This window comes from Lytechinus pictus, chromosome 17 (genome assembly GCF_037042905.1).
Source record: "Lytechinus pictus isolate F3 Inbred chromosome 17, Lp3.0, whole genome shotgun sequence".
Lineage (NCBI taxonomy): Eukaryota > Metazoa > Echinodermata > Echinoidea > Temnopleuroida > Toxopneustidae > Lytechinus > Lytechinus pictus.
In genome coordinates this window covers 16172956-16240434 of record NC_087261.1, presented here as the reverse complement: position 1 = coordinate 16240434, position 67479 = coordinate 16172956, and the positions used below count along the sequence as shown (strand labels likewise).

At 37.1% G+C, this 67479-nt stretch overlaps 1 protein-coding gene across 1 annotated transcript; it reads left to right on the top strand.

Annotated features, from left to right (window-relative positions):
• The first annotated feature begins 10032 nt into the window (after nt 1-10032).
• On the top strand, nt 10033-39986 carry LOC135157263 (uncharacterized). Its single transcript, XM_064112259.1, has 10 exons — nt 10033-10358; nt 25939-26161; nt 27877-28062; nt 28532-28643; nt 31955-32134; nt 32894-33050; nt 34292-34458; nt 35315-35451; nt 36937-37103; nt 37646-39986. Exons 2-10 carry the CDS (start codon nt 26065-26067, stop codon nt 38342-38344), a joined length of 1902 nt encoding a protein of 633 aa, XP_063968329.1. The 5' UTR covers nt 10033-10358; nt 25939-26064; the 3' UTR covers nt 38345-39986.
• Nucleotides 39987-67479: the final 27493 nt, after the last annotated feature.

Sequence of the window (67479 nt, the reverse complement as noted above, 5' to 3'; positions counted from 1 at the left end):
TTCTCTGTTCGAAATGTTCTTCGTTCATTTAGAAAAGTTTGTTGAACCTTATCAAAGCACATGGTACGAAAGTTTATTCACCCTTTTTGGTATCAACAAAATTTGCATCATATTTGCATGGGGCCAATCACCATCGTCTACGACGCGAAAGATGACAAATGAACGTCCTTACATATAAATATGCTTACCGGTATATGTAAATGAGCGTTATCAGTGAAAGTAAACTGATCCGGTAAAAATACTACTACACTGTATAGTAGTTCGACCAAAGCACGTGGACGGTTGCTCTTAAATTTACCAGTCCAATTTCTTCCGGTAAATGAAGGGAGATGAAGACATGATTATCCATGGAGACTTGGTAAGTTCTTGTATTTTTATCATAAAACCATCTGTAATTTGCTGAATGTAACAGATTTTGCAGACGATGCATGCGTTCAATGAGATGTGTTTTTTTTTTAGATTGACTGATGAATCGTGTGTGGGTGTAACAGTTGAATTTCCTTTGTCTTCTACCGGTTTAGCTAGCTGCCTCCTTGGTTGTTCACGTGGAATAAAATTATGATAAATCCCCATATTGACTGTTTCATCGATTCATCTTTTGACATTTCCCAAACTACAGACCTACTACAACCAATGATATACAACGGTGGGGGGGGGGGGGGGACCCCCCCAAAAAAAAAAAATGTCCTTTTTTTCAAAATGTAAAGTGCCTTTTTTCAAAGTGAAATGTGTCCATTTTTAAGTAAAACAAGTCATTTTAGGTTAGAAAATTACAAGAATGTTGGCCCGCGCTTCGCATCAAAATGTCGATCCTAGTACAAGAATGCTTAGAATGTCCAGTTTTCAGGTTGGAATATTACAATTTGTTACAAAAAAGTGCCTATAATGTCCAGTTTTCAGGTTGGAATATAACACATTTTCAACTCGAGCTATATTTCCATGTTATTCAACATTAATGAGAATGAAGATTGTGTGGTCTTTGTTTCTTTTTAAACTTTTTTTTAAATGATTTGTAATTTTGAAATAACTGGGTCTAGAGGGAAGACTGCACTATATTTCCATGATATTCAACTTCAGTAAGACTGGGGTCTTTGTTTTTTATGATTTGTTATTGGAAATATCTGGGTCTGGAAGAAAGACTACGTTTATTTCCATGTTATTCGACATCAATACAATTGTGGGGTCTTCGTTTTATTATTTTTATTGTATATTTTTATAATTTGTTATTTTGAAATAATGGGTCTTGAGGGAAGACTGCGCTATATTTTCATGTTATTCAACTTCATTGAGATTGTGGGGTCGTTGTTAAGGTATTGTTTGTTTTTATTGTTTTTTATGATTTGCCATTTTGAAATAACTGGGTCTGGAGGAAAGACTACACCATATTTCCATGCTGTAAATGTTGATAAGATTGTGTGGTATTTGTTGTTGTTTTGTTTTTTTTTAATGATTTTTTTATAACTGGGTCTGGAGGAAAGTCTACGCTATATTTCCATGTTATTCAACTGGGCGTTGTGGCGTGCGCCTGTAATCCAAGCTATGGAGGGAAGTTACAAAACGATGCAGAGGTTCGAGCCCTGGTCACGTCTTTCGGATGGTGACGTTAAAAGTACGGTCCCAGACGTAAATAATCATATCTGATTGATACACGTCTGACAAAACTCAAATACACACACACACACACGTTATTCAACATTAGTAAGATCGTGGGGTCTTTGTTCATTATTATTTATTATTATTATTATTTGCTATTTGAAATATCTGGGTATGGAGCAAAGACTACGCTATATTTCTATGTTATTCAACATTATGATTTAATTTTGGGGTCTTTGTTTGAAGATTGTTTAAATGTTTTATATAACCGGGTCTGGAGAAAAAAACTGACTTTGCGCTATATGAAAGCATTACTATAGGGTTTTAGTTTAGAACAGATCCGCCAAAAATCCCTTCAAATTTATTACATTTGTTAGTAAACTCATTACATTTGTGGGCGATCAAAAAATATTACATGTGTGGGTAAGGTGCATTTTACATTTGTGGGTAAAATTATTACATTTGTGGGCAAAGTGTTATTACATTTGTAGGTGTTTACATTTGTGGGTAAAGTGTTATTACACTTGTGGGTGTAACAGGGGCACGGAAAAGGGTAGGGTAAGGAGAGAAAGACGGGGAAAGAAACTCGTGGGAAGAGGAAGAGGATTTTTTCACAATTTGAAGAAACATAATCTGCTTAGGGCCTATGTGTTCACTCCTCTTGGTGCACACATTGTCTGTTTAATGAGATACATCCCGTTCAAGAGAATTCAAAGGCGCTTAAACATTGGGGGTATTTGTTTTTTGTTTTTTTATTTGAGGTCAATATTCAACCATTTTTTTCCCCTCGCTGTTCGAGCTCTCACTATTTTATTTATTGACATACGCAGCGCGATTTGTGCTTAGAAATGTCCCATTTGTAGGTCTGTAACTTAAATGGTAAGATATTGAATAATCATACAGAATATAGTCATTAAAATGTCAATTATCAGTTCTGAATATTAGACCCCTAGACCTACAAAATATCAGGGGCCCGTTGCAGGCAGAGTTGCAATCAAACGCAACTCTAAAAATCACGCGCAACTTGATTTTCAACCAATCAACAGCGCGCATTTTGGACTTGCGATTGATTTTTTTACTTGCGTTCAAACGCAACTCTTTCCGCAACGGGCTCCAGCTCGCATTTTCAATATGGTTAGTCAGATACGTCTCCTGTGGCGCGTTGCAGGAAGAGTTGCGTTTAAAAAATCAATTGCAAGTCCCAAATGCGCGCTATTGATTGGTTGAAAATCAAGTTTCGCATGATCTTTAGCTTTGCGATTGATTGCATCTCTTTCTGCAACGGGCCCCAGGTTTTTTTTAAAAATATGTGCACACTTGCGGGTATCAATAATGCATAAAGCATTTTCGTTTATTTGATGCAAGAAAAAAGAGCAATGTTTATTTAATTACCTGGTCGCGGACAGCGCCGGGAATCGAACCCCGGATTTTCATCGTGTAGCCGGGCGCCTAAGACCACTCGGCCACGGCACTTCGCCACAACCCCTTATTAATCATTATTATTATTATCATAATCATTATTATTATTATTATTATTATTATTATTTATTATTATTATTACTATAATTATTATTATTATTAAATTATTATTGTTGTTGTTGTTGTTGTTGTTGTTGTTTTCGTCATCATCATCATCATGATCATGATCATCGTTATCATTTATAAATGTATTCTCTTAATCGTTCCCTTTCCTGGTCATAAAAAAAAGAGCTCACATTGTTTATTTTGCGAGATACGTATCATGATACGAAGCTTGTACTTAAAATGCAGTTTTCAAATTTGTATAACAAACACTTTCAACTCGCTCTTTGCGCTCGCTTCAACCGTATTCTCTTCGTGATTGCCTACATAGGCCTTTTCGGGTAAGCATGGCGATTGAGTGCGCGAAGCGCGGTGAATAAGTGACTCGTTATTTTTGTTCGTGCCCCCCATGCCATTACCCACGGTAGTGACGGTACGCCACTGGTTAGTTAGCTTTAATATCTTATGCACTACACTCTGAATTCCAAGGATTTAGAATAAATCCAGATCGGCTGTGAATAGTGACCAGCCGAATATTAGATTTAGAATTAAACCTTCTTGCTTTAAATATAAATCCAAAAGATTTGAATTGAAATCTTTTCAGATTCAAAAGTTAATCCTTAAAATGTAAAATAAATTCAAAATTCTGCTGGTCACTATTCACAGCCGATCTAGATTTATTTTAAATCCTTGGAATTTAGAGTGTAACTTTCTATAAATTTGCACTTTAGACTAGATTTCGCAATCACAGGTGTATGGTAGACGTAACGAGATTGTGGGTGCATGATGTTCTTTGATCTATCGCATACCCCCCCCCCCCCCGGCATGCACGGCTCTGTTATATAGCACATTAAACGCTATCAACCCGTCAATAATAATTTTCGCACATACCGTTAAAATACATCGAAAGGAAAGTATGTGAGTTCAATTTGAAATGTTAAAAGGAAAGTCTACCCTGTTGTCAAATTCTTAAAAATTGTTATGTATAAAAAAAAATAATAATAAGCATGATAAGAGCAATTTAATTCAGGAAGGTTTGGTGAAAATCCATTTGAAAAAAAATGAAAATCCATATTTTATTGTTCGAAATAGACATGAAATGAAATACTCCGAAAATTTGCTTTGCCCAATTGATCGTGGGCCCGGCAGCCGCTGTGTAGCGCCAGATCGACGAGGCTCTATCCCTTTTAATTGTTGAACGCCAAACAGGGTAGCAGCAACTCCCGTCTTTAAACGTCTTTTGGTCTGACGCGGCCGGGGTTTGAACCTCCGACCCACTAGCGTACCTACGGGGGGGCAGAGGGGCAGTCTGCCCCCCCTGACGAGCCACCACCCATGCATGTATCCCTGCCCCCCTGACCAGTGGCGTAACAGGCGGGGGGCAGGGGGGGCAAGCTGCCCCCCCCCCCCCCCTGGCGGATTTCACCGGGAAAAAGATCAAAAGGAGGGAGAAAGAAAGGGAAAAGGGAAGGAAAGGGGAAGAAAAGGGGAAAAGGAAAGGGAAAAGGGAAAGAAAACGAAGACTTTTTTTAATGGAAAAGGAAGGAAAGCGGGAAAATGTACGAAAGAAGAACATTTGTGAAAGAACAAATCATTCCGAAAGAGGCCTATGTAATGCAATAGCACGGTGGGAAATGAATCAAAAGATGACAAAATGGCAAACAATAGCGAGAAACGAAAGTAGAAGTAGAAGTAGTCAAAAGCTAAATTGGAAAACAAAGAAAAGGGACAAGAAAAAAATAATAACACGACCGGGCTGCCGATGATTGAAATTAAAGAGCGGGAAGAAAGATGGACTTCATACAGCATTCTGCTATAAGCTACCGGGGCTTTGCCCCAGACCCCACGCAGTAGGGGCTCTTCATTTATAACCTTCAAATGGCTCTTTAACGCCCCCGTTCAATCACTGGCATACAGGCGCGGGGGGGTTTGGTTCCACACCCAAGAGGAAATAAAAGAAATTATAGGAGACAACGTATAATGAAATGAATGGAAACAATGAAATGTGTTATTTACTGAATATAATGGGAAAATCTATCACATAATTAGAATTTAATTTCAAAAGGCTTTTTTTTTTCCAGCTCGCTTTGCACGCTGGCGACTTTTTGCTAATTTTTCCCACATTGCTATGTTTTGCCCCTTAAAAATATTTGGTTCATTACGCAACTGGGTTGAATAAATGTGATGTGTAAAAGCTATATTCTGTATATGCCCGCGATTCGATTAAAATAGCGGCAATCTGCGAGGTTTTAATGGCTTTGATATCAAGAAGTTCCGGGGGCTCCGCCCCGGACCCCAACCGCACAGCACTGCGTATGGAAGGGTTGGGCCATGGCCCCAAAAAGTTCTACAAACAAGAATTAAAAAAAGGGGGAAAGAAAAGCAAAGGAAAAGTGTAGGATATGATTTTATTTACTGAATATCATGTCAAAAATAGCTCAAAGTTAGATTATCATGAAAAGGTTTTTTTTTTTTTCTCGCTCGCTTCGCTCGCTCGGGACTTATATAAAGCAGATTTTTAGCACATGTGCTATACTGCTCCCCTGTTTTTTTTTTCTTTTTGTACTCTTCACGCTACTGCCACAAAGAATCCTGTTTACAGTGGCGTACAGACCACAAAAAAGGAATCTAAAGAGAGAAGAGTGAAATATATTATTTTCTGGATATCATGTCAAAATCTTTCACAAAATTGGATTTTTGTATTAAAAAGGTCAAAATTTTTGCTCGCTTCGCTCGCTCGCAACTGTTTTTAAAGATAAATTCTGCCCGATACGCAATATCTGGCCTTCTCAAAATAGTCGCCTCATTACACCATTACGCCTGTTCATACCATGATATGACCGGGAAATTTTTGGCTCTTGCCCCCCTGGCCACCGACCCTTGTTCCGCCGCTGCCCCTGACGAGCTTGAAAGACCTTTTTGCCCCCCCCCCCTGACGAAAATCCTGGAAAATCCTAGGTACGCCACTGCCCCGACCTCCCGGTTGTGAGACGGACGCTCTGTCAACTGAGCCAACACACCGGTAATACTTGTTTTAAGAAAAGACGGAGATCTGGTTTATTTTTCGCTTCATAATTCTTTTATTTTATCTTTAAATTGTTCATAATAAAAATAATTTAAAAAATGGACACATCAAATCTCCTAGCAACAATGAAAAGGCATTGTAGCCAGTCAACATGGCATTTATAGCCATAGCCTTCAATAGCCTTGAATTATTTTCTTCAGTGACAATTTCCGATCAAAATAAAGAAAATAAGGAAGTATTGATAGTTTTGAAGTTGCGCATTATTTCTCAAAATAGAGTTGACCCTTTATCATCAAACTATCTCGAAACACTGCTTTTTCATATACCCACATCTTACGAGTTGATGCAAGTTCAATTTCGTGAATTGAAGCATATCAAATCAACATGATAATGATAACAACAACCAAAACAAACTTTCATACAAAAACATATATATTTTAACAGGATCAGGCCATCTACAACACGCATGCGCACAATAATTAATTGATTGAATGAACCTTTCAGTTGGGAATTTTTGTTGCAGAATATTCAGAAATCTTAACATGGCTAAAGTTCAACCAAAGAGCTCAAAGTTGGTCACCTTGTGCAAGGTGTGTAGAAAACGTCAAACACGTATTCATGGTGTGATTTGGACTTTATCATTGAAACGACCTTGAAGAATCTATTGTTTTGATATCTACTATCTATTTCTATTCGCAGAGCAAATTCGCACGTAGCAATATTTTCTTTGTTCCTGTCTACTCCTATAGGACAGGAATTAATGCATTTTGTTTTCTTTTTCAGCCCCCAACTCATCTTCATCCTCTTCTGCCTCCTTCTCCTTCCCCTCCTCCTCTTCCTCCACCTCCTCCCCCTCCTTCTCCTCCTCTTTCTTTTCCTACTCCACCACCTCCTCCTCCTCCCCTCCCCTTCCCTTCGCCATGTTCACCTATTGCACCTTTTCCTTCTCCCCCTCCTCTCTTTCATATTATTTCCAGTACTCGTTTGCTTCTTGTCATTTTTGTAGTTTCACATCCTTTTCATCCTCCTACCCCCTCAATCCTCTCACCATCTTCCTAATACTCTTCTCGCTTCTTCATTATATTCCATCTCTCCATCTGCCCCTCGTTTTCCTCTATTCGCATACCCCCTCCCTCTCCAATCTCTTTCCCTCGCCCCCTTTGCTCGTGATGACACGACATTTGCTCCTGCGACATTTACTCCGGCCTTGATATCTCAGAAGGCATAGGCGGCGGAAGCGGGGGGACCTTTCCCCCCTAAATTTGAGGTGGGGGGACGGTCCCCCCCTAATTTTTTTGTTGCTAACCTTTTTTTCTTTTTTTTTGCTAGTCAATTTTTTTCCTGTGTCCCCCCCCCCTAAATTCAGGTGGACCCCTAAAATGTTTGTGTTCCCCCTAAAATTTGGGTTGATGACTTTTTTTTTTGCTTATCGAATCTTTTACCTGTGTCCATCCCAAAATTTCAGGTGGACCCCCCCCCCCCCATTTTTGGGGGGCTTTCGCCGCCAATGTCAGAAGGCATAGGGTAAGAGTTGGGATTGTAATAAGAGTTTTTATTTCAAAATAATGTAAAGATAAGGATTAGGGTTTATTTAGCTTCGGAGGTAAGGTTTTATGTTTGACTTTGCAAATTTTCCATCGGAGCAATTGTCGCCGGAACCTTGCTCCTACCTTCAACTCCAGTTCTAGCTCCTGCCCCTCCTACCCTCTTCTCCCCCCCCCCCCCCACTCAGCCTCCTCCACTCCCCACCCCCTTTCTCATAAAAAAAATCGAGAAAAATAAGCATTTGAACCAAATCTAGTATACAGCAGAATAAACATTTATGAGGATGAAATGACATTGTATCCACTTACCCCCCCCCCCCCCCCCAGCATTCCTCCCGCCAATTTCTTTCTTAATTTTAGAAAAACTTAAATCGACAAAAATAAACTAATGCGGTCACCAACCCATCATTACAATCAAATAACCATCTTTGTATATCATCAAAAATAATGTTTGTGTAGCGATGCTCATGTAAACACGACATATTTGATAAGATGAATATTGTGTATGTGATTAGATGTCATTAATAGATTCTAAGCTAACATTGATGTTGTGCCGTTGTGATTAAAGTTTGCATGTTCTGTCTGATAGATTTTAGCAGCATCCTCCATGTCCTAGTTCCATGATTTGATAAATTCACGTCATCGGGAGAGGGGGGGGGGCGGCTTAACCCAACAAAATATTAGTACATATATATATATGCAATGAAATAAAATATAATGATATTAATAAAATAAAATGAAATAAAGAATAAGGATAACATTCACTTACAATTTGTGAACAAGAAGAATAATTCAAAGTTTGTGTTAAAACGGTGTCTAATAATAGGACTCCCTTTGTAATAACTATTTTTTGTTTTACCATTATGCAATAAAGAATATATACAGTCAATACTTTATTGATTGCTTACCATTTTCAAATGGAGTATCAAGTTTCAAAACTGCAAAAGAGATGAAATCGGTGTCTGGCAAAATGAATTAACGAAATAAAAAGTTATAGAATGAGGAAACGTTAAAAAAATACCCAAAACAATAAACAAACTAGAAGTGAACTAAGATGAAAGAAAATATGTAAGATTATAAAAATAAATAAAACAATAAGATGAATATAATGAAATAAAGGAAAACAAATTAAAATAAGAAAAAATAAATGAAATAGAATACAATGCAATAATATAACAATGAAATGAAAGGAAACAAAATGCAATTAAACCTATCTGAGGATGATTTTAATTGCAGTAGAAGATCATCACCCCTCATTCATGAAATTTATCTCGAATTTTCTATTGTGGCCGTTTTCTTACACGTTTTGAATTACCTCTACTCAGCCTGTATACTTTAACTTGAATTTCTATTTCAACCCGCTTACCGACAGGAATGTGATGGCATTCATACTAGATGAAATTATATTAAAAATGATCAATTATAATGATAATAAATAGTAAATAGTAATAATAAATAGTTTTTGTTGTTCTGCTCTAAAGCACCTTGATCAAGATGGAAAGTGCGCTATACAAATGATCAAATCTCATGAATTATTATTATTATTATCATTATTATTATAATGATGTGGGACTTATATAGCGCACGAATCCACCCAATGTGCTCCTATATTACCCCGGCTAAGTTATATAGGCCTAGGCCTAGTCTACCGATTCTGATGCTCACAGCTTTTTGAGGGATTACTTTCTGCCGGTACCCCCATTTACCCCATCTGAGTTTAGTGCAGCACAATGTTGGTAAATTTATTTGCTGAAGGAAAACACTCTATATGGCTGGGAACCGAACCTATACGTCCCTCAGATTGAAAGACGAGAGTCTTAACCACTAGACCACGACGCCCCCACATCATTATATCATTATTAGATGAAATATTGAAGCATGCTTAAATTAGGAAGCTTTAAATTTGAAGTTCTCGGGGTTTGAATCACACCTGTTTTAGGCTACAGTCACACCAATGAAACCGACTCCAGACCGATCAAAGCTACTACATTATTTCTAATGGCATTATCGGTCGGATCCGAGTTGATTTCGATGGTGTGACTGAACAATATGGGAGCGTTTTACTGTCCTTTTAACTAACTTTTTTTTGTCAAAATAATGTGAAATAGATCGAAAAGATAATATGTTTGAGATTAATTAATAATTATTCCCGTTTATTTTATTTGCCATGACCTCACGTTAACCCATTAAAGAAACCGAAAGATGTCACAAATATTTGCAGACCACAATGACAAGTCAAGATTGATAAAGTTATCTATCCTGTTGTCAACTTGATGACTTTAGGGTAACCGAGATAAACTTTTCTTGTCTTTGCCAAGAAATTTAGTGAATTATGTCGCGTGCCATGTCATTTTTCACTGGCAAAAATCCAACATGAGCTGGATAAAAAATTCTTCAGCGCCTCTGTATTTATTGAAAGAGATTTTGATATGGAAAATGAAATAAGGTTATTTTTACAGGAATTTTCCAAAAAACGTGCTTGGCCAGGGTGAAAAGTTCTCATTGTAACAACTTGTCTTAAATGGCATGATTTGAACTCGAGATTTGACAGAGGTTAAAGTCCGCTCTTGTCAATGCCCGATATGAAAGAGGAGATGGTAGAAAATATCTTTTCAAATCATTACCTTCTTAATTTTCCGCTTTTCAAACTTCTCAGTTTGGTGTTTTAGATTTCTGTGAGTATCATCTGTATTTTCTATCTTTTTCTCTCCCTATTTGTTTTGATTTGATTAGATTTTATTAGATTTTAGTTTTTTTCTCAATACTTTTCCAATTTATATTGTAATATGCTTACATTAGTCCGGTCTGTTAGCGTAAAAAACACCCTACTTGTGGACACGGTGGACAAAAGCATGATTTTTTCTCCAGACCTTTGTTTATGTATGAGAATTAAAAATGGGGTATGCTCCAAAAAATCTGGCTGCAGGAACAGTGAAAAAAATGGGTGAAAATGTCAGAATTTATGAGTTTAGATTGGTCTGATATATAGACTAGCGCTAGTGCAAAACTCAATAGCAGTGCATTATTTTGCATTGGTTTAGTTCTTGAATTCAGACCCTTTTTGAACAAATATTCTGTTTGTCCTCACATCTCAATCCACCAAATATCTGAATGCAGATGCTAAACAAGCCGAAGGGTGGTGGTGGAGGGGGTTGAATGTTGGTGTGTATGTACATATTTTGGTCTTGGGGTAAAGATGTGCCATACACATTTTTTGCATGTGTTGGAAATTGTGTTGCCATGGTAACAGTGTATGATGACAAAAATAAGGTAAAAATCTTGCAGTTAGAACTACTTCCTCTGTTTTCATCATATTCTCATGAAATTTGGCACACACATTGGTCTTGAGGTGAAGATGTCTAAGACACATTTTTGTGCGCTTTCGGAAATTTTTTTGCCATGGTAACAACATAACATTTGGTGAAAATTGGGAAAAAGCCTTACAATTCAAATTGCTTCATCAGTTTTCAATCAATTCACATGAAATTTGGCACACACATTGGTATTAAAGTAAAGATGTACAAGGCACTTTTTGTGTGTGTTTCAGAAATTGTTTTGCCATGGTAACAACATATTATATGGCAAAATTTAGGTAAAAACCTTGCAATTTGAACTACTTCATCATTTTCAAACCAATTCTCATGCATGAAATATGGCTCACACATTGGCCTTGAGATAAAGATGTGCAAGAACCTTTTTTTGTGTGCATTTGTCAGAGAGCGCATTGCCTTGATAACCACATATAGCCAGAAATGCAGGGAAAACTCATCAATTGTGGATCAATCTACTTCTCTGTTTTCAGCCTGTGCTCAGAAAAGATTACACAAATATTCATTTTTGGTAAAGATTCATATTCAGTGTTAAAGGGGAATCCAGCCTTGGTCATAAAATGTTGTGTGGAAAAGGAGAAAAATAAGAATGGTGAAAGTTTGAAAGCAATCGGACAAGCAAAATAAAGTTATGGCTGCTTTAAAATTAAGATCCCGAGGCTACTAGTATGTAGATTTCAAATTGACAATGGATAAGTAAATTATGACAAGGGGCGAGGCTGCAAGGACAACTTTCCCATTGGCCATGTACTTTGATTTTTGGTTTTCTCCTAAATTCCATTGGGGCCGTAATATAAACCTGTTAGTATAATGTTTTATGTCCTCATGAAAGAAAGATACAATTTGAAGTAAAACTTTTGAAAAAGACATTTTAGTCAATTAATTATTTCTGTACATGGAAGAGTGGTCCTTCCCTTACATCATTATGACATCACGTATGCGGCCAATTTGAAGTCTTCATGGGTATATAGTGATTACCAATGTTTACAACTTTTATATATTCACAACTTTCTTATGGTTTGTCTGATATTGTTTAAACTTTGACCTATTGTCTGATTTTTCTTTTTCCTCTAAAAACAAGTGTTTATTTGGGTTGGATTCCCCTTTAACATCATAAAATAGTGCAGGGTATTCATGGTATTAATCACATTCAATAATATTTATAGGTTCTTTTTTTTTGGGGGGGGGGCAGAGGAGGTCCTTAAAAACTGACAACATAAAAATATAGAAGGTTAAAGGCCATGGCCATTAGGAACTTAAACACTCTTAAAGAAAGCACCCCTTCCATTTTTTTTTTTTTTTTTTTTGGGGGGGGCCTTTAGAGAATTGCCACATAAAGATTAAAAGGAAATAATTACAACTAGGAACTGAACCCCCCCCCCCCAAAAAAAAAGGGGGGGGGGAAGAAAAATCCTTTACACTTCAGCGTATTAATTTAAAGCCTAAAACATTCTGGTTTGATAAAAGATCATTTCCGGTGCCCAATTAATCAACGTTTTATTTATCTCCTACTCAGTATTTGTTCATTTCAGTTCTTACTCTGACTTTCTTACATCACTTTTTGCACTTTTTGTACTTTAGAGCTTTACCATACCTTCTTGTTTTGTTTCCTCTCCCCCCCCCCCCTCTTTTTCTCCCTTTCTAAGTACATTTTTCTTTGCTATTTTAATTCATTATTATCTAGCAACAATTATTCCATTTTGAATGCTTACACCTACACTGAAATATAATACCATGACATTTATTATTTTCTACATAATCTTTTAAACTCTATTTTGGCTACACTCTGTCCTAAATAATACTATTAGCTATATTTAATGTCTAGTTTAAAGAATTGAAGAAATGGCTGTCATGATATCATATTTTGGTAAAGGTGCATCAAATTCATAGTTGCAGCATTCAGAATGGAATAACTGTTGCTTGAAAAAAAAATGGATTTAGTTTTTTTCCGAAAATCCTCTGTGAAAATTTTAGTTATATCACTGAGTTTTCCCATTCCTGCAGTTACCACCATCTGAAAGGGATATGACTAGAATATATGTAGAGAAATAAAAGTCATCATTTGCTCAATGAACAGTGAATACGTCCGTCCTTACTCCAATGGAAAATTATTTGCATTTTTTGTGACAGTCAGATCTTGCATCCAACAATTTTGCTACTGAAACATAATATTCATTTTTTAACAATTGGAGATGTAGGGTGTATATAAAGCAGGGGCTGTCACAGAAATATACTGAAAAAATTAAATGAAAGAAAATAGAAGGCAAACATTTATTGTGCACATATGCATATTTTTGATATGGTATGTTATTGAGTCATGGATTTTTCAAAACAAGTGCAGAGATTTTTGTATATATATATTTCTATAATTAGTTGCATGATTAAAGGTACACTTTATAATATGTCAGAAAAAATATACTTGGAGAGAGAGAGAGAGGGTAAAAAAAGGAGAGAGGAAACATAAGATGGTATGGTGAAGCTCAAAATCAAGAGTGATGTGATATAGTTAAAAAAGAAAGAGTAGGAATGGAATATGAATAACAGACTGAGTAGGAGAATATAAATAAACAATGATTAATTGGCTACTGTAAACAATTTTTTACCAAAGCAGAATGCATTAAACATCAAATGAACGGTCTGAACTCTGAAGTGCAAATGACTCTTCTTACCTTTTAATGGGGGGGGGGCATTTTTCTGCTCAAAAAATATATCAGCCCCCTATTTTTTCAGGGGGGGGGGTTAAGTTCCTAGTCATAATCCTTTAACTTTTACTTTTATGAGGTCATTTGCTAAAGACCCCCCCCCCCAAAAAAAAGGGAGTAATGTCTCGCTTTAAAATCCAAATACCCCTGAGGGGCAAAGGCGTAGACTGGTTGAGCATGGGGAGATAGAAGTGGTATGGGGAGGGGTGCACATCTTGGGGAGGTGGAACTAAGGTTTGGAAAATCAGCCGTTGAAAGTAGAAGGGGTACACATTTTGTTTTGCTTGCCAGTGTTGGAACTCCTTTGCCACAGCGGAAGGTTTCACATTCACCCAGTGTACCCCCAGCCTATGCCCTTGAGGGAATGCTTATTTCAAGAGTGTTAATGGACACCGCCTTTAACCTTTATTTTGATGTCAGATTTTAAGGGCCAATCCCGCTCCTCCCCCAAAACCTAGAAATATTACTGAAGGTGATTAATACCCCCACACTCATATATTTTAATGCAGTTTAGAATTTGATATGAATCTTTACCCAAAGATGAATATTTCTTCCAACTTTTATGAGCACTGACTAAAAAAAGGGGAAGTTGTTTGATCCACAATGAGTTTTCCTGCATTTCTGGCTATCATATGTGGTTACCATGGCAATATACTCTCTGACAAATGCACACAAAAAATGGTTCCTGCACATCTTTTCCTCAAGGCAAATGTATGAGCCAAATTTCATGAGAAATGGTTCAAAACTGATGAAAATGTTCTAATTGCAAGGTTTTTACCTAAATTTTGCCATTTAATATGTTGTTACCATGGCAACACAATTTCTGAAACACATACAAAGAGTGCCTTGTACATCTTTACTCTATTAAATACCAATGTGTGTGTCAAATTTCATGAGAATTGATTTAAAACTGATGAAGCAGTTTGAATTGTAATTTTTTTTCCCAATTTTCACCAAATAATAAGTTGTTACCATGGCAACAAGATTTTTGAAAGACACACAAAATGTGTCTTAGACATCTTCACCTCAAGACCAATGTGTGTGCCAAATATCATGAGAATCGGATGACAACAGAGGAAGTAGTTCTAACTGCAAGATTTTTACCTTATTTTTGCCATAATACACTGTTACCATGGCAACACAATTTCCAACACATGCAAAAAATGTGTCTTGCACATCTTTACCCCAAGACCAAAATATGTACATACACACCAACATTCAACCCCCTCCACCACCCTTCGGCTTGTTTAGCATCTGCATTCAGATATTTGGTGCATTGAAATGTGAGGACAAACAGAATATTTGTTCAAAAAGGGTCTGAATTCAAGAACTAAACCAATGCAAAATAATGCACTGCTATTGAGTTTTGCACTAGCGCTAGTCTATATATCAGACCAATCTAAACTCATAAATTTTGACATTTTCACCAATTTTTTCACTGTTCCTGCAGCCAGATTTTTCGGAGCATACCCCATTTTTAGTTCTCATACATAAACAAAGGTCTGGAGAAAAAATCATGCTTTTGTCCACCGTGTCCACATAATTCCGCTAACAGACCAGACTACATGTATATTTCATTTTTTTATGTGATATTTATATAGAATGTATATATAAAACCATTCCACAGAGAGCAAGACCTCTGCAAGACCGCCATGAAACTTGCTTGATGTTTCAGGGGTCCTTCAATAAACTTTCAAAGATTTCTGAGGTCTTTCTTGATACCTGATTGTGATTGATCTTTCAGTGGTCTTGGTGGTCTCCATGATCACCAAAACCTTGTGAAACGGTTCAAAAGAGTCTCTCAGGAAAATGGTCGTTTGATGGACTTTCAGCAGTCTTTCAGCGGTCTCTTGATGAACTTTCAAAGTTCTTATAATAGTCTTTCCGTGATCTTTTGACAGTCTCTCAAGAATTTTGCGGAGATCGCTGAAAGACTCATGAGAGATCATATTGAAAGACCAGGAAAGTCCATGGAAAGAATTCTAAAAGATCACTAGTTGTATAAAAGATCTCTGAAAGACCATTGAAAGATCTCTATAAGATAAAAAGTATCAATCCGTCTTTCGGAGTTCTTTGTGGGGTCGTTCGGAGCCATACACCAGAGAGGACAAATGTCGGTGATCTTCGAGACTGCTGTAAGACCTTGCAAATTTTGGTCTTTCAAAGGTCCTTCAAAGGTCTCCATGGTCTCCCTTCTGAGGAATGGGGGCATAAGCAGACTTAATTTATCATTCATTGATTAAATAATTTATGTATTGTATAATTACTCGACATCGTATGGAAAATCAAGGAATACTATATGAGAAATAAGCATGCTTTGGTTCTCTGCATTATCATTGTGCACATATCGCACGCATATGAGAAAAAAAAATAACATCGGCACTCAAGAATTAGGATCTTTCGTAATAATGCAAGTTATGATTCATATTTAATTTCATGAATCGAGATTTATTTATGGTTAAGTCTATTTATCACTTGGCGCCTTGTGGGGCTCGTGTGTCTCAGTCACAAACAGAAAACCGACTCTAAACCAATCGATGTTATATGTCATGTAATAGTTTATATTTTCTGGGGTCGATTATTTCTCCGATGTAGCTCAAGCCCATCACGATATTGGTTGATTCCTGATAAAATGTCTTATTTTATTATAAATTTTTTGTTTCGTTTTCAGGCTTACCCAAGATTTAACTTTGATGAAAGTAATTCAAATGAAAAAACAATAAGACCAAAATTATTTGCATATAAGCTTTATTTGAAGTTGGGAGGAAATTTTCTGCGTCACGTTTTGTACATTATGCATGGGAAGGTTGTCCAAGATTATGTTTGATGACGTCATTAGGAGGGTATAGTTTCTATGCTGGGTCAAACATTGAAACTTGAGACAAGTCTAGTGTAGAACGACGGTTGTTTGGAGAACTTTTCAGTACACAAGTCATGTTCAGCCCCTTTAGTCTGCTCATGCAGACTTTTTTTTCGACGAACTGGGACTTTGCGCCTGCAAAGGGCAAGGTTTGGGGATGAGGAAAAAGACGATAGGAGTATTTTTTTGCAGGAGTTTCTGCATTTTATTCATAATCAATGATAAATTAACATGTTCACATAATACCAAACATATAAATGAATACAATTTAAATGTGACAATTGAAGAGATTGTAAATAATACAGAAAAAAATTAAATCATACATAAGCATGTGACATAGTGAGTTCGGTAAAATACAGGGGCCAGCTATTATAAGCACAGAGGTGCTTGAAGCAATAGCAGCCAGGAGAGGGGGCTACATGAAAACCATCATGAATCATTTTGCAAAAGTTTTGTCACGAAATATAGAATATTAGAAGAAAAAAATCTCGGCTGGAAAAAAATCATTATATCATAATAATTCAGAGAGAAATATAGGGGCCCATGGTGCAATCCGGCCTGGTAAATATAAGAGATAATCAAAATCCAGATATGGAAGTACATGTATATAAAAAAAAGATGACTTGTCATTGCTCTAGCTACTTCCCTTTGTATTTTTTTCCCTTTAAGTATGTCACTTGCCTAGCTTTTATACATCGTTCAACTTTGGGAACGGCGTTGCACGTCTATGTAACTACACGTAAAGTCGGCTTGAACTTGTCGAATATAAATTGGGGCGGATCCATAATTTCGAAGAATGCGGGAATGGCAGATTGAAAACGCGTATTTTTTTCAACAAGGCAAACAAAGATAAAATAAAGTTAAAATTACGGGATGCAATATCTTTTTTTTTTAAATAGTAAATTGCATCTCTGATCACGAAGGTAAAATAAGAGGTGTACCATTTTTATGCTAATAACGTGCCACATCCCCCCCCCTCCCCTGAAATAAATGTTTATTCAATATTCATCAACTTGGAAAACCTTGCCTTAAATTTAAAACAAAAATATGGAGATTCCATTAAACTCAGTCGTCATGTGTTTTTCTCATGTTATGAGGAAACACGAACATTCATAATTCATAAACAGTAATGTATTAAAAATACTTATTGTTTTCCATCTGTATTTATCAACAACTAAGCGATATTGCAAATTGTTAATATCTTTTTTGTGTCCTCAGTTATACTTTGGCATGAAGCTACCGAATGTGGTAAAATGACTATCAGTGGAAAATTTCTTTGCATTTACTTTATAGGGTGTCTTACAAGGCCTCGTGATATCTTCTCTCATGACTTGGATTTCATTTTGTTTTATCGTTTTCATTACAGGAAATTATGGAGCCATTCAGTATTTATTTCTAAATTTCGGTTGTTATTTTACCTGACAGTGAAAAGCAGGAATGCTTGTTAGGGGACAATCAGAGGACAGGGAATTGGTAATGAGGATAACGAGTCGTTGGTTGATCTTGAACTCCTTGGGAGACTTTCATGACACGAAATAGCGAAAGCTACTAAAATCCTTGCATCTCATTGGCTCAAAGCAAATTATTCAGTGAAAGTTACTGACAAGATAATACTCCCCGAATACTGTCACTTTTTCAGGAACTGAGCTCCCTCCCTCTGATAATCATTAGTCTGCTGTGCAAACCCTTCACTAGAGAAAAGGGTCTGAATTGCAGCATACTCGTGCCTTGTGTAATGAAGGCCCTCTGAATTGAAACAGCAAGTTTTGAGACACACTTGTTGATCAAAGTTTCAGTCAGGGTCTGTGCCTGCAGACTAGATAATCATTGATTTCCTACAGGAAATTGATATTTCAGTGAATACGAAAATTGATATCAATTTTTATTCATATTTTCTTTTTGGTGGTGAAAATCTATATATGGGAATTTAAGGCCTTTTATCAATGACAAGAAGGAATTAGGTGAATTTCAGTCTCAACTTGTATATAGGTCCTGTATGACATCAGGGCCCCGTCTTACAAAGAGTTGCGATTGATCCGATCAACCACCATCAACTATATATGGACGGCCAGCAACGTCAACATGTATTATGCATGTTTGTTCAAAATATTTTCTAACTATGATGTATATTCATGCATTCATTGTTTTCTTGAAAATTCACTGTGCTTCTCTTTGTTTACAAAGGACATTGTGCCAATTTCCTATAGAAAAAATTATGACACTGATGGATTTCCATAGAGTTACGATTGATTGGATCGATCGTAACTCTTTGTAAGACGGGGCCCTGATTTACCATGTATAAAGAGAGAGTGATGATTGAACTTAGAATAGTCCTTTAGAATCTATTTTTTATGGTGATTGTAATCAAAGGCCACCGCACACCTTACGACTGTTCGCGATCCGATTTTGGAACAAATTGCATTTTGCTCAGTCTCTGAAAATGTGAATGGAACATATCATTTTATTTTATTTTTAAATCAATTGAAAGAATACTAATATAGCCATTTTGAAAGATTGTAAGCCTTTAATTCGGAGTAAAGGCCAAATTAGTTTCAAATCGTAGCCACGCGTACGACTGCTGTGACGTCATTACGACTAGATATTAAATTCGCTTTTATTCGAAGTAGGATGATAGTATAGTCACAGATTTGAAGATATGTATTCGTATGATGATATCGAACATTACACAGTAAGATATTCCAAGTCTCAATGTTAGCATCAAATTCTACTACAATTTATTCTGAAATCGGGTCGCAGACCAATCGTAAGGTGTGCGGTCGCCTTAATGGCTTAATTACTTTTCCTCAAACTCAAGGGGGCCTAAATGCCAACAATAATTTGTTGAAATTACCAATGTGTTGTAATATATGGGTAATTCAAAATATTTCCCCAATCGCGAAAGAGGTTTACGGTACACCATTTATTGTGTAAAGTCCTGGAAGGACTGAGATAGGAAAAGTGGATAGAAATGGAGGTGATTATTGGAAAGGCGAGAAAGTGGAGGTTTGAAAGTAGAGTATTCTTTTCGAAAAGAAGGCTTGTCTGAGTAGGTGAGAGAAGGCTGGCTTGAGTCGGCGAGTGGAGTGGTACCAAAATGAAAATAAGAAATAAATATTTCATTTTTGTATAAAGTTTTCTGGTGAATATATTTTGATTCAAGATGACAAAATAATTGTACCTAGTCCAAACCCATCAAGAGAAACAAATACACCATTTGGTAAAGTGTTTACTTTAGTGTTATAGCCATGTCAATTGTATACAGCATCATCTTGTAAGAAACTCGAATCGTATTTGTCGCCCTCTATAGATAATGAGCGTACAAGTGAGCATAATCTCCCTTGTAACCATCAACCATCTATCTATTTATCTATCTTTCTTATATGTATCTGTTTAAATATGTATGTCTATCTGTCTGTCTATTACAGCAATTACACATTAAATCACTAGTCAATCCAAATTTTTCCTTCTTGGAAAAAAAAAACACGTTTTGTAATATTTTGATTAGGCCAACCCCTTTCAAGAGCGGCTTGAAATAGGATGCGATTTAACATACCGTCTAGAAAATGGAGTTTAACAAGATTGCTTTCAAATTGCCCACATTGTCAATAAATCTCAAATTAAATTGAAGGAAAATAATATTTGTTTCGAGAATTCGCTTAAAAAGTAAGGCACAATTCCACCCCTAAAAAGAACAACAAACAATGAAACAAACAAATAGCAATAATAGAGTAGAATCACAGGAATGATCAAAATGATTTACTATAGTTCATCATGTGACCAAATTGACTTAAACACAGGCAATCGTTGCTTATATTTGAGCCCGGGCAACTTCTTTGTAACTGCTGTGTAATTTCTGTTAGTAATTCCACATACAATTACTCGAAATGAGTTTTTAAAACGCTGACTCAAATCCTATTTGGACAAACACAAAAATCGTTTTGTTTTTCTCGTTTAAACTCAAACGATGATCATGATGATGGACCTATATCGGTTTAATATTCATATCGTTCATAAACAACTTTGTGTTCGTCTCATTTCAACTCATTTGGGATAAACATCACCATCGCTTTCTGATGACATTTTCAATAGGCATTGCCCCGAAGGCATATAGGCCTAATAACCGGGCCTAATAATGAAATAAAAACCATACGTCGCAAAATAATTGTGGTATAACTGAGACTAAACTGTATGGGGGATTTCTGTATTGATTATTATTATGAACAAACAACAGTTTATATAGGTCACATGCAAGCAGACGCACACGCATACATAATATACAAAATGATATAGGATTTCATCAAAATGAAGCCCCACAATCATATTTTACTGTGATGGTGCATGCCATACAAACAAGGATGCAAAAGTTTGTTCACCCTTGCAGTCATGAATATGTAAATCAACTTCGAGAACCGATATATGAAATTTGTATTTTCTTTTCTTTCAATAAAACGGTGAAGTCTAATTATTGTTTCGCTGACGGTATTGTTTACATTTTGATACAGATGTCTTGGTTCAAAACGGAAACTACATCAAATGATTATTGATACAAACGTACACGATTCTCACATAAATGTTTAGGAAATTACATTGAAAATTAAAACAAGGCTTTCAAAAGCAAATGTTGTCGTATTTGGATCACAATCCCGCATTATAAACATTGTGCGAAAGTTTGTCCACCCTTTCCCTCATGAATACGCAAATACAAGTATGAATAATTAATTAATTTCTCCTAGCCTGCCTGCATCTCTACATCAGCTAACAGTATTTTCCGTTCATTGGGTTCCTTAAAAAGTTTGTTCACCTCTTGCCCTTGTAATTATAAAGAAACTAATTTATATGTGATTTACTTTACTTTTTATTTTTGTAATGATGTATCGTTGAAATTAAGAAATGATGGGCATTATAATTACTCCCGCTAAGTTGCGTTGGCCAACCATTTATATTTTTTCTGGTTTTTTTTTTCACGAAAAAAGAACAGTTCATGTCGCATGGACCCATGAGTGAAATTTCTGTAAAAAAAAATGACTTTTTAGCTTGACATAATGCTCTCAAGCAGAGGCGTCGATCATGGGGGGGGGGGGGGCAGGGGGGGCAACCGCCCCACCAATGAAAATATTGGGGGGGGCAAACATATCGTTTTGCCCCCCCCCCCCAATAATTCCGCATGTGCAAAAAATAAAATAAGATTGTAATGTTTCACAGAAATCAGCAAGCGAGATTGAGATACACAACTCGTTCTTCATCTAAAATCGTGCTCAAAATGTCCGGTTTTCAGATTAGAATATAAAAAAATTTCAGCTAGCGCTTCGCGCTCGCATCATTTCTGTAGCAAAAACCCATACTTTTCATGATTGAATAGGTGAATAGAATGTCCCGTTTTCAGTTCTATACCTCAAAAGAACTCCCACTTCGATTTGCAATAATCTTTTGTTGGATATATTTCTTGTTCTTTATTAAAAACGTCACTTAAACTCTTTTTTTTTAAATCAAAATATCAAAATTTTCAGCTCGCGCTTCGCGCTCGCATCTATTATTTTTTAAATTTTTTAAATTTAATTTGTTGGTGAGATGTGTGTGTGTGTGTGTATATATATATATATATATATAATCTATATATATATATATACATATAGGCATATGTGTGTGTGTGTGTTTGAGTCTGTTTGTTTTGTGTGATCGAGCGCCTTTGGAAAGTTGATTCATGATTTTGCCCCCCCCCCCCCCCAATCTGAAAAATGGATCGACGCCCCTGCTCTCAAGGTATTGGCAATGGAGCAGTCTGTTGAAAAATTACCTTTTAATATCCGTCCCGTCGCTCTCCCCCAACTTTCAGGATCTCGCACTGTTTATTTATTTTGCCGATTCCAGCCAGCACAACACTAGAATGAGTCTATGCTGTAGGCCTACACCGTTATAGGATTGAATGCAATTTGCATCACTAGTGCACTGTAATATAAAGCACAGACGCCACCCAAGGACTGGCATGAAAGTTTGTTCACCCACCATACTTATGAATATTCATACGTATTGTACATCGTTTTCTCCATCTCAATGCAACATCTGGCATGAAAGTTTGTTCACCCACCATACTTATGAATATTCATACGTATTGAACATCGTTTTCTCCATCTCAATGCTATATGCAACATCTTTGTGTGATTTGAGAGGAAGCTATGATGCATGATGGTCATATTACGACGTGTGTGCATAACAGCAAGAACATTCTGAATAGCGCAATATTTTCTTACTTTGAAGAGGTATAATGATGCGTTTATTTTAAGTTACTAATCACGAGTACAATATTATTAATGGAAATTCATTTTAATTGGTTGTGGTGAACATAATAAAGCAAGTACATTATGTTATCATTCAAATTAAGAGAATGTCTAGTAGATTTGTTTTTGTCTTGTTGTCGTTGCTGTCTGAACATTAGGAAAATATGCAGTATACACATTGATACATAATATTATGGCTTCCTATGCGATGGATTTAACAAAAGCATAATAATCATATTCCTGAACATGTAACACGGAGTAATGTGATTTCCAGTTACATCCTCATTCCAACCGCGTCATACGAAAGTTTGTTCACCCATTTCCCTCATTAATATTCATGAGATTATAATTAGAACACCAGTCTCTCTTGTATCATCGCTATGTTCAATTTCAAGTGCGTGTCATTCTAACACACCAGCATTGGCGGTAGGCTCGCATCAATAAGCGTTGTCAAGGTAACAATTGCGTAGGGAACCACCGTGCTTTATCCAGTTTATCCCACGGGGAAAAAATGCGCGTTTAGGCACGTCGGTATTAAGATTGTGTGGTTCTGTAAGCAAGCTTGAAAGGAAAATGTTTTTAATTGATGACATTAAGTGCATAAGACCGTCTTCAAAAATCCGCAAAAAAAGTGCTGGAAAACATGCCAAGTTTCGTGAAAATTATCCCCGCCCTCCCCTTTTTTGTGGAGGGGGGGGGGGTGTCTAGCCTGCATAGTAGAGTGAGACTAAAGACGAAGGCACCGCGGCGTCGCCAGCAATGAAATCTTAATCAACATTTAGGGTAATTTTAGTAACTTAAAAGGTAAATGGATGTATTTCATGAAACCTGGACATTAAGGTATTCCAGTATCACACAGATCATCTTGCAAGAGTTCGAAGTCACATGATCAAAGTCAAAGTTTGTTTTAATTTTGACTATGTCAGGGTTATCAATATTGAAATCTTAAGTTTTTGAAATGACATGAAAGAAAGTGAATGGATATATGTCATGAAACTTGGACACAGTTAGGGTAACCAACCTATTAGTTGCAGGTCACAGTGTAAAGTCTAAGGTCATTTTCTTCTTCTTCATATTCTTTCCGTTCAGAATAGATTTTGTCATTCTTCTCGGAGTACTCCGACTTTGGCAAATTTGTCATTCAAAAGTGTTACTCATCCATCCAGACTGGCATTGTGAATAATAAACATGAGGTGAAAGTTTGTTGGCCTTTCAATGAACAGCATGACTTCATTATATTCATGCATATTGATGAGCAAAGAAGTTTGTTGACCCGCTTTCACTGCACGAGGCACGGGCGAGTGGAAGCTCCTTGATGGTAGCCTGATTGAGATAGCCTGGGAGCCAAACCCGTTCGTTTCCTTTGGCCAATTACTTCAAGTAGGGAAGTAGTCTCACAAATTATTAATCTGAATTGTCACTTCTTTCCCTTAATGGTCAAGTCTATCGCAGTAAAAAGTCGATTTGAATAAAAAGGAAAAAACACCAACAAGTCAAATGCTTAAAATTTCATTAAAATCGGATGTAAAATAAGATAAATTAAAGGAAATCCTGAGATTGTTTTGCTATATTTACAACGCAATCTATAATATGGTGGATATGCCAATGGGAGAGCCGATGTTGTCATACACTCACTATCTATTTTGTATTTTGAAAGATGATGTGGTAATAGGGTTTTTGTTATTTAGAACAAGTTTATTACTATTAGGAATAGGATTGAAGTTCAGGTTGACAGGCCCCGTAGGCGGATAGGCCCTGCCCAATGCACTGATTAAGATGATCGATGATGAAGCAGCTACTGAGCTAGATGATGGAGATGATGATGATGATGGTGGTGGTCATGGTGATAAAGATGATGGTGATATGGTGGTGATGCATAAAATTGGTAATGATTTAAATGATGTTGATGAGTTCTGATAATGATAATGGTAATATTGAATATTGAATTTTTAGGGGGTTAAATGATTTATACAAAAATTGTGAGTGAGTGAAATGAGCAAGCAAAAATTTTGACATTTTAATTACAAATACCCAATTTTGTGATAGATTTCGACATATATATTCAAAATTTGATTTCATATTTCACCCTTCTTTATTTCCTTTTCTCTTTTTTTTTTCTTCATCATGACAAATTTTGGGGGAGAGGGGCCCATGCACCATCTAGAAGATGATGGGCGAAAATGTTTCAAATTGATACAACAATTTTCTTGATTTCCAAAACTTATATTTCAATAAAGACTGCATGCTTCCATAATTTCGTTAATGATGTTGAGGTTAGAAAATATATTATTAATGATCCGGGACATACATTGCAACACCCCTCCCCTCTTATTGTAAGGATTATTAAATATGATATTAAGATGTGATAAAGAGTACAATGAGTGGGGTTTGTCATGCAACCATGATTCAGAAAGTTGAACTTGGCTTCGAACATTTCGTTTGCACTTGCAGTGCCAATTAATCCAGGATTTCTAGCATGCAATCTGTTATGCATCAGATAATCAGTTCATCCACTCTTTTGTTTTAGTTTTTACAGCAACAAGTCAGAATGAAATCATCTTCCCATTTTCGCTTAATTATCTTGGATACTTCATCTGTAAATCTAATTATTTGTGTTTTTAAATACATGTTTCATTTCTTTCTGTCTTGTGCAATCCTCTTCCATGTAAGATCACCATGATCGTTATATTCTAGTCTGAGGTCATCTTTTCACCTCCTTTTCTGTCTGGCTTTTTTCATCTGGCGTATTCTGTGCTAGGGATCCAATCTATAATCTTGTTTTTATTATTTCTTCAGGCTACATGCCCTCCCCACCTGCCTCCTTTCTGAGATGAATTCAGCTATTGCTGTTTTCTCGAACAGCCATTTTCTTTCTAAGATGTTGGTCACTAACACTACCCTTTTTTTTAATGTTTCCATTTAACTTTCATCCCAATCCTAGCATCTTATAACGTCACATATTGTTTCAAACAAAAGAAACACACAAAATAAATGGTGCATTGTGGCCAACGCAGACATATCTCTGTCCTTGAATTCTGAAAAAAAACGGAGAATAAAATGTATCCTGCACTTTTATCATCTTGATATAGATTTTTGTACAAGCATCCGATGGTCAGATATACTCTGCCACTCAAGACAAGGTGAATTTTTTGGACTTCTCGGCTTGGAAGAAAGTTGGCATCAATACTATTCCGGCAAACCAGCCCAAGCAACCCATGATTTTCGACTCTGTGACGGCAGTCAGGTATGGCAAGGATCTCATGGTCTTCGCTCGCTCTATCAGTGTGACATCAAGGCTGTACTGGTGTAAAGGTAACCTCCTGAGATTGCAGTCCCTTTTTTAAAAGGAAGTTTTTTTTTAAGGAAGAAGAGTTTTAATCAATGAAAAGTCAAAGAAAATTTCACTTTGACTAGTTTCTATTTATTCTTGACGGAGAACATGTTTATATATATATATATATATATATATATATATGTGAGACATTATGTACAACAGCTTTGGCAACTCTTTGTATTTAAATATGTTGTAAAAGAAATGAATGAAGAAAGGGCAAATAGCTCTGGGGAACCTTGCCGATTTGAAGCTACACCTACCATTGTTCTCTTCATTCATTTCTTTCACAACATATATATATATATATATATATGTATATATATATTTATATATCTTCTCTCGTTATATGTATGTATTTAATTTCTCACATTTGTATAATTTGTCCCATACATGTACTGTATGTAAGCAATAGCTTTGATCCAGCTGAGGCATTAGTCTGCTGGGCAAATCCTTCACTCGAGTTAAGGGTCTGAATGTGCAGCCTACTCATGCCTTGTGTACTGAAGGCCCTCTCGTTCAGGTTTTGTATGGGCTAGTCTGCGTGGAGGCACACTTGTTGATCAAAGTTCCAATCAGGGTCTGCGCCTGCAGACTACTGAGGCATGGCGGCTTGTCATTGTTAAAAATTCACCTACACCCGACAGAAAATTTAATTGAAATATTAAAAAAATATGTTTATCTGAAGGTCAATCGGATTGGGGTTGCCCTCGCCACTAACCTGTCTCTTTGTTCTAGTGGTTAAGGCACCGGCATTCAAAGCTGGGGGCCCGGGTTTGATTCCCGGCAGAGACGTTGTTTCGGCCTCACCAATTCTTTCCAAAGGGCAGATAGCTCTTGTACATGTATAGTTTCTCATATTCATATATATATATATATACATATGTGTGTGTGTGTGTGTGTGAGGATGTGTGTGTGCGTGTGGGTGTGTGTAGATATACAGGCCTCCCAACTACTCCTTTTTGAATGGATTTACTTGTTTTTCTGAATTTTTTTGTATACATTATATCATTAAGGTAAAGGAAACTCCTTTTTTGTCCAGATATTATGTACAGTCATTTATGGGAAAATATGCTTTGACTCTATTTTTTGAATGAATCGCTACTATTTTGTATGTTTACAGGTTGGTAGGGCTGGATGTATGCCATTGGTTGTTCAGTGTTCAATGCTACATAGCACTAGCAGATCATGATATCCATACCTGTTGCAAGATTGTTTGTACAGAATGTTTGTACAAACCCTGGGTATATATTCAATCGGTTTGGCATTACATGGTGTGGGGGTGTTGGATACAGAAGGAGACGCTTTGCATAAAATATATAGTGTGCCTATATTACAAGACTAAACAGCTCAGGATGTTTCATGATACTGGCTAGATGTGAGTAGATGAAGACTTCACTGCCGTACTTTTTCAAAAGGAAGCAAGTTACAAAAGTATAATTTGATGTAAATGAACAATGTGTGTTCGTCATTTACATAGGTGTCAATGCAATTTAACAGCATATTTTCTTCAACATCTTTCCATAGAACGATCATCTCTTTCCCAAAATTTTGCGTGAACGTGCAACATACAAAGGGTGTTTCAGAAACAACAATAACTCAAAGTTGACTGATGTGTCACTTGCTTCCTTTTGCTAAAGTTGGGCAGCTTAGGTGGCGCTATTAAGGTTGCTGGTTCTTTTCTCTTTCAATATAGGCACTGCGACCAGCTGCAGTTGGGGTCTGGTAGCCGGTAGTGCCCTTCTTGGTACTGATGCAACGATGATAAAGAACACTTACACCACCAAGTACGAAGGTTTCATGATCTCTCCCTTTGGCGGGATGCACAGGACTTGGCAACACTCGGGTGGCAACAGCTTCAAAGCATGGAAGGCTATGTCCTGTAAGAAGACATGTGTGTCAGATCCGAAGCTGGGAGGGGGGTAGAGAGGTGGGGCTGTTATTACAAGGTAGACACTTGCATGTACTTGTACAAGTATGCATGACATCATCAGCTCATCTATATTCATGATAGATGATAAAATGTTCAGTTTGTTATCAGATTTTTATGAAATTTTCAGTGTTTTGCTAGGTGAATTTTACTTACTGTATTTATTCAGAAATTATTATTTTACTCGACGCGGAGTACACCTTAAATGTTTTGACACTTCAAAGTCAATGAACAGCTTATGAAATATAACCCCCCCCCCCCCCCCCGCTTCATGGAAGTACTACATTAAACAAATGTTTCCAATCAATTACATAAAGGAAACGACCAATCAAGATCGCCATTACATGTGCATTTTCATTCAAAAAATGACAAAGAACCAATCAAAATTACTCTATAATCCAATCTATATCTTTACTCTCAGCTTCACCTACATTCTCGATTCTCGCCAGACCCATGGCCCAGACAATGGGATACAACTACCGCAACGGGAAGATCATGATTGGAGCTGTCGGGCGGGGTGGCTATGTATACAGGTAGGTATATTCCCCCACCCACCCACACACACACACACACGTACGTAGGCGGTCAAGCGTATTTTGCTTGTTCCAGATTCATAGGCCCATATTCTGAAGTCGGGTTCAATTATTTGAACTCTGATATAAACTTTTGGTTTAACTATGAAGAGCCAGGTGTGACCTAATCTCTTACATTAGACTGGTTCAATTTATAATATAGTAATGATTATAATATAAAACAAATATTATCTTATTTGGATCCATCTCACAACGGAGAAGGGGTAATAGCCCCAACCCCAAACTGACATCTCGGATGTTGATAATAAATATATTATTTAATAATAGAAATCTTGTTAATTTAGTAAGACCACAATCTTAATTTTGATGTCTGCTTGATATGGTTCTGGTCAAAGTTATGTAATATAACTGACATCTCGGACGTTGATAATAAATATAATAATAAATGATAGATATTTGTTTAATCTGATAAGACCACAATAACAAATTTTTGGTGTCTGCTTGTACATATAAAGTTCTGCTCAAGCGTATGAAGTAATATGTTTTGGAATTTATTTTCCTACATGTTTTATTCCTTTCCATAAATTTGATGACACTATTCTCATCACAACCAGCTTAAAATATGATTTAGGCACATTTATGAATTAGTTGGAAACATTATTTGTGCTGCTGGATTTCCACATGAACCCATGTTGTTGTTTTTTTTGCAATTTGGGGTCCAACTACAACTGCAAAATGATCCATAACTTCGAAACCGCTTTCGTTCCATACATTGTAAATTTGTAGGCTTAAAAAATTAGCGTATTGGTAAAAAATACCACATCAGCTCCCTTGTGCAAAAAACTTTGCAGGCTTACCTTTATGTAAACGGTTAAGGGTGAATGGGTCTACCCTGTGGTACCTTGTGGTAAGTAACACACGATTTACAACAAAAAAGTATTACAGGACCTGTCCTGTTGTAATTTTGGACATTTACCACAGGACAGTTCCTTTGCTACAATCCTGCAATAAAGTCTTGTGGTAATAGCACAGGAGGTTCTAAAGAAAAATACCACGGATTACCTCCAGGGTCAGTTGCATAAAAGTTACTATTATGGAAACTTTGCCATCTCGTGGTAATTACTGTGGTAACAGCCACTCAAAATCAAGGATTCCATGCAAGTTACCATTGCATGGTAAAGTTACCATAATGGTAACTTTATGCAACGAGGCCCAGGTGGTAATAACCGCAGGACCACCACAGGAATACCACTTGACTTCCTGTATAAAACTACCACAGGACAATTATACACCTGTACATGCTGCATACATTACTACAGGGTAATACCATGCACATACACTACCATATGACGCATAGTACCATAGGACAGTGCCACAGGAAAGAACTACACAAATACTTGAGGACATTACCACAGACACTACCACAAAATTGCTGCAGGACAGTATCACAGGAATACCTCAGGACAGTACAACAGACATTACCACTGAATTATCGCAGGACAGTACCACAGGAATACCACACGATAGACATTACCACAGAACAGTACCACAGAATTCTTGCAGGAAAGCACCACAGACAATACTACAAAATTACAACAGGAACACCACACAGTGAATGGGACAATTTCAACAGAATGTGTGCGATGCATTTGTCATTCCTGTGGCATCTGTGTGTGTGTGTGTTACTTACAAGTTCAACATGGATGTAACATGGGTAAAACAGAATATTTTAGGACTTGAATGTACCACAGACGTACAGCAGAGTAATACTGCAGAACATGTGTGATATCTTCAACATTCCTGGGATAATTTTTGTGAAACAAACGTGTTCAACATAGGAACCACACAGATACTACACACAGAAATTTACAAACTTACGTGTACCACAGGAGTACCACACAATTGATAGGCCTATGGATACATACATGTACAGTAGATGGTATATTATGATTTGTAAGAAATGGCCATGTGGACCATTGACCTGGCCACGGAGGATTATCTATTGTTACTGGGGGTGCTGTGACAATGCTCAGCAACCCAGTAACAATAGACTTATCCTCTGTGGATAGGTCCCTGATGTAGACATCGCCTATGAATCCTCAACAGTCTACGCCTTGGGGATTGCCTATTGCGATTGTGCGTTTACAGTGTTATGAAAAACACTGTTTTCATATCTACTACAGACCCAGGCATGCCAAGTGTATTTATGTATACCACAGAAGTACCACACAATTGATAGTTTATAGGCCTATGGCTACATGCATGTACAGTAAATGGTATATTTTGATTAATTGGAAATTGAGGCCGGTACTTTCCGAGTTGGGGCCGTTTGAAATAACCTCTCGTAGAGGCCAAGGTCAAGGTCAGCTTAAAATGGCAAGTCAGTCAAGGCAGGACTCTGCTTCATCACTTATAGGTGTATACTGTATTCTTGAATTTGAAATATAAATTTTGACTGTACAGTCAAGAATCTCTGTAGCTTGTACTCGATCCTGATTAAGTCATTCAGATAAGGGAATTAAAGCCAATTATAAACATCTGTTTGTTTAATCTGTAATATTTTGCAATCTTTCAGAGTTGAAGATTTTTCTATTCTAAAGGTTAACCTCAGACAGTATGGTATCATAGGGTTAAAATTAACTCAAGATCACCCAAGGATATGGTCTCTGATGCCCTCAAGATGGCCTTGATGCTCTTCCAAATATTTGTAGACTATTAAAGTTCCCTTTGTGCCCGAGGCCTTGGTGCCCTGTGGTGATCCAGTGCATGTGTCCCATTGAAAAGTACATTTAACTAATGATGACCTTTTCTTAATGGCTTTGGATGTCCCTGAAGTGAGCACCACCTTCCCTAATACTTTAAGTTCCCTATTAAAAAAATTGCCTTGCCCCTTTGAATTTTTTATTTCGAGCCCTGTAAACTGGCTTATCTCAAAGTGTTGTGTTGCAGTGCATTGCGATGTGCCAACAAAAACGTTTCCTTTGAGAAAAGTCCCCTCACTTGTCTCGAAATGTTGTGTTGAGAATTGAGTGGTGTGTTAACGCAACCTTTCGAAACAAGCAGGGGGGCTTTTCTTAAAAGGTTTCGTTAACTATTCTTTTACATCGGTCGTGTAAATTTATGTAAACTTGAGGTAGACTGGTATTGTGGATCAGTCTTTTAAAGTGAAAATTAAAGGTAGAGATTACAAATGTAAACCTTTTTCAACTTAGCCTTTCCGATCAATCGATGATGAATTAAAGTAGTGGAAATAGTGTCGTTTTGCTGCGTCTTCATCATATTGCCTGTTTTATTTTGTACATGTTATTTAGGTGCGCCCAGGCTGCGTGTGACATGGTGGATAATCCCTGGAGTTACTGCTCGTGGGGATCATGGACTCAGACTGGCAAGAAGATTCCATTTGAGCAGAAAGGGGTGCAGAATAACTTGGTCATGAGTAGGAATTTTCACAATGGAGTAGAAATATTTGCAGTGGAACTAACCAATGGGCAGTAAGTATCAAAAATGTTGTATTTCAAGAGTTTTTTGCAGTGTATCCATTCATTCGGAAATTTCATGAATTTCCAGGAATTTTTCTACTTTTGCTGTGAAATATTCAAAATATAAAATAATCCCAGGAAATTTTGACAGGAGATCAATACCGTTTTAGCTCATCCGGCCAGATGAGTTTAGTTGTGGCGTGGCGCCCGTCGTCCGTCCACAATTTCGAAATGCTTCTTCGTTATTTCAAGTCCAATTTTAATTCTGTTTGCTTTATATGATAGCACTAGGTGGGGGATTCAAAATTTTAAAAAAGAATTTTGAAACTCATTAAATATGCTAATTTATGCGCAATTTTCAAATTCACAAAAAATGCTTCTTCTATATTTTTCTTCCATCTGGTAGAGCTGCATGAGGTTCACCAAACTTGTACACAGAATTTAAAAATTTTGACTAGAAAATTATTTATCCTAATTCATGCAAAATTTATTCATAATCACAAAAAAATGCTTCTACTTTTTTGACCAATTTTGATTTTTTTTTCATCCACCTGGTAGAGCTACATGAGGGTCACCAAACTTCCACACAGATTTTTTTTTTCTGTACTTTTTTTTACTCACGGATGCGGTCACTTCTTCAATGGAAGTGACCCCCTAGGATCACTGCTCTTGTAAGACGGTGCCCAGAAATTTCTTTTCTTAATACAAGCTGTGAAAAAGTCCTTTCGCTTGAATGTAACTTGGAATTTTTTTTTTCTCTCCTACTTGTAGATTATGGCAAACTTGGCAACCCTCAAGGGATACATCATGGAATGTATGGAGAAAGATTCCTCATAACCTAACCACTGCAGCATTCATTAATAACCCATTCTTCCGGGTTAATGACGCCGGTTGGTGGATAGCGTATGGGCTGAATGACAAGGATCAGGTGATAGTAGGACTTTTAAAGATTAGGAAAATTCCAAAACATTATTTAAAGCCCAAGACCATTTCTTACAATGTATTACTTTAAACACGGATGACGGATGTCAAGGCCAGAATTTTCTGTCTGTGGCCTTGGCCTGAGTCGTATGGTAGGTTTTCTCCAGAGTCCCAGTCACCAATCTTGACATAATCCCTGATTGTTACTTATATACCCCGTTTAGATCTATCTCTGGTGTCACACTAGACAATCGTCTGGAGCGAACACAGCATGAAATTCCTTATCAAAACATGAGGTGCACATTGGGGGAGTAGAGACACCGTTCTCACTACCTTCCCCCAAAAAAGTAGGTTACGGGAAACTAGTTTAACGTGTAGTGAGAACGGTCAAAGCGATCTTACAAACCGGTTCAGAAAACCACCTCGCGATGTAGTTTTCAAGAACGCTCTGCCTTGTTAAACTGGTTTTAGCGTGAGGACACAACTGTTTTTCGGGAAGCGATCTTCGCTCATTTTGAGCACGCTACTCCACACGACAGCTATAAAATGCCTATGCTGCGGTTTCGAATTTCGCGCGAAACGTGTCACCCCACTGACTCATGAGAGCATTTCCACAGCAACAAGATTGCTTTACGTGAAGTGATTTTGAAAACCACTTTTGTGTGATCAGGTGGGAACGCTAGCAAAGCGATCTTCCAAACTGGTTTCCTGAATTGGTTTTTTTATAGGATACAAGGGGAACATGCCCCCACCCCTCCATTTCCCAAAATGGGGTGAAAGCAATTAGGCCTACATGCACAAGTGAATCTGCTAATTGGTGTTAAAAACTTTGGGACCACAGAATATCGTGACATTTTAAAGGCAAAATTTAACTAGGAGAGGCAAACAATACATGCTTTGCATAATCCGTTCTGTAGGTTTGCTTCGACTTGGGTAGTTGTGTTTTAAGCATGATACTTTTAGTGTTTAACTCCTGAAAACTAACAAGTTTTTGTTCTCCTGTAGACCATAAAGTTGATAGTAGATTGCTTTGCTATGGATAACCTTTAATACTAAATGTTGAATTGAACAAGCCTTTGCTCATGTTTTAAACCATTTCTCAAGTACTTGAGAATGAGTTAAAATGTAAAATTCTATTTCATTTCAGGAAACTAGAAATTAGATAATGAACACTCCTGGAAGGGTCTCCCCCTCTTCTTTTATCTCACTTCAGCTCATTTGATTTTTCATCCTTACCATTTTGAACAGGTCATCGAGGTAGCCTCGTCACATTCCATGAGCATTAGTTCCAAGAAAGTAGCCTGGGCCGGGAAGCTGGTTGTGTCCTGGACCATTTCTGAAGACCAAGCCTCGAGGAAAGACTGGATTGGAATATTTCCAAAGGGAGCAAGTGACAATCAATACCTGGACTTCAGGTAGGTCTGAGGAATATGACTGTGTTCTCAAAGAATGTCATACAAATAGCAGGGTCCTGTAATAGACATGCAGTGCAAACCATAGATTTGTCTTGATATGTAAACCTTTTCAATTCCTGGACTTCAAATAATGTAGGTCTATAATGAAGACTATCCTCAAAGATTGTGAATCACAAAGTAGGGTCCTGTAATAGACTGGTGTACCATTGTAGTCTTGATACCTAAACCTTTTCAATACCTAGACAACGGGTAGGTATAAAAGGAAGGATGTCCTCAACATGCTTCTACTTATACTACTACTACTATATATAATGGTGCTCTTTGACACACATAGATTGCTAACCTTGTGTACGGTAGTTCATACTTGCTATGTACTTTTTAAAATCCCTTTCTGTAATTTGCTCTGAAGCACTTCTGATTAAGATGGAAACTGCGCTATACAAATTGTATGTATTATCATTTTTACTATTACTTCTACTACGACTGGTAGATCGGGGGGGGGGCACAGCCAGCCCGTACCAACCCCCCCCGTTTGAAAGTGAAGACCTTTTTTTTGGCTTGTCAAATTTGTTCGTGGACAAAATCCCCTTAATTTTTGGTAAAACCCTTTATATATTTTTTTTCTTGTCAAATTTTTCCTCGCGGAAAATGTGCCCCCCCCTTTTGAAAAATCCTGGAAACGCCCCTGACTACTACTACTACTACTACCACTACTACTATACTACACATACTACATCTACTAGTTCTATTACCATTTTTCCTCTCCTTCTACTGCTCCTCCAATGTTTTGTTAAATGTACACCAGTCCCATTGATGATCTAAATGTATAAAAGAAAATCATTCACAATTATTTTAGATACGTTCAAGGTGGGCAGAATCCTGGAAGTCGCCCAGTAAGCAAAGGGGATGTTTCGATGTCCTCTTACCTTCCGAATGGATCCTATCAAGTCAGATACCTGATGAACAGGAAGTACACCAGCATCATGGAGTTAGGTATGCGTTACGTACTCTGATAGAGGTCAAAGGTCATGTGTCATGGCATGTGATAGTTTGTGCATTGTTCCTCATGCTATATTGTGAAGGTGTCATGATGTAGTGGTTCAGTCACTTGACTCTTAAACCAAGGGTCAAGTGTTCGAATCCTGCCCAGTGCTAATGACCTTTGGCAAGCTAGCACTTATCCACATTTGTCACTCTCCACCCAGAAGTTAAATGGGTACCCAGTAGGATATGAATGTCAATGTGATTAGATTGGCATGTGTGCGCCAATTAATTTAAAAAAAATGGTTGCCTGGTCAGGATACTCCCAAGGGAGCGGTGATGGTGCACTTTATGTGTGGAACAGTCATGTAAAGCGCTTAGAAACACAAAGTATGAAGTACTATATGAATGTAAATATTATTATTGTCCGTTGCTCCATGGCCCTCGCTCTCAATGCATTCCACTGGCACTTCCAAGATCAGCTTGGAATCTTATCACATCTTAATATCGGCAACTATATGAACACACTGTGAATCACATCTTTACCTAGGCAACTGTGAATACACTGAATCATATTTTCATAAGAGCGCCTGTGAGAACACACTGTGATGCACATCTTTATACAGGCAACTATGTGAACACACTGTGAATCACATCTTAATATAGGCAACTGTGTGAATATACTCTGAACCGTATCTTCATATAGCCAACTGTGTGAATACACTGTGAATCATATCATCACATATAATAGGCAACTGTATGAACATAACTGAATCATATCTTCATATAGGCAAATGTGTGAACATGCAACTGTGAGAATACATTGTGAATCACATCTTCATAAAGGCAACTGTGAATGCACTGTGAATCACATCTTTGCATCAGCAAATGTGTGAACACACTGGGAACCACATCTTCATACAGGCAACTGTGTGAACACACTGAATCATATCTACATATAGGCAACTGTGTGCACTGTAAATCAACTGTTTGGACAAACTTTGAATCATATATTCACATAGAAAACTGTGTGAACACACTGTGAATCACATCTTCATATAGGCAACTGTGTGAACACACTGCATCAACTGTGTGGACACACTTTGAATCATATCTTCACATAGGCAACTGTGTGCACTGTAAATCAACTGTTTGGACAAACTTTGAATCATATCTTCACATAGGCAACTGTGTGAACACACTGTGAATCACATCTTCATATAGGCAACTGTGTGAACACAGTGAGAATCACATCTTCATACAGGCAACTGTGTGAACACACTGTGAATCACATGTTCATATAGGCAACTGTGTGAACACACTGAATCAACCGTGTGAACACACTTTGAATCATATCTTCATAAAGGAAACTGTGTGAACACACTGTGAATCACATCTTCATACAGGCAACTGTGTGGAAACACTATGAATACACATTATGATACATCTTTCCATCAGCATATTTCCAGACATCATTGTTTTTTTTTCTTTTCATAGATGTGACTTATTACAATGAATCTGGCGAATCGGATTTGATGCAGCTCTTCCGTGGTATATACATAGGTTTGGAAATCGGTCCTGATCACTTTCAAGAATGCGTAAAGGAGACCCTTGACACTGTTCAAATGTTTAGAGATGCCTTTATTGCATTCAATTTAGGAGAGGTAAGAACCAGTCCCTGAGTATGAATCATCTTTACATTTTCAATTTTGCTATATTTCCCAAAGTGCATGTCACTATTTCATTTTTCTACTATATTAAATTAATTTAATGCACGTGAACCAAAATGGTTGTGGTGTGAGGGCTATGACCTTTAAAAATGTGTTTTTAATTAACCGATTTTGCAGCAAATTTATTTTGATTTGGTCCCAGATCAAAATAAAATATCTGCATAATTTTGTCTTGTCTCTATCCTGGCTAAAAGCCGGGAAAACATTGCTATGTATAAAACATTGCTATGTACTGCAAGTAAGATAATTTAGTCCATGAACCTAGATAGCAGTAGTAGTAATTATTATTATCATTATTATTATAATTATTATCAATAGTAGTAGTATCATTATTATTATCATTTTTATTATTTATTATGTATTATTTTTGTAATCATTTTTTAATGGTGTCAGGATTATGGTGTCTTCATATCAATAAAGTTTCCTCAGCCCATCTGGAATTGGATGCTATTTGTGTTGTCTATTGTTTTATCTAGGTATATCAAGGTCTCCAACTACTTGGCACAGCTCTTGAAGACATTGCCCAGTCTCTAACAAAGTGTAACGAACTCAGGATCGCCCAAAAACTACTAGGTTACATCAAAGACCTACTCTCTTGCATGATGGGGAACTGTTTGAAGTTCACCATCGACATGCTAGAGGAGCTATTGATTCTGTTCCAGCATAGATACGAGATTTACGGGGATATCAAGGCAGCCACGAACAGCTTTGCGCACGGTGCGTACCAGCAAGGTGGGTTGAGCATCGGGAGGTTTGTCATCGCTTGCTTGTTCCTTGATGACTCTAGCTTGCTGCTTCACGGAGGCAGGCAGGGGGCTGCGTTGCTTGACGCCGTAAGTGTGAATCTCGTTGGAATGGAGGAGGGAACGAATGGCACTCACTCCGGTAGCCAAGCGGTCATGAAGCAGTCGAGGAAGGATACTGGAAGCGCTTCGCAGGAGATTAGATTCATGGAGATGCATGGAATAAATGACACTCTATCCGGTAGCCTAGCGGTCATGAAGCGGATGAGGAACAACACCGGAAGTGCTTCACAGGAGATGATACTCCCGGAGATGCATGGAGTGAAGAGCTCTCATTCTGGTAACAAGAAAGGTGGAAAGCCAGAGGAAGGTGGCATCGGGAATGCTCTGAAGCTCATGGGCAAAGTTCGTAAGCCGAAGAGATCGGTGTGAATATAATCAAAACTAGTAGAGAGAGGGGGAAGTAGAATGATGGGAACAGCGAGAAAGGAATGGCTGAAGTATTGAAATTTGACTTGGACATTATGGATAGATGGTTTGACAGTGTTAACAGATTAAAAGCCTGTCTGTAGTTTAGGTAAATCTTCCCAAAATTCCTCTTCACTTTTCAATTTCACTACTTGATCATTTTGATGCCTGTGTGAATAATTCAAACTGAAAATGTGTTTTATTGGATAAACTTACCGATCAAAAAATAAAATATCTGAGGGTTTTTTAGGGGGTGCATGTGTATATGTCATGACCTTCTCAAGCATGAATGGACTGAAAATGTCGGTATACATGTATGAACCTTTCCAGTAGTTTTCTAATGTACATTTAGTGAATATTTAAAGTAAGTGCTCAAATGGCTATTTACAATAAAAATTTAAAAAGTTCCCGAGAGAGGTCGCTAGATTTAAATTTGAATCCTTACGGTCTCTTTTGAAATGTTATTAATATTGAGTTCACAACGTGTTTATATAGTTGAGCAATTGTGTAAAGGTCAAGGGAAGAATGATTTCATGATAAACTGAAATATTGATAGAAAAAATTTACTTCGAATATTCTGATAATAACATGGATTTAACGTTTGAGATGACAGTCAATTGATAGCCGACTTTGGTTTTAGAGATCCCTAAATCAGGACCATGGTGTCTAATGGATCTCTGCACAATGGTTGATTTCAAGTTCAGTGTTGACCTTTTGGTGTTGGTGTTAGGTCAATTTTAACACGAGTATAACACCAACCATAAAATGAAGATGGTCCTGAAAAGTCACTCACTAGTTGTTATGGTGTCAATAATGTGATCTGGATCAGGTTTACAAACTGAGAATAGGTTTTGGAGCTAGGGGAAGCAATTCAAATCGTGCTTCCAACACCAACAATGCAACACCGGACTTGAAATCACCCAATGAGCAAATTAGGGTTAATTAAATAAAAAATTGAATGCTATCGGTGTAGGGTAAGAATAAATAGATGCGTTCATAGTTTTGTGGAATGAAAACGGCAAAATGTTATTTAAGTACTTAAACATAAGTAGTAAACTTTGAAATAAATTTGTGTCAAATATACTGCTAGTCTTTAGTTAGTGGAATAATGGATTGGTGAGAAAGATATTGCGATTCAGTACAAATTCGAATGGCTTTTTTTCATTAAGGAGTACAGTATATTGCATTAACATTTTTATATATTATATTGCAGTACGATATATAAGGTAATAATCATGAATTGCATAGTATGACAAGGGAAGTGTCTAGAATTATGTCTTTCATTTTGTTAAGTACACGTTTCTAGAGATAACAGTCGCTATACATCGTATATGTTCATTCCAGTTTACATTTTCATCTATTGTAACACCTAAAAACGTTGTTTCTTGTTTTCTTTTGAGAAGAAAATTACTTATGGTTATACTCGATAGTCTAGTATGACTTAAATTTAGTGAATCTTTATCAAACTTCATAAGGCTTTACTTCATGTCTTTCCTTTAATACTATGCTATGATATTTTATGAAATAGTACTTTTAACAATCATGTCTTCATGATGAAATTTACCATTGTTATTTGTAGAATACTTAGAATAAAAAAGCAATTTTATATATATAGTATTAAAAATTCATTTTTTAAGTGTGGAGTATTTGTTGATGCATAGGTGCAACTCAACCCCGCCCTCTTTCTCTATCCATCTATCTGTCTGTCTATCCATATGTCTATCTGTCTGTCTATCAATATGTCTATCTATTTATCTATCTGTCTATCAATCTATTGTCTATCTATTTTTCTTTCTTTATCTGGCTGTCTTTCTGTTTGTGAGTCTATCTACCTTTCTGTCTGTCTATCGATCTATATCTATCAGTCTGTCCATCCATCTCTCTCCATGTATCTATCCATCTACCTTACCTTTACCTATATGTATCTGTCTATCTATTCATGTGTCTATCTAATCTATCCGTCTATCTCTTCATGTGTCTATCTATCTGTCTGTCTATCTATTCATGTGTCTATCTATCTATCTATCTGTCCGTCTATCTATTCATGTGTCTATCTATCTATCTATCTAATCTATCCGTCTATCTATTCATGTGTCTATCTATCTATCTGCCTGTCTGTCAATATATATTCATGTGTCTGTCTATCTAACTATCCCGGGGGGGGGGGGTGAGCTAGTCAAATGTATTTCCAAACCCCCTAAACGAGTTTTTCTCTGTGTGCAAAATAACCCCCTAAACAAGTTTTTCGCGGGCTTTATTTACACATTTGGCCCCTAAACAAATTGTCGCCAGATTATGACCCCGGGGGAAAAAGCTTGAAAAAAACATACACTAAATACATTTGGCTAGTCTTAAACAAAAGCTTTGGAAAAAAAAACTTACCCTAAATACGTTTGACCCTGCGATTGACAATTGACCAGTCTTTCAAAACTACCCCTTTTTTGAAAATCGGTGTTTTTGATACCCTTAACGAGTGCACGTCCAAAACTGAAAAAACACCCCTTTAAACGCGTTTTTTTTTTGGTCACGCGTGTGTACAGCAATATATTTGACTGCCCCCCCCCCCCCCCGGGCTATCTATCTGCCTGTCTATCAGTCTATATATCCAGCTATACCTATACATCTTTCTGTCTAACCATATATCTATCTTTTTATCTGTTTGTCTATCTATCTATCGGTATATCTGCCTGTCTATTAATCTATCTATCTTATAACTTGTTTATACATCTATCTCTCAGTCGATCTAGCTATCTGTCTGTCAATCTATCTTTCTTTCTAAAAAATATTTCATTCTATCTCTCTCTCTTTTCATCCCGTCCTCTTTACCCCTCCCTTTTGTCCAAATTAATTGCTTGTCTGGCCGTTTCATGATAGAACTTTTGTCGATGTTTTATCTCACCATATCTATTTTATCCTAATAGTCACCATATTAACAGTCAGACACCTTGGGTACTTCTCAGCCAATCAACGTCAGATTTAACAACTTGTTTAAAACCGTAAAGTAATATATTTTTCTCTGTTCGAAATGTTCTTCGTTCATTTAGAAAAGTTTGTTGAACCTTATCAAAGCACATGGTACGAAAGTTTATTCACCCTTTTGGGTATCAACAAAATTTGCATCATATTTGCATGGGGCCAATCACCATCGTCTACGACGCGAAAGATGACAAATGAACGTCCTTACATATAAATATGCTTACCGGTATATGTAAATGAGCGTTATCAGTGAAAGTAAACTGATCCGGTAAAAATACTACTACACTGTATAGTAGTTCGACCAAAGCACGTGGACGGTTGCTCTTAAATTTACCAGTCCAATTTCTTCCGGTAAATGAAGGGAGATGAAGACATGATTATCCATGGAGACTTGGTAAGTTCTTGTATTTTTATCATAAAACCATCTGTAATTTGCTGAATGTAACAGATTTTGCAGACGATGCATGCGTTCAATGAGATGTTTTGTTTTTTGAGATTGACTGATGAATCGTGTGTGGGTGTAACAGTTGAATTTCCTTTGTCTTCTACCGGTTTAGCTAGCTGCCTCCTTGGTTGTTCACGTGGAATAAAATTATGATAAATCCCCATATTGACTGTTTCATCGATTCATCTTTTGACATTTCCCAAACTACAGACCTACTACAACCAATGATATACAACGGTGGGGGGGGGGGCCCATTAATAAGAATGAAGATTGTGTGGTCTTTGTTTCTTTTTAAACTTTTTTTTAAATGATTTGTAATTTTGAAATAACTGGGTCTAGAGGGAAGACTGCACTATATTTCCATGTTATTCAACATCAGTAAGACTGGGGTCTTTGTTTTTTATGATTTGTTATTGGAAATATCTGGGTCTGGAAGAAAGACTACGTTTATTTCCATGTTATTCGACATCAATACAATTGTGGGGTCTTCGTTTAATTATTTTTATTGTATATTTTTATAATTTGTTATTTTGAAATAATGGGTCTTGAGGGAAGACTGCGCTATATTTTCATGTTATTCAACTTCATTGAGATTGTGGGGTCGTTGTTAAGGTATTGTTTGTTTTTATTGTTTTTTATGATTTGCCATTTTGAAATAACTGGGTCTGGAGGAAAGACTACACCATATTTCCATGCTGTAAATGTTGATAAGATTGTGTGGTATTTGTTGTTGTTGTTTTTTTTTTAATGATTTTTTTATAACTGGGTCTGGAGGAAAGTCTACGCTATATTTCCATGTTATTCAACTGGGCGTTGTGGCGTGCGCCTGTAATCCAAGCTATGGAGGGAAGTTACAAAACGATGCAGAGGTTCGAGCCCTGGTCACGTCTTTCGGATGGTGACGTTAAAAGTACGGTCCCAGACGTAAATAATCATATCTGATTGATACACGTCTGACAAAACTCAAATACACACACACACACACGTTATTCAGCATTAGTAAGATCGTGGGGTCTTTGTTCATTATTATTTATTATTATTATTATTTGCTATTTGAAATATCTGGGTATGGAGCAAAGACTACGCTATATTTCTATGTTATTCAACATTATGATTTAATTTTGGGGTCTTTGTTTGAAGATTGTTTAAATGTTTTATATAACCGGGTCTGGAGAAAAAAACTGACTTTGCGCTATATGAAAGCATTACTATAGGGTTTTAGTTTAGAACAGATCCGCCAAAAATCCCTTCAAATTTATTACATTTGTTAGTAAACTCATTACATTTGTGGGCGATCAAAAAATATTACATGTGTGGGTAAGGTGCATTTTACATTTGTGGGTAAAATTATTACATTTGTGGGCAAAGTGTTATTACATTTGTAGGTGTTTACATTTGTGGGTAAAGTGTTATTACACTTGTGGGTGTAACAGGGGCACGGAAAAGGGTAGGGTAAGGAGAGAAAGACGGGGAAAGAAACTCGTGGGAAGAGGAAGAGGATTTTTTCACAATTTGAAGAAACATAATCTGCTTAGGGCCTATGTGTTCACTCCTCTTGGTGCACACATTGTCTGTTTAATGAGATACATCCCGTTCAAGAGAATTCAAAGGCGCTTAAACATTGGGGTATTTGTTTTTTGTTTTTTTATTTGAGGTCAATATTCAACCATTTTTTTCCCCTCGCTGTTCGAGCTCTCACTATTTTATTTATTGACATACGCAGCGCGATTTGTGCTTAGAAATGTCCCATTTGTAGGTCTGTAACTTAAATGGTAAGATATTGAATAATCATACAGAATATAGTCATTAAAATGTCAATTATCAGTTCTGAATATTAGACCCCTAGACCTACAAAATATCAGGGGCCCGTTGCAGGCAGAGTTGCAATCAAACGCAACTCTAAAAATCACGCGCAACTTGATTTTCAACCAATCAACAGCGCGCATTTTGGACTTGCGATTGATTTTTTTACTTGCGTTCAAACGCAACTCTTTCCGCAACGGGCTCCAGCTCGCATTTTCAATATGGTTAGTCAGATACGTCTCCTGGGGTCCGTTGCAGAAAGAGTTGCGTTTAAACGCAAGTCAAAATATCAATCGCAAGTCCGAAATGCGCGCTGTTGATTGGTTGAAAATCAAGTTGCGCAAGATTTTTAGAGTTGCGATTGATTGCAACTCTTTCTGCAACGGGCCCCAGGGGTGCGTTGCAGGAAGAGTTGCGTTTAAAAAATCAATTGCAAGTCCCAAATGCGCGCTATTGATTGGTTGAAAATCAAGTTTCGCATGATCTTTAGCTTTGCGATTGATTGCATCTCTTTCTGCAACGGGCCCCAGGTTTTTTTTTTAAATATGTGCACACTTGCGGGTATCAATAATGCATAAAGCATTTTCGTTTATTTGATGCAAGAAAAAAGAGCAATGTTTATTTAATTACCTGGTCGCGGACAGCGCCGGGAATCGAACCCCGGATTTTCATCGTGTAGCCGGGCGCCTAAGACCACTCGGCCACGGCACTTCGCCACAACCCCTTATTAATCATTATTATTATTATCATAATCATTATTATTATTATTATTATTATTATTATTTATTATTATTATTACTATAATTATTATTATTATTAAATTATTATTGTTGTTGTTGTTGTTGTTTTCGTCATCATCATCATCATGATCATGATCATCGTTATCATTTATAAATGTATTCTCTTAATCGTTCCCTTTCCTGGTCATAAAAAAAACAGCTCACATTGTTTATTTTGCGAGATACGTATCATGATACGAAGCTTGTACTTAAAATGCAGTTTTCAAATTTGTATAACAAACACTTTCAACTCGCTCTTTGCGCTCGCTTCAACCGTATTCTCTTCGTGATTGCCTACATAGGCCTTTTCGGGTAAGCATGGCGATTGAGTGCGCGAAGCGCGGTGAATAAGTGACTCGTTATTTTTGTTCGTGCCCCCCATGCCATTACCCACGGTAGTGACGGTACGCCACTGGTTAGTTAGCTTTAATATCTTATGCACTACACTCTGAATTCCAAGGATTTAGAATAAATCCAGATCGGCTGTGAATAGTGACCAGCCGAATATTAGATTTAGAATTAAACCTTCTTGCTTTAAATATAAATCCAAAAGATTTGAATTGAAATCTTTTCAGATTCAAAACTTAATCCTTAAAATGTAACATAAATTCAAAATTCTGCTGGTCACTATTCACAGCCGATCTAGATTTATTTTAAATCCTTGGAATTTAGAGTGTAACTTTCTATAAATTTGCACTTTAGACTAGATTTCGCAATCACAGGTGTATGGTAGACGTAACGAGATTGTGGGTGCATGATGTTCTTTGATCTATCGCATACCCCCCCCCCCCCCCGGCATGCACGGCTCTGTTATATAGCACATTCAACGCTATCAACCCGTCAATAATAATTTTCGCACATACCGTTAAAATACATCGAAAGGAAAGTATGTGAGTTCAATTTGAAATGTTAAAAGGAAAGTCTACCCTGTTGTCAAATTCTTAAAAATTGTTATGTATAAAAAAATAATAATAAGCATGATAAGAGCAATTTAATTCAGGAAGGTTTGGTGAAAATCCATTTGAAAAAAAATGAAAATCCATATTTTATTGTTCGAAATAGACATGAAATGAAATACTCCGAAAATTTGCTTTGCCCAATTGATCGTGGGCCCGGCAGCCGCTGTGTAGCGCCAGATCGACGAGGCTCTATCCCTTTTAATTGTTGAACGCCAAACAGGGTAGCAGCAACTCCCGTCTTTAAACGTCTTTTGGTCTGACGCGGCCGGGGTTTGAACCTCCGACCCACTAGCGTACCTACGGGGGGGGGGCAGAGGGGCAGTCTGCCCCCCCCCCCTGACGAGCCACCACCCATGCATGTATCCCTGCCCCCCTGACCAGTGGCGTGACAGGCGGGGGGCAGGGGGGCAAGCTGCCCCCCCCCCCCCCCCCTTGGCGGATTTCACCGGGAAAAAGATCAAAAGGAGGGAGAAAGAAAGGGAAAAGGGAAGGAAAGGGGAAGAAAAGGGGAAAAGGAAAGGGAAAAGGGAAAGAAAACGAAGACTTTTTTTAATGGAAAAGGAAGGAAAGCGGGAAAATGTACGAAAGAAGAACATTTGTGAAAGAACAAATCATTCCGAAAGAGGCCTATGTAATGCAATAGCACGGTGGGAAATGAATCAAAAGATTACAAAATGGCAAACAATAGCGGGAAACGAAAGTAGAAGTAGAAGTAGTCAAAAGCTAAATTGGAAAACAAAGAAAAGGGACAAGAAAAAAATAATAACACGACCGGGCTGCCGATGATTGAAATTAAAGAGCGGGAAGAAAGATGGACTTCATACAGCATTCTGCTATAAGCTACCGGGGCTTTGCCCCAGACCCCACGCAGTAGGGGCTCTTCATTTATAACCTTCAAATGGCTCTTTAACGCCCCCGTTCAATCACTGGCATACAGGCGCGGGGGGGGGTTTGGTTCCACACCCAAGAGGAAATAAAAGAAATTATAGGAGACAACGTATAATGAAATGAATGGAAACAATGAAATGTGTTATTTACTGAATATAATGGAAAAATCTATCACATAATTAGAATTTAATTTCAAAAGGCAATTTTTTTCCAGCTCGCTTTGCACGCTGGCGACTTTTTGCTAATTTTTCCCACATTGCTATGTTTTGCCCCTTAAAAATATTTGGTTCATTACGCAACTGGGTTGAATAAATGTGATGTGTAAAAGCTATATTCTGTATATGCCCGCGATTCGATTACAATAGCGGCAATCTGCGAGGTTTTAATGGCTTTGATATCAAGAAGTTCCGGGGGCTCCGCCCCGGACCCCAACCGCACAGCACTGCGTATGGAAGGGTTGGGCCATGGCCCCAAAAAGTTTTACAAACAAGAATTAAAAAAAGGGGGAAAGAAAAGCAAAGGAAAAGTGTAGGATATGATTTTATTTACTGAATATCATGTCAAAAATAGCTCAAAGTTAGATTATCATGAAAAGGTGATTTTTTTTTCTCGCTCGCTTCGCTCGCTCGGGACTTATATAAAGCAGATTTTTAGCACATGTGCTATACTGCTCCCCTGTTTTTTTTTTTCTTTTTGTACTCTCCACGCTACTGCCACAAAGAATCCTGTTTACAGTGGCGTACAGACCACAAAAAAGGAATCTAAAGAGAGAAGAGTGAAATATATTATTTTCTGGATATCATGTCAAAATCTTTCACAAAATTGGATTTTTGTATTAAAAAGGTCAAAATTTTTGCTCGCTTCGCTCGCTCGCAACTGTTTTTAAAGATAAATTCTGCCCGATACGCAATATCTGGCCTTCTCAAAATAGTCGCCTCATTACACCATTACGCCTGTTCATACCATGATATGACCGGGAAATTTTTGGCTCTTGCCCCCCTGGCCACCGACCCCTGTTACGCCGCTGCCCCTGACGAGCTTGAAAGACCTTTTTGCCCCCCCCCCCCCTGACGAAAATCCTGGAAAATCCTAGGTACGCCACTGCCCCGACCTCCCGGTTGTGAGACGGACGCTCTGTCAACTGAGCCAACACACCGGTAATACTTGTTTTAAGAAAAGACGGAGATCTGGTTTATTTTTCGCTTCATAATTCTTTTATTTTATCTTTAAATTGTTCATAATAAAAATAATTTAAAAAATGGACACATCAAATCTCCTAGCAACAATGAAAAGGCATTGTAGCCAGTCAACAGGGCATTTATAGCCATAGCCTTCAATAGCCTTGAATTATTTTCTTCAGTGACAATTTCCGATCAAAATAAAGAAAATAAGGAAGTATTGATAGTTTTGAAGTTGCGCATTATTTCTCAAAATAGAGTTGACCCTTTATCATCAAACTATCTCGAAACACTGCTTTTTCATATACCCACATCTTACGAGTTGATGCAAGTTCAATTTCGTGAATTGAAGCATATCAAATCAACATGATAATGATAACAACAACCAAAACAAACTTTCATACAAAAACATATATATTTTAACAGGATCAGGCCATCTACAACACGCATGCGCACAATAATTAATTGATTGAATGAATCTTTCAGTTGGGAATTTTTGTTGCAGAATATTCAGAAATCTTAACATGGCTAAAGTTCAACCAAAGAGCTCAAAAGTTGGTCACCTTGTGCAAGGTGTGTAGAAAACGTCAAACACGTATTCATGGTGTGATCTGGACTTTATCATTGAAACGACCTTGAAGAATCTATTGTTTTGATATATATCTATTTCTATTCGCAGAGCAAATTCGCACGTAGCAATATTTTCTTTGTTCCTGTCTACTCATATAGGACAGGAATTAATGCATTTTGTTTTCTTTTTCAGCCCCCAACTCATCTTCATCCTCTTCTGCCTCCTTCTCCTTCCCCTCCTCCTCTTCCTCCACCTCCTCCCCCTCCTTCTCCTCCTCTTTCTTTTCCTACTCCACCACCTCCTCCTCCTCCCCTCCCCTTCCCTTCGCCATGTTCACCTATTGCACCTTTTCCTTCTCCCCCTCCTCTCTTTCATATTATTTCCAGTACTCGTTTGCTTCTTGTCATTTTTGTAGTTTCACATCCTTTCATCCTCCTACCCCCTCAATCCTCTCACCATCTTCCCAATACTCTTCTCGCTTCTTCATTATATTCCATCTCTCCATCTGCCCCTCGTTTTCCTCTATTCGCATACCCCCTCCCTCTCCAATCTCTTTCCCTCGCCCCCTTTGCTCGTGATGACACGACATTTGCTCCTGCGACATTTACTCCGGCCTTGATATCTCAGAAGGCATAGGCGGCGGAAGCGGGGGGACCTTTCCCCCCTAAATTTGAGGTGGGGGGACGGTCCCCCCCTTAATTTTTTGTTGCTAACCTTTTTTCTTTTTTTTTTGCTAGTCAATTTTTTTTTCCTGTGTCCCCCCCCCTAAATTCAGGTGGACCCCCCTAAAATGTTTGTGTTCCCCCTAAAATTTGGGTTGATGACCTTTTTTTTGCTTATCTAATTTTTTACCTGTGTCCATCCCTAAATTTCAGGTGGACCCCCCCCCCCTAATTTTTTAGGATGTAAGGTTTTATGTTTGACTTTGCAAATTTTCCATCGGAGCAATTGTCGCCGGAACCTTGCTACTACCTTCAACTCCAGTTCTAGCTCCTGCCCCTCCTACCCTCTTCTTCATCCCCCCCCCCCCCCCACTCAGCCTCCTCCACTCCCCACCCCCTTTCTCATAAAAAAATCGAGAAAAATAAGCATTTGAACCAAATCTAGTATACAGCAGAATAAACATTTATGAGGATGAAATGACATTGTATCCACTTACCCCCCCCCCCCCCCCAGCATTCCTCCCGCCAATTTCTTTCTTAATTTTAGAAAAACTTAAATCGACAAAAATAAACTAATGCGGTCACCAACCCATCATTACAAATCAAATAACCATCTTTGTATATCATCAAAAATAATGTTTGTGTAGCGATGCTCATGTAAACACGACATATTTAATAAGATAAATATTGTGTATGTGATTAGATGTCATTAATAGATTCTAAGCTAACATTGATGTTGTGCCGTTGTGATTAAAGTTTGCATGTTCCGTCTGATAGATTTTAGCAGCATCCACCATGTCCTAGTTTCATGATTTGATAAATTCACGTCACCGGGAGGGGAGGGGCGGCTTAACCCAACAAAATATTAGTACATATATATGAAATGAAATAAAATAAAATATAATGATATTAATAAAATAAAATGAAATAAAAAATAAGGATTCACTTACGATTTGTGAACAAGAAGAATAATTCAAAGTTTGTATTAAAACGGTGTCTAATAATAGGACTCCCTTTGTAATAACTATTTTTTTACCATTATATAAAGAATATATACAATCAGTACTTAATTGATTGCTTACCATTTTCAAATGGAGTATCAAGTTTCAAAACTGCAAAAGAGATGAAATCGGTGTCTGGCAAAATTAATTAACGAAATGAAAAGTAATAGAATGAGGAAACGTGAAAAAAATACCCAAAACAATGAACAAACTAGAAGTGAACTAAGATGAAAGAAAATATGTAAGATTATAAAAATAAATAAAACAATAAGATGAATATAATGAAATAAAGGAAAATAAATTAAAATAAGAAAAAATAGATGAAATAGAATACAATGCAATAATATAACAATGAAATGAAAAGAAACAAAATGCAATTACACCTATCTGAGGATGATTTTAATTGAGGTAGAAGATCATCACCCCTCATTCATGAAATTTATCTCTAATTTTCTATTGTGGCCGTTTTCTTACACGTTTTGAATAACCTCTACTCAGCCTGTATATACTTTAACTTGAATTTTTATTTCAACCCGCTTACCGACAGGAATACTAGATGAAATTGTATTAAAAATGATCAATTATAATGATAATAAATAGTAAATAGTAATAATAAATGTTCTGCTCTGAAGCGCCTTGATCAAGATGGAAAGTGCACTATACAAATCTCATGAATTATTATTATCATTATTTTTATAATGATGTGGGATTTATATAGCGCACGAATCCACCCAATGTGCTCCTATATTACCCCGGCTAAGCTATATAGGCCTAGGCCTAGCCTAGCGATTCGGATGCTCACAGCTTTTTGAGGGATTACTTTCTGCCGGTACCCCCATTTACCCCATCTGAGTTTAGTGCAGCACAATGTTGGTAAATTTATTTGCTGAAGGAAAACACTCCATGACTGGGAATCGAACCTATACGTCCCTCAGATTGAAAGACGAGAGTCTTAACCCCTAGACCACGACGCCCCCACATCATTATATCATTATTAGATGAAATATTGAAGCATGCTTAAATTAGGAAGCTTTGAATTTGAGGTTCTCGGGGTTTGAATCACACCTGTTTTAGGCCACAGTCACACAAACGAAACCGACTCCAGACCGATCAAAGCTATTACATTATTTCTAATGGCATTATCGGTCGGATCGGAGTCGATTTAGATGTTCTGACTGGACAATATGGGAGCGTTTTACTGTCCTCTAACGAACTTTTTTTGTCAAAATAATGTGAAATGGATCGACAAGATAATATGTTTGAGATTGATTAATAATTATTCCCGTTTATTTTATTTGCCATGACCTCACGTTAACCCATTAAAGAAACCGAAAGATGTTACAAATATTTGCAGACCACAATGACAAGTCAAGATTGATAAAGTTATCTATCCTGTTGTCAACTTGATGACTTTGGGGTAACCGAGATAAACTTTTCTTGTCTTTGCCAAGAAATTTAGTGAATTATGTCGCGTGCCATGTCATTTTTCACTGGCAAAAATCCAACATGAGCTGGATTAAAAATTCTTCAGCGCCTCTATATTTATTGAAAGAGATTTTGATATGGAAAATGAAATAAGGTTATTTTTACAGGAATTTTCCAAAAAACGTGCTTGGCCAGGGTGAAAAGTTCTCATTGTAACAACTTGTCTTAAATGGCATGATTTGAACTCGAGATTTGACAGAGGTTAAAGTCCGCTCTTGTCAATGCCCGATATGAAAGAGGAGATGGTAGAAAATATCTTTTCAGATCATTACCTTCTTAATTTTCCGCTTTTCAAACTTCTCAGTTTGGTGTTTTAGATTTCTGTGAGTATCATCTGTATTTTCTATCTTTTTCTCTCCCTATTTGTTTTGATTTGATTAGATTTTATTTGATTTGAGTTTTTTTCTCAATATTTTTCCAATTTATATTGTAATATGCTTTCATGTATATTTCATTTTTTTATGTGATATTTATATATAAAGTATATATAAAACCATTCCACAGAGAGCAAGACCTCTGCAAGACCGCCATGAAACTTGCTTGATGTTTCAGGGGTCCTTCAATAAACTTTCAAAGATTTCTGAGGTCTTTCATGATACCTGATTGATCTTTCAGTGGTCTTCGTGGTCTCCATGATCACCAAAACCTTTTGAAACGGTTTAAAAGAGTCTCTCAGGAAAATGGTCGTTTGGTGGACTTTCAGCAGTCTTTCAGCGGTCTCTTGATGAACTTTCAAAGTTCTTATAATAGTCTTTCCGTGATCTTTTGACAGTCTCTCAAGATTTGCGGAGATCGCTGAAAGACTCAAGAGAGATCATATTGAAAGACCAGGAAAGTCCATGGAAAGAATTCTAAAAGATCACTAGTTGTATAAAAGGTCTCTGAAAGACCATTGAAAGATCTCTATAAGATATAAAGTATCAATCCGTCTTTCGGAGTTCTTTGTGGGGTCGTTCGGAGCCATACCCCAGAGAGGACAAATTTCGGTGATCTTCGAGACTGCTGTATAAGACTTTGCAAATTTTTGGTCTTTCAAAGGTCCTTCAAAGGTCTCCATGGCCATGGTCTCCCTTCCGAGGGATGGGGGCAAAAGCAGACTTAATTTATCATTCATTGATTAATTCATGTTTTGTATAATTTCTCGGCATCGTATGGAAAATCAAGGAATACTATATGAGAAATAAGCATGCTTTGGTTCACTACATAATCATTGTGCACGTATCAAATGCATATTATAAAAAAAATAACATCGACGCTCAAGAATTAGGATCGTTCGTGATGGTGCAAGTTCTGATTTGATTTTTAATATCATGAATCGAGATTTATTTATGGTTAGGTCTATTTATCACTTGGCGTCTTGTGGGGCTCGTGTGTCTCAGTCACACGCAGAAAGCCGACTCTAAACCAATCGATGTTATAATTATGTGAGTAGTAGTTTAGTTTTTCTTATTATTTTCCCCGATGTAGCTGAAGCCCACGATATTGCTTGATTCCTGATAAAATGTCTTATTTTATCATAACTTTTTCGTTTCGTTTTCAGGCTTACCCAAGATTTAACTTTGATGAAAGGAATTTAAATAAAAAAATAATAAGACCAAAATTATTTGCATATAAGCTTTATTTGAAGTTGGGAGGAAATTTTCTGCGTCACGTTTTTTACATTATGCATGGGAAGGTTGTCCAAGATTATGTTTGATGACGTCATTAGGAGGAGGGTATAGTTTCAATGCTGGGTCAAACATTGAAACTTGAGACAAGTCTAGTGATAGGAACGACGGTTGTTTGGAGAACTTTTCAGTACACAAGTCATGTTCAGCCCCTTTAGTTTGCTCATGCAGACTTTTTTTCGACGAACTGGGACTTTGCGCCTGCAAAGGGCAAGGTTTGGGGATGAGGAAAAAGACGATAGGAGTATTTTTTTTTTGCAGGAGTTTCTGCATTTTATTCATAATCAATGATAAATTAACATGTTCACATAATACCAAACATATAAATGAATACAATTTAAATGTGACAATTGAAGAGATACATTGTAAATAATACAGAAAAAAATGATAATTAAATCATACATAAGTATGTGCTATAGTGAGTTCGGTAAAATACAGGGGCCAGCTATTATAAGCACAGAGGTGCTTGAAGCAATAGCAGCCAGGAGAGGGGGCTACATGAAAACCATCATGAATCATTTTGCAAAAGTTTTGTCACGAAATATAGAATATTAGAAGAAAAAAATCTCGGTTGAAAAAAAAATCATTATATCATAATAATTCAGAGAGAAATATAGGGGCCCATGGTGCAATCCGGCCTGGTAAATATAAGAGATAATCAAAATCAAGATATGGAAGTACATGTATATAAAAAAAGATGACTTGTCATTGCTCTAGCTACTTCCCTTTGTATTTTTTTCCCTTTAAGTTTGTCACTTGCCTAGCTTTTATACATCGTTCAACTTTGGGAACGGCGTTGCACGTCTATCATGTCTATGTAACTACACGTAAACTGAGTTTGTCGGCTTGAACTTGTCGAATATAAATTGGGGCGGATCCATAATTTCGAAGAATGCGGGGATGGCAGATTGAAAACGCGTATTTTTTTCAACAAGGCAAACAAAGATAAAATAAAGTTAATATTAGGGAATGCAATATCTTTTTTTTTTAAAATAGTATATTGCATCTCTGATCACGAAGGCAAGATAATAGGTTTACCATTTATAATGTTTGTTTATAGGGTTGGCACGTGCCACATCCCCCCCCCCCTTCCCCTGAAATAAATGTTTATTCAATATTCATCAACTTGGAAAACCTTGCCTTAAATTTAAAACAAAAATATGGAGATTCCATTAAACTCAGTCGTCATGTGTTTTTCTCATGTTATGAGGAAACACGAACATTCATCATTCATAAACAGTAATGTATAAAAAATACTTATATTGTTTTCCATCTGTATTTCTCAACAACTAAGCGATATTGCAAATTGTTAATATCTTTTTTGTGTCCTCAATTATACGTTGGCATGAAATTACCGAGTCTGGTAGAATGACTATCAGTGGAAATTCTTTTCATTTGCTGTATATCTTACAAGGCCTCGTGATATTTATGTCTCATGACTTGGTATCCAATTGTGATTGTGTTTTATCGTTTTCATTATAGGAAATTATGAAGCCAATCATTGTAGTATCACTGTATATAGTGGAAGAGCCGTGGTGTAGTGCACTGGCGTACCTAGGATTTTCCAGAAGGGGGGCAAATGTTTTGAAGGATATTTCGCGAAAAATTTGATAAGAAAAAAAAAAAAGCTCTTCAACCAAAAATAAACGATTTCTTACAAGAAAAAAATTTGACAAGCAAAAAAAAAAAGGATTTCTTACCAGAAAAAAAAATTGACAAGCAAAAAAGGAAAAAAAAGTTTTTCGGGTTCAAAAGAGGGGGTACACGTCTGTTTTCATTGCATTTTTACACTACAAATGATTAATTTGGCTTCTCAAAAGGGGGGGGCACGTCCCCTGTATCAGTTGTGACTCGCCAGGGGGGCAGGGATACGTCCCTTGCATGAGTTGTGACACGTCAGGGGGGGGCAGTCTGCCCCCCTGCCCCCCCCCCCCCTTAGGTACGCTAGTGGTGTAGTGGTTCTGACTCTCGCGTTGTAAACAGAGGGTCGTGTGTTCGAATCATACCGCGGTCTAAAATGGGTACCCGGTAGGATGCGAAAGATATAATATTGTATGTTTGAATTTGCCAGCGCCATAATGAGGCTGCGATGAATGCAAGGAATGCTCCCCAGGGAGTGGAAATTGTGCACTTTTCGTGCGGGATTGCCATTAATCCAATGACCGGGGTAATAATATGCTGTAAAGCGCTTTGAGCCGTTCTGGGAAAAGCGCTGTATAAAAATCGGCTATTATTATTTATTTATTTCTAAATTTTGGTTATTATTTTACCTGACAGTGTTAGGGGACAATCAGAGGACCGACGCGTTGCGACGGCTGAGAGTCCTCTTAGAGGGAATTGGTAATGAGGATAACGAGTCGTTGGTTGATCTTGAACTCATTGGGAGACTTTCATGACACGAAATAGCGATTTTCACCGACTATTTGTTATAAGCTACTAAAATCCTTGCATCCTATTGGCTCAAAGCAAATTATTCATTGAAAGTTACTGACAAGATTCTTCAGGATAATACTGTCGCTTTTTCAGGAACAGAGCTCCCTCCCTCTGATAATTATTGATTTCCTCCAGGAAACTTATATTTCAAAAACGAAAATTGATATAAATTTTTATTCTTATTTTCTTTTTGGTGGTGAAAATCTGTATATGGGAATTTTAGGCCTTTTACCAATGACAAGAAGGGATTAGGGGAATTTCAGTCTCAACTTGTATATAGGTCCTGTATATGGCATCATGGCCCCGTCTTACAAAGAGTTACGATTGATCCGATCAACCACAACTATGGACGGCCAGCAACGTCAACATGTATTATCCATGTTTGTTCAAAATATTTTCTAACTATGATGTATATTCATGCGTTCATTGTTTTCTTGAAAATTCACTGTGCTTCTCTTTGTTTACAAAGGACATTGTGCCAATTTCCTCTAGAAAAAATTATGACAGTGATGGATGTCCATAGAGTTACGATTGATTGGATCGATCGTAACCAGTGGCGTACCTAGGATTTTTCACAGGGGGGGGGGGCAAAATCGGCCACCAAAAAATTTGACAAGCAAAAAAAAAAAAAAAAAAAAAAGGTCTTCAATACAAAAAAATACGATTTTCGAACCAGAAAAAAAATTGACAAGCAAAAAAAAAAAAAAAATCAAGCTCATCAGGGGGGGCAATAAAGGTCTTCAAGCTCGTCAGGGGGGGGCAAAAAAGGTCTGTTAAGCTCGTCAGGGGGGGCAGGTATATGTCTTTTGTATGGGTTGTGGCTCGTCAGGGGGGGGGGGCAGAGTGCCCCCCCCCCCCCCCGTAGGTACGCTAGTGATCGTAACTCTTTGTACGATGGGGCCCTGATTTACCATGTATAGAGAGAGTGATGATTGAATTGTCCTTTAGTATCTATCTTTATGGTGATTGTAATCAATTAATTACTTTTTCTCAAACTCAAGTAGGCCTAAATGCCAACATTTTGTTGAAATTAACAATTTGTTGTATAATATATGGGTACTAGTAATTCAAAATATTTCCCCAATCGCGGAAAAGGTATACGGTACAACATTTATTGTGTAAAGGGAAGGACTGAGATAGGAAAAGTGGATAGAAATAGAGGTGATTATTGGAAAGGCGAGAAAGTGGTGGTTTGAAAGTAAAGTATTCTTTTCGAAAAGAAGGCTTGAGTAGGTGAGAGAAGGCTGGCTTGAGTCGGCGAGTAGAGTGGTACCAAAATGAAAATAAAAAATAAATATTTCATTTTTGTATGAAGTTTTCGGGTGAATATATTTTGATTTAAGATGATAAAATAATTGTACCTAGTCCAAACCCATCACTCTTTCGCCAAAGAGAAACAAATACACCATTTGGTAAAGTGTTTACTTTAGTGTTATAGCCATGTCAATTTTAATTGAGGTACTATATTGTAGTACAGCATCATCTTGTAAGAAACTCGAATCGTATTTGTCGCCCTCTATCGATAATGAGCGTACAAGTGAGCATAATCTCCCTTGTAACCATCAACATCAATTATTGATATCGATGCTTGTAACAAAAATAAGTTACAGCAATTACACATTAAATCACTAGTCAATCCAAATTTTTCCTTCTTGGAAAAAAAAAGTTTTGTAATATTTTGATTAGGCCAACCCCTTTCAAGAGCGGCTTGAAATAGGATGCTATTTAACATACCGTCTAGAAAATGGAGTTTAACAAGATTGCTTTCAAATTGCCCACATCAATCAATTTTAAGTTAAATTGAAGAAAAATAATATTTGTTTCGAGAATGCGCTTAAAAAGTTGGGCACAATTCCACCCCTAAAAAGAACAACAACAAACAAACAATGAAACAAACAAACAAAAGAGTAGAATCACAGGAATTATCAAAATGATTTACTATAAGTTCAACATGTGACCAAATTATTGACTTAAACACAGGCAATCGTTTCTTATATTTGAGCCCGAGCAACTTCTTTGTAACTGCTGTGTAATTTCTGTTAGTAATTCCATATACAATTACTCGAAATGAGTTTTTAAAACGCTGACTGAAATCCTATTTGGACAAACACAAAAATCGTTTTGGTTTTTTTGTTTAAACTCAAACGATGATCATGATGATGGACCTATATCGATTTAATATTTATATCGATTATAAACAACTTTGTGTTCGTCTCATTTCAACTCATTTGGGATAAACATCACCATCGCTTTCTGATGACATTTTCAATAGGCATTGCCCCGAAGGCATAGGGCTAACATTGAAATAAAAAGCCATACGTCGCAAAATAATTGTGGTATAACTGTATGGGGGATGACTGTATTGATTATTATTATGAACAAACAACAGTTTATATAGGTCACATGCATGCAGACGCACACGCATACATAATATACAAAATGATATAGGATTTCATCAAAATGAAGCCCCACAATCATATTTTACTGTGATGGTACATGCCATACAAACAAGGATGCAAAAGTTTGTTCACCCTTGCAGTCATGAATATGTAAATCATATTCTAATTAGGGAACTTCGAGAACCGATATATGACATCTGTATTTTCTTTTCTTTCAATAAAACGGTGAAGTGGAATTGTTTCGCTGACGGTATTGTTTACATTTTGATACAGATGTCTTGGTTCAAAACGGAAACTACATCAAATGATTATTGATACAAACGTACACGATTCTCACATAAATGTTTAGGAAATTACATTGAAAATTAAAACAAGGCTTTCAAAAGCAAATATTGTCGTATTTGGATCACAATCCCGCATTATAAACATTGTGCGAAAGTTTGTCCACCCTTTCCCTCATGAATACGCAAATACAAGTATGAATAATTAATTAATTTCTCCTAGCCTGCCTGCATCTCTACATCAGCTAACAGTATTTTCCGTTCAATGGGTTCCTTAAAAAAGTTTGTTCACCTCTTCCTCTTGTAATTATAAAGAAACTAATTTATATGTGATTTACTTTACTTTTTTATTTTTGTAATTATGTATCGTTGGAATTAAGAAATGATGGGCATTATAATTACTCCCGCTAAGTTGCGTTGGCCAACCATTTATATTTTTTCTGGTTTTATTTTTCACGAAAAAAAAAACAGTTCATGTCGCATGGACCTATGAGTGAAATTTCTGTAATGGTAAAAATGACTTTTTAGCTTGACATAATGCTCTCAAGGTATTGGCATTGGAGCAGTCTGTTGAGAAATTACCTTTTGATATCCGTCCCGTCGCTCTCCCCCAACTTTCAGGATCTCGCAATTAAAGTACTGTTTATTTATTTTGCCAATTCCAGCCAGCACAACTCTAGTATGAGTCTATGCTGTAGGCCTACACCTTTATAGGATTGAATGCAATTTGCATCACTAGTGCACTGTAATATAAAGCACAGACGCCACCCAAGGACTGGCGTGAAAGTTTGTTCACCCACCATATTATGAATATTCATACGTATTGTACATCGTTTTCTCCATCTCAATGCAACATCTGGCATGAAAGTTTGTTCACCCACCATACTTATAAATATTCATACCTATTTTACATCGTTTTCTCCATCTCAATGCTATATGCAACATCTTTGTGTGAGAGGAAGCTATGATGCATGATGGTCATATTACGACGTGTGTGCATAGCAGCAAGAACATTCTGAATAGCGCAATATTTTCTTACTTTGAAGAGGTATAATGATGCGTTTATTGTAAGTTACTAATCACGAGTACAATATTATTAATGGAAATTCATTTTAATTGGTTGTGGTGAACATAATAATGCAAGTACATTATGTTATCATTCAAATTAAGAGAATGTCTAGTAGATTTGTTTTTGTCTTGTTGTCGTTGCTGTCTGAACATTAGGAAAATATGCAGTATACACCTTGATACATAATATTATGGCTTCCTATGCGATGGATTTAACAAAAGCATAATAATCATATTCCTGAACATGTAACACGGAGTAATGTGATTTCCAGTTACATCCTCATTCCAACCGCGTCATGCGAAAGTTTGTTCACCCATTGCCCTCATTAATATTCATGAGATTATAATTAGACCACCAGTCTCTCTTGTATCATCGCTATGTTCAATTTCAAGTGCGTGTCATTCTAACACACCAGCATTGGCGGTAGGCTCGCATCAATAAGCGTTGTCACGGTAACAATTGCGTAGGGAACCACCGTGCTTTATCCAGTTTATCCCACGGGGAAAAAAAATTGCGCGTTTAGGCACGTCGCTATTAAGATTGTGTGGTTCTGTAAGCAAGCTTGAAAGGAAAATATTTTTAATTGATGACTTCAAAAATCCGCAAAAAAGTGCTGGAAAACATGCAAATTTTCGCGAAAATTATCCCCCCTCCCCTTTTTTTGTGGAGGGGGGGGGGGTGTCTAGCCTGCATAGTGGGGGGGGGGTTGTCTAGCCTGCATAGTAGAGTCAGTATATAGGCACCGCGGCGCCGTCAACAATGAAATCTTCATCGACATTTAGGGTAATTTTATTAACTTAAAAGGTAAATGGATGTATTTCATGAAACTTGGACATTAAGGTATTCCAGTATCACACAGATCATCTTGCAAGAGTTCGAAGTCACATGATCAAAGTCAAAGTTTGTTTTAACTTTGACCATGTCAGGGTTATCAGTACTGAAATCTTAAGTTTTTGAAATGTCATGAAAGAAAGTGAATGGATATATGTCATGAAACTTGGACACAATTAGGGTATCACTGATTACTTGGTATGAGTTGCAGGTCACAAGTTCAAAGTCTAAGGTCATTTTCTTCTTCATATTCTTTCCGTTCAGAATAGATTTGTCATTCTTCTCGGAGTACTCCGACTTTGGCAAATTTGTCATTCAAAAGTGTTACTCATCCATCCAGACTGGCATTGTGAATAAACATGAGGTGAAAGTTTGTTGGCCTTTCAATGAACAGCATGACTTCATAATATTCATGCATATTGATGAGCAAGGAAGTTTGTTGACCCGCTTTCACTGCACGAGGCACGGGCGAGTCGATGGTAGCCTGATTGAGATAGTCTGGGAGCCAAACCCGTTTGTTTCCTTTGGCCAATTACTTCAAGTACATGTAGTCTCACAAATTATTGTTCTGCATTGTCACTTCTTTCCCTTAATGGTCAAGTCTATCCCAGTAAAAAGTCGATTTGAATAAAAAGGGAAAAAAAACATCAACACGTCAAAATCTTAAAATTTCATTAAAATCGGATGTAAAATAAGAGAAATTAAAGGAAATCCTGAGATTGTTTTGCTATATTTACAACGCAATCTATAATATGGTGGATATGCCTATGGGAGAGCCGATGTTACACTCACTATCTATTTTGTACTTTGAAAATATTCATATTTTTCAGATCTGACAATACATTTTTTTTATTATAGGGAATCACAATCAGTCCAAACGACGACTGTGCTACTTTAAGACATGGAAAATACTAATAGTCTGCATACGTTTCTTGTTGCTATGTGTGTCTTTCCTCTGGCAACATCTAAAATTGCCAGATTCATTTTGCGTGGGTTGTGATACCTGTGAACAGGTCCTTTCAGCCGAAAACCTGTAAGACCATTCGAGTGTGGTAAAAGTGCAAGGTTGAGGCTGCGGCGCAGACTACGCAATGTTGTGGAGGCGGTTGATCTGCAATGAATATTCATCCTGATGAATAAACATTAGTTTGTCGGAACGGAAAGTTTGTCGACCTGTGTACATCTCCTTTCTCCTCTGGTGAAATGCTCGCTTCGGTTGAGAACTTGTGGTATGAAAGACCAGAATCTGAATAGCTGGCAGAAAGAGAGGACCACGTTGTAACTTTTAGCCTAGAGAGAGTCGATGAATTTTGGAATGTGCCGGTATCGTGTAGATATAGAAATTAAATGGTGAGTTTGAAATAATAACTAACTTATTTTTTTTATGAGGATGATGAGTTTCTGCATTTCTGTTGGAGATGGAGGGGGGGGGGGTCATATTTCAGATGTATTTATCAATGAATCGTCGATGACGAACAGTCCAAGGTGCATTTATTTTTCAGAGAAATTTGACATGCTGGAGGATTTCATCGAATTCATTCACTGTCTGAGCTGTGCCAAGATTAGAAGTATTTGTAAATATTTGTCAAGTCTATTTTCTGTGTAAATGTTGCTAATGTTTACGTTGGGAAATAGTTTATTTAGTAATGTTTCTATTGGGACCAAAAAGCATGACAAGGGTGCCAGCCAGGCCAGGGTGGTATATACTACATCAAAGGCAATGAACTCTCTCATTTCCATAAATATTGATAATGTTGAAGCCTGGCCTGTATGAACTTATTTATATCTTTGTTTTGTTTACTCATGGAAAAAATGTTTGAGATATCTCAATATAGTCTTGTTTGTATTTTTGTATTACGCAAATTGTAATTACTTCCATTTTTGTTTTGTTGAAATTAGAATAAACGAATTTGAAATGTACAAGACCTAAACTATAATATTTCACTTTCTAATTGCCCTAGCGAGACTCGGAGTAATTGATAATGGTACCATAAAAACCATGTACATGAGAATACTGTTATATGCCTATATAGATCTATATGATATACACCAGATACTTAAAGTGACCGCTTATTGATCTTTACGATTGTTTGAATTGAGGTGTTCGTAAATGGAAGATATTATCTATATAAAAGTTTGTTTCAATTCTCTATTGATTTTACACCGCCCTTATATTGATTCTGATTCTCATCTAGGCATACGCTTCTCGAAGGAAGCGCAATATATACCCAAGACCATTTTAAAGTTAAGTGTAACAAGTGCATGTATGTGCCAAAAGGCATGTCTACAAACCCTTATTACAGGTGGAAATAATTTCAGAATTGTTCAGGATTATAAAGAAAATAATGATTTATGTTTGTAGTAACCTCTCAATAACTATGGATATACATCTGACAGGCATGCAATGGATATCAAAGTTGCAGCAATTTCATTTTGTTTTCATTTTGGTATGTAGGCCTGTGTATTGATATTATCAATGAATTATGAATTAGTGTGAATTTGTAGTCTAAATTTAAATTATGGGGGTCTGGGAAAATTATAACATATTCTCTGATATGGTATTTTAAACAGAAGGGGAACAAAGTACAATAGAACCCCCTATTTTCATCATGGACCTACTTTTCATCAAGTGCTCTATATAGATTCCCGATCTTCATGTACTTATCCTCCTAAACCCCCCCCCCCCCAAACTGCGTGCTAAGAAAGAAAAGTTACAAAAGACCCTTTTCCTGTTTTTTGGCGAGAAACTCGAAGGTCGTTTATTTATGGTCTGGTAAATGTCTTTTGTTTGTGTGAAGCTGCCATGTCTGCTCTGAGTCAGATCGTCTTTTGCATACAATGAATAGGTTCTGTAGGTCCATGGTTTATTCCAAAGGCCCTTTGATTTGTGCATTTCCCACGAAAACCACGTGGTGTTATTTCAAAGTACGATAAATGAAAGAAGGGAGACAGGATATATTAATTATTGATATGTCGGGCAAGGGAAAGAGAAGGGGTGAGATTGGGCCGGGGTTTGGGTGGGGAATAAAGATTCGCTGAAAAGGTGATGGATTAAAGAGCGCATGCAGAGAGGCCGGTTGGCTCTATATCGAGATAAAATACATGTAGAATAAAATGATTTTATTGAACACTTTGCATGAAATAATATATGGCAGGTTATAAATACTACTGCACTAGCTGTCTACCCGTATAAATTGGCTCCATTATGACGCCATATAGAAATTCACTTACCGTGCAGCAGTGCATTTATGCAGGTAAGGGCACCCCCTCTTTTCTCTTCGAGTAAACAGATATTCCTTTTGAGTTTTTAGGCCTATACGTACCCACTATTTCTTTTGTGTTTTATTAATATGAAATACTCTCATTTCTATCCATTGTCATGTGAAACAAAGTTTTATTCCTCCCTACATGTGTTATCATTGTTTTAACATTGTATGGTTCAGTCAAGTTGGCCCTCATTTATCTGTAAAAGTTGAAATACTGTAAAAACAAAAGAAAAAGTGAGTGAGGGACATCATCGACTGTCTCATTTTTCGTGTCACTGAGTTGTGCATAATAATAATAACAGTTTTTTTTATAAATAAGCGACACTTTAAAATGTCATAACTTATTTTACATCAGATTTTGAAGAAATTTCCAGTGTTTATATACTCTTGTTTGATCTTTCTCGGTTGATTCAAGTCAACATTTTCTGGGGTGGACTTAACCCTTAAAAAGCTTAACTCCGAGTGATAATCACAATCCTTACACCAGACTTGCTTGGTGTTGAGGTCAGTGCTTGCCTTCTCCGACACCATGCAGTTCGACACAATGTCACCTTGCAAATGTTAGGCCTAGAGCTTCCACAGTAACTTACTGTGGAAGATGTCACCTTGCACATTTTAGGCCTAGAGCTTCCACAGTAACTTACTTTGGAAGCTCTAGGCCTAACATTTGCAAGGTGACATTGTGTCGAGGGGCATCACGAGAAGATACACAGTGATCAGGTGGAAGAGGTTTTACAAGTCTCTAAGCAAATACTTATACTTGTCTAGGAGGGTTAACAATAGGTCGAACAAATGTATTCAAGATTCAGACAGATTTAGGTCCGGAGACTATTTTGTGAAAATCTGTTTCTGACGCAATAACATAAAGACTTTGCATGGTGTATTTACAATGTAATTAGTTTTTCGGAAAAGTTTCATATTCACGGATTCATAATCGCTATTTTTTTCAATTAGTGCATCAAGAGAGAAGTAATAGGGGAGGGGGTATATTATCCGTGCATGGTGTTGAATCTGAAACAAACTGGTCACGAATCGTGACCCATTTTATATAACAATTATTATGAACCATGATTTTTCAATTGCCTCTATGTTACTTGTGTTTTCTACCACATATTTTGCCCACTGTTAGTGTTTGGAAAAAAGATGAATAAACATTTTTACATTGAATATATAGGCCAATGTGAACAATCGGGCTGTTAACCAAACTATCAAGTTATTTTAATTGGAAATTGATATTTTGTTATACCCTGTTTTTAATTTTCTTGAACAAAGACGATTATTTTTTTTATTCTCTTCTAAAGACGATATCTAAAAGGTCAACTCCCCCGCATATGAATCGCTATTTATGGCGATTATGATATCAAAGCGTGTGTTCTGTTTAAATGGCACTGGTGAGAAAGCATCATGAAGCCTGCTATTATTGTGTAGGCCTACAATCAGCATTATGAAACTGAAAATGTGTACTCATATCTGAACCAGTGGTGTATTTGCATTTCATTGATCATGGAAACAAAATTCCGTCCCAGTTTTAATATGCAGTGTCCTTTGTTTGAAAAACCACAGCTGAACTGTATACGGATGCAAGGCATATTTGTGGGGATGCCATTAGAAATGAGAGCGAAACAGCGCGAAAGTTTGTTGAACTGGTGCTCAACCGGCAGATTGCGCGGGACGTCTCAACGCTCATTCATAATGCATGACGGATGTAAGGAAAGGGATTCGGTTGGTTGATCAGCACAGGGGCTGTCCCATCGATATGAATATGCATGAGTGCAAAGTTTGTTCACCCAGCGCTGACGTACACACTCTCGACTGGAGAACGGTTGCATAATTCATGAAGCGAAAAGTTTGTTCACCGAGCGAGATACCTTCCAACGCAGTGAAACACAAATGTGTTATTGAAGCAGGGAAGTGACTTCCCTGATTGAAGAGAGCATTGTTGCATTTTGTCTTTTCTGGACTGGACCCAAAAGAACTTATTTCATCACCTTTTGCATAATTTTTTTTTGATAAAAGAGTATACCAGCAATATAATGCATTAAAGAGATCAAGCACTTACAGAGGCACTATTTTGTATCGAAAATAGGCCAACATAGCCGTTATTATTGAAGTAAATTATTATGTGGCAATTATGGGCCACTTTTCATCCTTTTCTGATGGCAACATCAGGCCCAAAGAACAACCTGAAAAAATAATATATAGAGCGCCGAAGCACCCCCCCCCCAAATGATAGCATTCCATCGACTACATATGCTGCCGACCTTTTTATGCATATTCCGTGTAACTATTCTTCCGGGGTTCTAACTAGAATATGGAGTGTATTTGGCTATTTATTTTTCATATTTTTGTCGTTTTTTTTTTTCATTGTAATATCCTGTTAAAACCACAACTTGTATCTTTTTCCTCCTAATGAGTTTGAAATTTTTGTCGTTTCCTTTTCCTCCAGGATATGAACTTTTAATTTTTCAATTTATGTTCCTTTTATATTTACTAGTACGTTGAGGGCATCATACTTTCATAATTATACTCTGACTGTAAAGTAGCCTGAACTTATATATAAATTCATGCGGTTAACTTTAATTAATAACATGATTTGTTGGGGGGGGGGGGGTCAAGCTATACGAGCTAAATGTGGAGACTATATGCCTATGAAGCCCCTACTTTGTGTAAATAAAATGTCTTTAGCATGAAGTGGTATTTTGACAGATTTTGGTTGGTTGTTTTATTGAAATTTATTAGTCATGAAACAAAAATCTAAATGGATTTTTGAAGATGAACCACGCAGGGGCATTTTTTTTTGCTTGCAAATAAGCCATAAAGTGGTAGAAAGTTAATGTCTAAAAACACCACGTCACTAAGTCACACGACTAGCAGCTTATCATGTGACCCGTAATGATGATTATCTGTTGTTTCCCGTTAGTGTTTTCCTTTATAGCAATAAAGCTTGGTTTGGATATAAATCGTTTTGAAGTTGAAAAGTGCGGAGACTGAAAAGTCTACGTGATATTATATTTCCATTGCTCACATACAAATATGAAAAAAAAAGAATAATAATAAGTGGCAATCTAGAGAAGAGTGATTTGTAGTTTAACCTTGCTGTCCAGCTGTAGAAGTGATATCCATTTAATATACATCCCCCCCCAAAAAAAAAAATGCAATTTTCATCAAAAACTTGAGGACAATATCAGATTTTTTGTATTGTCTGATGATTATTTAATACCGTTTTAGATACGTATTTGAAAGAATGAATTACAGACCCCATGACTGAACAATGTAACAATAGTCGAGGTATAATTTACACTGGAGCAAAACGAATTGTCCTCGATTTCCAAAAGAGAGTCAAGTCTGCTTCTGTCGACTGTCGAGACTGCCACGAGCCTGAGGGATTTTCATCATGTTAGGGTAAAATATGAGAGAACCATGATAGTGTGTTGCTGTAATTCATGTCTGGACCGCCATAAGGGGTTCATGGCTCGTCGGGTTCAGGCCAAGTTCGAGTTGCCATTTTGAGGATCAGATCGTGATTAGTGATGGAGTAACATGTTGAATGTTTGCATTCGTTTTGAGCCAGATGGAGTGGCTATATAGTCGTCTGATCTGAGCAGTGACCTCTCCTGCTGTGACCTTGCTTGGCGGGATGGAGACGTTTAAGTTCACTGTCCATTTTTTAGAATCCGATGTTTTGGTGGGAGTGGATTTAGCACAGGTGGGCGAGATCACGGCTGGTTTTTTTTTTTAAGGCTGGCTTTCATCTCTCGGGAAAACAAAAGAACCTTTTCTTGAAGGGTTCCCATATGATTTTCTGATGCAGTTAAAATATAAGGTAAAAGATGAAAACTAGATATTCTAAAATTAGTACACGCCTGCACAACACATTTCTTGGTAAATCTTTAATAGTGTGACGTCACGATGTTCAGAACTTGACGACTTTTTGATGTTTCTACGGTGTGTCGTCACTGATTCTCAAGTTGACACATTGACTGTATGACAAAAGCATTTTCTATTCAATAAAACTCATCTATACCTATAGACAAATATTATAGTGTATGCATGATCGTGCACTCTGCTATACACACATGCCCTTCTCATATTGCATTCCCACGTGTCTACCCTGAAGTTACGGATTGATGACGTAAACGCTCATCAATGAAACAACACCTGACAGTCTCCCAAGATAAACTTGTCGGACCTATCATATTCATAGCATGGAGTTCGTCGTGATCTTTGGAGCATTGGTTTAGTATACATAGAGGTCTGATTACCTATAACTGAATGGTAGTTCATTGACAATGGACGGAGCTACCTTTGGTGTTCCAGATCGATGTCCTATATCAGTTCACGCCGATTTATATCACAGACGTTGACCGCGAACAAGTATGCTACCAATGAAGAATCTGGCTGCATGG

What these genes read in the sequence shown, in the direction of transcription:
- LOC135157263 (XM_064112259.1), top strand. Translation starts at nt 26,065, where the DNA reads ATGATTTTCGACTCTGTGACGGCAGTCAGGTATGGCAAGGATCTCATG. An exon ending in AGCATGGAAGGCTATGTCCT is followed by an intron (nt 28,063 to 28,531) that starts GTAAGAAGACAT and finishes CTTTACTCTCAG; the next exon opens with CTTCACCTACATTCTCGATT. An exon ending in CACCAGCATCATGGAGTTAG is followed by an intron (nt 35,452 to 36,936) that starts GTATGCGTTACG and finishes TTCTTTTCATAG; the next exon opens with ATGTGACTTATTACAATGAA.